Raw genomic sequence first — 72,089 nt, 5'->3', positions numbered from 1 at the left:
TTGGTTCCCCGTTGTTAGTTCAAGAAAATCGTTTCTGTGGTACCCGCCACTGGCTCCCAGGCAAGGGAACCGAACGCACGTGGCTTCCTTCAAATGGCTTCCCGTTATTACGGGATCGTTAGTGTTTCTTCTGGTGCATCTGAGGGGGCTGCTCCCTATTTTATCTTTTATCTTGACTTGCAGGGTTGTAGATGTCAATCAGGTTGGGGTGATGCAATCTCCAGCCCACGTTGCCCGAGGGCTTGCACGTAGCATAGTCCCCAATCCACAAAGGTGTCTCCAAGAGACAATGGACAATGTCGCGTTATTTTGCATCACCGGGGAACGAGGCATCTGGCACGCCTCTCTCCCATTTCCTGGGTCTACTGACCCCTCCCCCCACTAGTGCTCTTGTGATTCTCACAAAGGAGGGGGCTGCGGGCATAACAAGGGAAACCCCAAGGCATTCTACAAGTATGTAAAGAGCATGAGGATAAGATGTGAAAGAAAAGGACCTTTCAAGTGTGACAGTGGGAAAGTGTATATGGAACCGTTGGAAATAGCAGAGGTACTTAATGAATACTTTGCTTCAGTATTCACTATGGAAGAGGATCTTAGTGAGTGTAGTGATGACTTGCAGCAGACTGAAAAGCTTGAGCATGTAATTATTAAGAAAGAGGATGTGCTGGAGCTGTTGGAAAGCATCAAGTCGGATAAGACACTGGGACTAGTTGAGATGTACCCCAGGCTACTTTGGGAAGGCACTGGGAGGAGATTGCTGACCCTCTGGCGATGATCATTGCATCATCAATGGGGACAGGAGAGGTTCTGGAGGATTGGAGGGTTGTGGATGTTGTTCCTTTATTCAAGAAAGGGAGGGGAGACAGCCCAGGAAATTATAGACCAGTGAGTCTTACCTCAGTGGTTGGTAAGCTGATGGAGAAGATCCTGAGAGGCAGGATTTATGAACATTTGTAGAGGTATAATATGATTAGAAATAGTCAACATAGCTTTGTCAAGGGCAGGTCATGCCTTATGAGCATGATTGAATTTTTTGAGGATGTGACTAAACACATTGATGAAGGAAGAGCAGTAGATGTAGTGTATATGGATTTCAGCAAGGTATTTGAAAAGGTACCCCATGCAAGGCTTATTGAGAAAGTAAGGAGGCATGGGATCCAAGGGAATGTTGCTTTGTGGATCCATGGAGGTTGGTGACCAGTGATGTGCCTCAAGGATCTGTTTTGGGACCCTTTGTCAGGAATGGGGACAAGACCCAAATGCAGGACGCAGGCACTGAAGTACTAGGGGTAGGACAGGATGGGGATGCCATGGCATGCAAGGGGTAAGGCAGGCGGGGCTGGATACCAGAGTTCAGGTGAGGCAGAGCAGGATCCCAGAGTGCAGGCGAGGCACAGGAGGATCCCAGAGTGCAGGCGAGGGACAGGAGGATCCCAGAGTTCAGGCGAGGCGGGAGGATCCCAGAGTTCAGGCGGACAGAAGAACCCCCTGGGGCAGGTGCATAACTCCTGGGCAGGGCCACCTCCCAGGCGGAGACACGTAAGCCTGGGCAAGGCACAGACACCTGGGCAGGTGCAGGGCACAACCCATCTGAGGTGAAGGGTAGGAAGGGGACAGAGTCCCGCCACCAGGCAACGGCAGACAGCCTGGCTTCCCCGACAGAGGCAAGGGGTAGGAAGGGACAGAACAACACGAGGGGTAACGGCAATGGCCTGGCTTACCCGATGGAGGCAAGGGAACAGAAGGGAGCTGGGTCCAGGATGAGCAGCAGGACAACTGGGATACACCAGTAAATAGGGAGAAGCAAGCAGACACCGTAAATCGTGGGTTCACCGTCTTGAAGGATGCTCTCCTGCTGGCCTTAAGAGACTGAAGGTACAGGGTTGTCAGGCACAGTGGAAGTCGGTCAAGTGCCTCCATGTTTAGTTGTACTTTGTGTTGTAATGTGAGTATTATTAAAAGTAAGTTAATACTAATCGGGAAGCTGTTGGTAACAAGAAGCGAGTTCCGGGGTTGGCGGGGTTTTTACTTCCACTCTTTTTTACTCCCAGTATGCATTGTATATAGTTCCTCGACCCAGGCCGCACAAGGTACCTGGAAGCCTCTGTATTGTAAATATCATTTGCTGTCCCAGATAAAGATGTTCCTTTGGCCATCAAATTGTTGAGTGGTCTTCTGTAAAGTAGAAGTTACCACACTTTGTCCAATAATTTTGCTACCCATATCTTCAATTGCTCAGGCTTTACATTCTGGATTTTCACCTCTCAGTGAGTTCTGTGCCTCCATCTCTGAGTTCACTTCTTTGCCAAGAATTCCACACCCTGCACTGATGAACCCTTCTCCCATCTCCAGCCCTCCTCTTGGACACCCTGTTCTAGTTTTCTCCCTGGTCTGGATCTTTTCATCGAATTTCCAATGAGAATTAAATGTTTCAACTTCAGCATTCTCTCCTCCTCAAACCTTACCCTCTCAGAACACACAGCCCTCCATTCTCTCCATACCAGTCCCAACCACACCATCAAATTTGCAGACGAAGAGGGTACTGTTGTAGTCTGGCAGACTGACATCTAGCTTGCTGAGGCCGAGCAACTCAGATACCTCCTCATACCTACCCCTTGAGAAGGACCATACTCCGAACCACCAAAAATCATCTACGATCCCATCACTAGCCTCATCAAGTCTGTAGAACTCCTATTCACCACCATCAAACTCATAGTTCCCTTACCCTGTTCTCATATCTCAACTCCATTCTATCCCCCTTGGTTCAGTACCTTCCCACCTACTTCAGCAACATTTCTCATGATCTCAATCTGCTCACTAGCTCCCATTCCCATACAGACACGTTGGTCCATGACCTCCTCTTGTGCCAAGATAAGGGACCCTCATGGTGGAGGAGCAACATCTTATATTCCGTCTAGGTAACCTCCAATCTGAACCTCCAACCTGGACTGGAACCAATGTCCTAGGGGGAGTGTTTGCTACTGCTGTTCAGGAGGATTTAAACCGGGGGTCGGCAACCCGCGGCTCCGGAGCCACATGTGGCTCTTTTACGTCTGTGCTGCGGCTCCCTGTTGCTTTGGGAAATAATTGGCTGTGGCGACCCTTTTCCTGGCACATCCGAACCGACTCACAATAAGATAGCCTACGGGGGTTTGCGAGCACAGAGCTTTGGAGCCTCTGCGCCATTGGGGGGGGGGCAGGTTGAGGGAGGCTTAAAAGTGAGGCTGAAGATTTCGAATAAAGTTTTTTCCTTTGACTGCAGTTACCGACTCCGTGTCGTAATTTTAGCGCTGCGTGTAGCACACCGCTACATGGTCAGTATTTAATTAAAATGTATTTTATGTTAGTTTGTTAGTTTTTGAAATGTAAATCTAAATTTGAAGATTATGGTGATCTTGTACAATCTAAATAAGACGTTGTGGCGGGCGACCCATTTCCTGACACATCCGAACCGGCTCACAATTAGCCAGCGTTCAGGCTAAGGGAGATAGCCTACGGGGGTGTGTGAGTACGTGTCTTTTGCAGCATTCGCGCCCATGGGGGGCGGGTTGAGGGAGGCTTAAAAGCAAGGCTGTTTAGTTCGAATAAAGCTATCTTTGACTGCAGTTTACTGACTGCGTGTAGCAACCGCTACAACGTGTTTTTATCGCTGGCTGTCCAGAGGGGAGGTGCTGAAACGCTTTGTCGCGCGTCTGGAAGAAGTGAAAACTTCCCTGGGCAGCAAAGGGCTCAGCTTTCCTGAGCTGGAACAGCCAGAGTGGCTGGAAAAGCTACACTTCATGGTAGACATGACAGCGCACCTGAACACGCTGAACACAGCTCTTCAACGGGGTAAGGACGTACAGCCCTGCACATGTTGGAGGATGTTTTGGCATTCGAGCGCAAGTTGACGTTGCTTGCCAGAGATTTACAGAAAGGCACATTGTCTCACTTCCCCAATTTGAGAGAGTTCAAACAATGTCACGACATGATAAATTCGGAGTATTTACATTCTGCAATCATCGCAATGCAAACATCGTTTGGGAAACGCTTCTGTGAGTTCAGAGAGGAAAAAAACACATTATCCTTCCCGGTCACTCCCCTAAGCATCGATCCATCCCTACTGAATACGACTGCATTGTCAGGTGTGAGTCAACCTGAACAAGTATGATAAATATTTTAATTGCGTATTATTTTACGTATATTCATATGTTTTCATTGTTCAGTGAAATAGTCCTTTTATTTTTCAGGTTGACAGCTGGCTGACGTTATTTTTGGTTTGCTGCTGGCGGCAAATTTAAGTTTGGCGTTTTTCATAAATACAAGAAGGACTCAAATAGACGTTGAGTATTTTACTTAAAAGTAACCTTCAACCCAACGTCTTTTTTTCGGAGTTCAAAATGTTTTTGTTGCATGCAGAAATGTAATTTCGTTTTCTCTGCAGGAGTTCATCAATTTCATAAATGCAACACATTATAGTTTGTTTATACATAGCATAAAGGCAAAACAAAACGTTGTATGCAGTGTTATTTCATTTTAAATGTCAAACGGGTTTTGCGGCTCCCAGTGTTTTCTTTTCTGTGGGAAACGGGTCCAAGTGGCTCTTTCAGTGGTAAAGGTTGCTGACCCCTGATTTAAACTAATGTGGCGGGGGATGGGAACGAGTGCAGAGAGACAGGGGGGTGTAAAATGAGGGTAGAGGCAAAAAGTAGTAAGGTGAAAAGTAAAAGTGGCAGGCAGACAAATCCAGGGCAAAAAGCAAAAAGAGCCGCTTTTCAACATAATTGTATAAGGGCTAAGAGTGTTGTAAAAACAAGCCTGAAGGCTTTGTGTGTCAATGCGAGGAGCATTTGTAACAAGGTGGATGAATTGAATGTGCAGATAGTTATTAATGAATATGATATAGTTGGGATCACAGAGACATGGCTCCAGGGTGACCAAGGATGGGAGCTCAACATCTAGGGATATTCAATATTCAGGAGGGATAGACAGGAAAAAAAAGGAGGTGGGGTAGCATTGCTGGTTAGAGAGGAGATTAACGCAATAGAAAGGAAGGACATTAGCCTGGAGGATGTGGAATCGATATGGGTAGAGCTGCATAACACTAAGGGGCAGAAAATGCTGGTGGGAGTTGTGTACAGACCACCTAACAGTAGTAGTGAGGTTGGGAATGGCATTAAACAGGAAATTAGAAATGCGTGCAATAAAGGAACAGTAGTTATAATGGATGACTTCAATCTACATATAGATTGGGTGAACCAAATTGGTAAGGGTGCTGAGGAAGAGGATTTCTTGGAATGTGTGCGGGATGGTTTTCTGAACCAACATGTCGAGGAACCAACTAGAGAGCAGGCCATTCTAGATTGGGTATTGAGCAATGAGGAAGGGTTAGTTAGCAATCTTGTCGTGCGAGGCCCCTTGGGTAAGAGTGACCATAATATGGTGGAATTCTTCATTAAGATGGAGAGTGACATAGTTAATTCAGAAACAAAGGTTCTGAACTTAAAGAAGGATAACTTTGAAGGTATGAGATGTGAATTGGCTAAGATAGACTGGCAAGTGATACTTAAAGGGTTGACGGTGGATATGCAATGGCAAGCACTTAAAGATCGCATGGATGAACTACAACAATTGTTCATCCCAGTTTGGCAAAAGAATAAACCAGGGAAGGTAGTGCACCCGTGGCTGACAAGGGAAATTAGGGATAGTATCAAGTCCAAAGAAGAAACATATAAATTAGCAAAAAAAAGCGGCACACCTGAGGACTGGGAGAAATTCAGAGACCAGCAGAGGAGGACAAAGGGCTTAATTAGGAAAGGGAAAAAAGATTATGAGAGAAAGCTGGCAGGGAACATAAAATCTGACTGTAAAAGCTTTTATAGATATGTGAAAAGAAAAAGATTGGTCAAGACAAATGTAGGTCCCTTACAGTCAGAAACAGGTGAATTGATCATAGGGAACAAAGACATGGCAGACCAATTGAATATCTACTTTGGTTCTGTCTTCACTAAGGAGGACATAAATAATCTTCCGGAAATAGTAAGGGACCGAAGGTCTAGTGGGATGGAGCAACTGAGGGAAATACATGTTAGTAGGGAAGTGGTGTTAGGTAAATTGAAGGGATTAAAGACAGATAAATCCCCAGGGCCAGATGGTCTGCATCCCAGAGTGCTTAAGGAAGTAGCCCAAGAAATAGTGGATGCATTAGTGATAATTTTTCAAAACTCCTTAGATTCTGGATTAGTTCCTGAGGATTGGAGGGTGGCTAATGTAACCCCACTTTTTAAAAAAGGAGGGAGAGAGAAACCGGGGAATTATAGACTGGTTAGTCTGCCATTGGTTGTGGGGAAAATGCTAGAGTTGGTTATCAAAGATGTGATAACAGCACATTTGGAAAGAGGTTTAATCATCGGACAAAGTCAGCATGGATTTGTGAAAGGAAAACCATGTCTGACGAACCTTATTGAATTTTTTGAAGATGTAACTAGTAGAGTGGATAGGGGAGAGCCAGTGGATGTGATATATTTAGATTTTCAAAAGGCTTTTGACAAGGTCCCACACAGGAGATTAGTGTGCAAACTTAAAGCACACAGCATTGGGGGTATGGTATTGATGTGGATAGAGAATTGGTTGGCAGACAGGAAGCAAAGAGTGGGAGTAAACGGGACTTTTTTAGAATGGCAGGCAGTGACTAGTGTGGAACCACAAGGCTCAGTGCTGGGACCCCAGTTGTTTACAATATATATTAATGATTTAGATGAGGGAATTAAATGCAGCATCTCCAAGTTTGCGGATGACACGAAGCTGGGCGCCAGTGTTAGCTGTGAGGAGGATGCTAAGAGGATGCAGGGTGACTTGGATAGGTTAGGTGAGTGGGCAAATTCATGGCAGATGCAATTTAATGTGGATAAATTTGAGGTTATCCACTTTGGTTGCAAGAACTGGAAAACAGATTATTATCTGAACGATGGCTGATTAGGAAAAGGGGAGGTGCAACGAGACCTGGGTGTCATTGTACACCAGTCATTGAAGGTGGGCATGCAGGTACAGCAGGCGGTGAAAAAGGAAAATGTTATGTTGGCATTCATAGCAAAAGGATTTGAGTACAGGAGCAGGGAGGTTCTACTGCAGTTGTACAAGGCCTTGGTGAGACTGCACCTAGAATATTGTGTGCAGTTTTGGTCCCCTAATCTGAGGAAAGACATTCTTGCCATAGAGGGAGTACAGAGAAGGTTCACCAGATTGATTCCTGGGATGGCAGGACTTTCATATGAAGAAAGACTGGATCGACTAGGCTTATACTCACTGGAATTTAGAAGATTGAGGGGGGATCTTATTGAAACGTATAAAATTCTAAAGGGATTGGACAGGCTAGATGCAGGAAGATTGGTTCCGATGTTGGGGAAGTCTGGAATGAGGGGTCACAATTTAAGGATAAAGGGGAAGCCTTTTAGGACCAAGATGAGGAAAAACTTCTTCACACAGTGAGTGGTGAGTCTGTGGAATTCTCTGCCATAGGAAACAGTTGAGGCCAGTTCATTGGCTATATTTAAGAGGAAGTTAGATATGGCCCTTGTGGCTAAAGGGATCGGGGGTATGGAGAGAAAGCAGGTACAGGGTTCTGAGTTGGATGACCAGCCATAATCATACTGAATGGCGGTGCAGGCTCAAAGGGCTGAATGGCCTACTCCTGCACCTATTTTCTATGTTTCTATGAATATCGATTTCTCCCTCTGGTAAAATAAATTTCCCTTGCCCTCTTGTTCTATTCCCTGCTCTGGTCTCTTACCAACTCTCACCTGCCAATTAATTCCCCCTGGGTTTCTTCACCCTTCCCTTCCTCCTATAATCTATCCTCCCCTCCTATCACATTCCTTCTCTCCAGCCCTTTATGTTTCCATCCATGTGGCTTCACCTATCACCTTCGAGCTATCTTCTTTCTCCTTCCTTTCCAGTCCTGAGGAAGGGTTTTGGCCCAAAATATCAACTGTTTATTCATTTTCATCTATGCTACTGTACCTCTCTCTCTCTCTCTCTCTCTCTCTCTCTCTCTCTCACTTGTTGGTAGGGGAGTTCGTTGCTGATCCTAGAGTTGGAGAACTTGGGAGAAAAAAGCAATGTTAAAGACTTCTGTTAGTCTCCCCTCGCATTGTGTGACACCTCAGTTCCCCTTTATTGGATCACAGCTCAAAACTCTGTGTCACAGAACCTATGAACTAAAACAATTAAAAAGTTGGTATTCTGTGGCACAGATGTAGCCTGACCGCTGAGTATTTCCAATATGTATAAACACTATAGATCCTGCAGATGCTGAAAATCCAGAGCAACACACATAAAATACTGGAGGAACTTAACAAGTGAGGTAAGATCTGTGCAGAGAAATAAAGTCAATATTTCAGACTGAGACCCTTCTTCAGGACTCCTGAAAGATATTGGCCCAAAATTTCGAGTGTTTATTCCTTTCCATAGATGCTGCCTGACCTACTGAGTTCCTCCAGCATTTTCTGTGTGTCATTTTGTTTTGTGATATTCAAGGAAACAGTGTCAGTCAATTTAACTCTTGCTTCCATTGTTTGGTTTCGTATCTCACTCCATAAACATGAGCTCAGAAATCTATGCTGACAGCATAGATTAGATTCAAATAGACAAGGTTGGTGTACTATGGTTCAGTTCCAAATGTCACAGCTATCCCGGAATGTCTATTCACAAAACTGATGAAGAAAACAGGCATTAGTGTACACCAAACCCAACAAAGAAAGTGCTCATGGGGTCAGGGAAACATAATCTCAGTAAAAAGGGAATGTTTACTCGTACATTTCTACACATGTACCTCGGTGAGCATTCTAACTGGCTGCATCACCCTTGGGTATGGTGTTGGCTACTGCACATGATCAAAGTCAGCTGCAGAGTTGTAAACAGAGTCAGCTCCATCATGAACACTAACCCCCATAGATTCCATGACATCTTCAAGGAGTGCCGCCTCAAAAAGACGGTGTCCATCATTAAAGACCCCCATCACCCAGGCCATGCCTTGTTCACATTGCTACCATCAGGGAGGAGGTACAGAAGCCTGAAGGACTTGATGATTCAGGAGCAGCTTCTTCCCCTCTATCATCCAACATCTGAATATACATTGAACCCAGGAACACTACCACACTACTTTTTATTTCTAACTTTGCACTACTTATTTAACTATTTAAAAATTATATATATTATATATTACTGTAATTCACGTTTTTTTCTCTGTTATTATGCATTGCATTGTACTGCTGCTGCAAAGACAACAAATTTCATGCCATATGCCAGTGATATTAAATCTGATTCTTATTTAATATTTTAATTTGTGAAAATGATAAAGGAGGGTATCTATGTTGTTGAAAATCCCTTCTCACTGGGACAACATGCCATCAAGAAACTAAACCACATTTCAAGTTTGGATTCCCTAACCAATGTTCAGTGGCAGGAGAAGTACCCAGAGTTATTCACAGGCCAGGGATAGTACCTTCTCCAGCTGAGGCCTCAGAACAGAGGGACGCCTTTCAGAATGGAGATGAAGAGGAATATCTTTAGCTATATAGTGTGGAGAATTTGTAAAATCCATTGACACAGACGGCTATGGAGAATATTTAAGGCAGAGGTTGATAGATTCTGGATTAGTCAGAGCATGAAGGTATACAGGGAGAAGACAGGAGATTGGGGCTAAGAGATAAAATGGATCAGCCATGATGAAATGGCAGAGAAAACTCAGTCGGCTAAATGGCCTAATTCTGTTCCCAGATCGTATGGTCTTATTAACTTATTAACCAGTATATGTCACAACCACGGATTTGGTGGCGCAGTAGATACGGCAATTGTGCTTGTGAATATGCACGTGTCAGCTAATTATTATTTAGTTGTGACAGTTTTTCCCTCCATACTTGTTGTCATAGTGCTTGTCGAGATTTGGACAGAGCACAGCAATGTTTCACTGCCTGTTTGCATTCAGCCTTCCCTGAGAAATTGGACTGTCGAGTCAACTGACTCTGAAGACTAGCGGTATTCGCTTAATGTTTAGATGTTCTTTTCATCCGCAGTCTAGGCTTCATTTTCCATTTGAGAGTTTTAGATAATGACCTAGCATTTATTGTTTTATTTTCCCTTTAACACTGTTCGCATTAAACTCTGTGAACTATTGACCTGCTTCGGTGTCTCTTACTGTGCACTTGGGCCATATCCAAACCTGGTAACAGCAAGTCTCAACCACACAAAGATGGACCCAGCAGAGAGACAGCAGCTGACCTCGGCTATGAGATTCACTGGTCAGGTAGGAGACAAGCTACAGGCAATGGAATCTGTTCTCAGTGAAGTTATGGAGGCAATGAGTCAGATATACTCATGCCGACAAGCCCAGTCTCACTTGGAGGAACAGGTATCGTCCCTAGCTGTAACTGTTCAAAAGCTCATCACAGACAATCGGACTCTGTGATATCCGCACTCATGGCCGCCATCCACGAACTTACTGTGAACAGCCAGCATCACAGCTGTCAGCCATTAACATTCTCACCAACTCACTTCAGCAGTTTCAGGCTGCCTCAGTCCCACTCCCAGGATCTTGCAGGTCCTCCTTTTCTGCTGCCCCGACAATCTCTGCTATTAATTCTCCCGCTCCCGCACCTGGACCAGAGCCGACTCCCATGACCATAAAGGAACCGAGTATTCTACCACCAGGCAGATATTCTGGTGATCCCGATGGTTGCAGGAATTTTATTGCCCAATGTGAGCTGGCATTCCAAACTCAGCCTGGCCATTTTGCTGATGATACGCAAAAATTGGCATACATGGTCAATCTTCTTGATGGACCTCCACTCAGCCTGTTCAACGCTTTTCAGAAGCAAGGATACACTGCAGCCTTTTTGTTCCGACATTGCCAGGCGACTCTTGGACCTGCACCAAGGCAGAGAAATGTTGAGACTCAATGACTCAAGCGGTAATAGTGTCATGCTAACTACTACACTACTGTGGTGCCCTACTATAGCAATGCAAACAGTGGAGAACACAAGCAATTGAAAAGTTATAGAAGTGAAGGAATGGAGAGTTAATGTTTAATGTTTTATGAAAAGGAACAGAGTTCAGATAACATGCTGAGAAAATCTCCTTAGATTACAACTATAACAAATACCCCTTGGCATAGGCATGGCATGAGCTTCAAGTTCAAAATTCAAAGTACATTTATTATCAAAGTATGTGTAAATTCTACAGCCTTGAGATTCGTCTGCTTACAGGCAGCCACAAAACAAGAAACCGAAAAAAATCCAATTTAAAAAAGACAAACAGGCAAAACACAGAGAAAAAAAAACAAATCATACAAACAGTAAAGCAGGCATCAGCATTCAGAACGTAATTGAGTCCATGAAGCTGAAGCCCAGAGTAGCTGGGGGGGGGGGGGGGGGGTCTATAGACTCAGTCCCAGTTCGACACATGGAGGGGCAAATCACCACAAAGCTTACAGACTCTAAACCTGGAGCAGGACACAGCCTCAGCCCCTGTGCCGAGAGAGCAGAGTAAAACATCGCAGAGCAGAACTGGCTCAACTCTCACCTTTGGTCCCGACAGCCCAGCCTGCCTTTTCAGTCCATCTGGCATGGTGTTTAAATTGTCCAAACACTAGGTACTGCCCCACACTGAGACACAAGCCCTGCTGCAGCAATGTGCTCTGGACCACCTCTGGCCCATATTTTATTTAAAAAATCTTTTTATTGATACATAATCTTGTACAGCTGTAAAATGATACAAGACTTCAACAAGTTGATATATAACCAATTAATAAAGCTGAAGAAAAATCTTATCAAAAAAGAATAATATATGATAATGAAAAAAGATTATTTTCCTTCTCTTGTAGTCAGTGGGGTTTTTCTTTTAGTTAGTTGGGGTTCTCTTTTTTCCTTCTTCTCTTTCTGGCCCATATTTGTCCTTTTCAAATCAGCATGGCGCTTAGATGGATCAAACCTCACTCCCGAGTTAGGTGGATGGGCTCCGAAACAACTCCACTTCAACTTCTCTCCTCTCAGTTCACTCCAACTACGTCTTCGAAGTTCCAACTTCTCTACTTCTCTCTAACCTCTCCTGGAACATGCCTCGACCTCGCTCTGGCTCCGTCTCGCACCCGCATGCTCAATCCTTAGATTAGCCTCACCTTTGCTCGCCTCTTCATTATTTGCAATGATTTACCACAATTTTCCATATAAAAACTGTTACCAATAGAGTACTATATTTAGTCGAATTTCTTGCTTTGAAAACCACCAGAAAGCTGTTGCCCACCTTCTTTAGCGCCATCTTAAACTCCATCATATAGTGTAAGTTAATTTTGAAAATATAAGACCATAAGGTATAGGAGCAGAAGTGGGCCATTCGGCCAATCGAGTCTGCTCCGCCATTCAATTACGGGGTGATCCAATTCTTCCAGTCAGCCCCACTCCCCTGCTTTCACCCCATATCCTTTGATGCCCTGGCTAATCAAGAACCTATCTATCTCTGCCTTAAATACACCCAGTGACATGGCCTCCACAGCCGTTTGCGGCAACAAATTCCACAGATATACCATGCTCTGACTAAACTAATTTCTCTGCATCTCAGTTCTAAAAGGACGTCCTTCAATCCTGAAATCGTGCTCTCTTGTCCTAGACTCCCCTACCGTGGGAAACAACTTTGCCATATCTAATCTGTTCAGGCCTTTTAACATTCAGAATGTTTCTATGAGATCCCCCCTCATTCTCCTGAACTCTAGGGAATACAGCCCAAGAGCTGCCAGACGTTCCTCATACAGTAACCTCTTCATTCCTGGAATCAATTTCATGAATCTTCTTTGAGCCCTGTCCAATGTCATTATATCCTTTCTAAGATAAGGAGCACAAAACTGCACACAATACTTCAATGGCCTCATGAGTGCCTTATAGAGCCTCATCATCACATCCCTACTCTTATATTCTATACCTCTAAAAATGAATGCCAACATTGCATTTGCCTTCTTCACCACCAACTCAACCTGGTTGTTAACCTTCAGGGTGTCCTGCACAAAGACTCCCAAATCCCTTTGCATCTCTGCATTTTGAATTGTCTCCCCACCTAAATAATAGTCTGCCCATTTATTTCTTCCACCAAAGTGCATGACCATACACTTTCCAACATGGTATTTCATTTGCCAATTCTTTGCCTATTCCCCTAAACTATCTAAGTCTCCCTATTTCATCAATACTACCTGCTCCTCCACCTACCTTTGTATCATCGGCAAATTTAGCTACAAATCCATTAATACCATAGTCCAAATCATTGACGTACATCGTAAAAAGCAGCGGTCCCAAAACTGATTCCTGTTTAACTCCACTGGAAACCAGCAGTCAGCCAGAATAGGATCCCTTTATTCCCATCCTCTGCTTTCTGCCAACCAGCCAATGCTTGACCCACGCTAGTAACCTCCCTGTAATTCCATGGGCTCTTATCTTGCTAAGCAGCCTCATGTGCGCCACCTTGTCAAAGGCCTTCTGAAAATCCAAGTATACCACATCTTTTGTCTACCCTGCTTGTAATTTCCTCAAAAAAATTGCAATAGTTTAGTCAGACAGGATTTTCCTTTCAGGAAACCACGCTGGCTTTGGCCCTATCTATGGAAATATATCTATCTATGGGCCTATCTATGGAAAAAAGTAGTTGACAACATTTTGGGCTGAGACCCTTCAGCAGGACTGGAGAAATAAAGATGAGGAGTATATTTAAAAGTGGGGAAAGGAGAGAGAGAAACACAAGGTGGTAGGTGAAACCAGGAAGGAGAGGAATGAAGTAAAGAGCTGGGAAGTTGATAGGTGAAAGAGATACAGGGCTGGAGAAGGGGGAGTCAGATAGGAGAGGACTAAAGGCCACGGATGAAAGAAAAGGGAGGAGGAGCACCGGAGGGAAGAGGAGCACCAGAGGGAGGAGATGGACAGGCAAGTAGATAAGGTGAGAGAGGGAAAAAGGGATGGGGAATGGTGAAGGGCATTACTAGAAGCTCGAGAAACTGAAATTTGAATTACCAGGTTAGAGGCTACCCAGATGGAAAATAAGGTGTGGCCTATTTTCAACTTATCCTCCAACTTGAGTGTGGCCTCATTGTGATTGACATACCAGAATGGGACTGGGAAGGCGAATTAAAATGTTTGGGATTTCCTCAAAAAATTGCTGTAGGTTAGTCAGACAGGATTTTTCTTTCAGGGAACCATGCTGGCTTTGGCCTATCTTATCATGTGCCTCCAGGTACTCCATAATCTCATCTCTAACAATTGATTCCAACAACTTTCCAACCACTGATGTCAGGCTAACAGGTCTGTAGTTACTTTTCTGCTGCTTATCACCCTTCTTAAATAGCGAAGTAACATTTGCAATTTTCCAGTCATCCAGTACAATGCCAGAATCTATCTACTCTTGAAAGATCATCGTTAGTGCCTCTGCAATCTCTCCAGCTACTTCCTTCAGAATCTGAGGGTGCATACCTTCAGGTCCAGGAGGTTTATCCACCCTCAGACCATTAAGCTTCCTGAATACCTTCTCAGTAATTTTCAGTGCACAAACTTCAATTCCCTGACACTCTTGAATGTCCGGTATACTGCAGATGTCATCCACTGTGAAGACTGATGCCAAATACACATTCAGTTCATCTGCCATCTCTGCATCTCTCATTACAATATCTCCAGAGTCATTTTCTATTGGTCTTATTCTACCCTTGACTCTCTTTGACCCTTAACAAAAGTAACACACACAAAATGCTGGTGGAACACAGCAGGCCAGGCAGCGTCTATAAGGAGAAGTACTGTCTCTCCTTATAGATGCTGCCTGGCCTGCTGTGTTCCACCAGCATTTTGTGTGCGTTGCTTGAATTTCCAGCATCTGCAGATTTCCTCGTGTTTGCTTAACAAAAGTATATCATTTTTGTTTTAACCAAGGCAGGCAATGTTAAAAGCAATTAATTCATCAACTTCTTCAAAATGGAGCTTGTTGATCATGTTAACTTTTTGGTTTTGTTATTTTTCACTTCAGTCACCATTTCCAGAATTTGAAATGTCAGTGGTATTGTGCTTGAAGCATATCGTTGTCTGGGTAGTCACAAGGACTGTTCTACCAGTTTTATCTTAAATACGTTTCCACAGATATTTTATTACATGCCACTACACTAATATCTGTTCATTATTTTTGGAGAAACATTTGCTTTATCTTTCCACGTTTCATTATTATCAGTAGCAAACTGAGACCCCCATGAATAATCTGAATGCACCAGGAGAGAATTGGAATATCTTACCCAATCGCAGAGATGGAGAAGGTGGTGGAAGCAAATGGAATTAAGCTCTACTAGTTCCTATGTTGGCTCTTGCTGCCTTCCGTAAGTGTGGTGATTTGTATTAGAATCATTTCCTGGTTGTACCACAATATTTATAGTTGATTTGGTGTTCTTCAGTAGTAAAAAACAATTATGCTAAGTACAAAATAAACTTTTGGACCCTTGGGTCAATGGTCCTTTTTTAAATACATCTCAACTCCCTTCATTTTATAACCCCTATAATTTACTTGTAAGCTGCAAATTAGACAACTTGAATGTTATTTTTGCTCCTTGAAAGGAACAAATCTAAGTTGTACAGGTATTTGAAAGCTTTCTATTTGCATTAAGAAGATATGAAATGAAAGCTGTTTTCATTGTGTTTTTTAAGAATTGACCTGGTCTAGAGAACCAAAGAAACTGAACAAGTGATAGCAGCATGTGAGGGCAGATATGGCTACTGGTTGTTCTGAGAGGGAGACGTTTCAAGAGGGATGGGAAGGGAGATGGGTGTGTGCCATTGCTAACCAGGGGAGTATCACAGCTGTAGAAAGGGAAGATGTCATGATAGGATTGTCTATGGAGTCAGTGTGGGTGGAAGTCAGAAACAGGTGTAAAGGGGGGTTTCTTCGTTTTTCTTTGTTACTGTGTATGTAATCAAAAGGGCTTCTTTGTTTTGTTAACTAGCAGGAATGCTCCTTTGTTGCGAGAGAGTGCTGGAAGCTTGTTTGGGTTAAAATTTACTGATAACGAGAATTGTATTCCTTTGTAAACCAAATGGGGATTAATGTTCTTTCTTCTGAGTCTGTAAGCTTTTGTTGACGGGCTTTTGGGCAGATAGGCACGAAGGGATTGAGAGATAGGACACAATGCTGTAAGCTGGGTGAGGAATGGACCCCAAGTGGGGGTCCGAGGCCAGGAGGTACTCCAAGGATGGGGGATGAAGCTAGATGTGCTTGGTTGACCACTCGGAGGGTCCTGAGCTGCGAGTCGAGGAGTTCGGAGGGGATCGAATGGTGGCCAGAAGACTTCAGTAATTGAGCTCCAACGGTCGTGCATGAAGTGGTTTGGACTTTGATAAGTTTGGCGCCTTTTCTTTATTTTTTCTCTTCATATATACTGTATCGTTATTAATCACTTAGTTATAGTAACCTTTATAAATTGTACTCATTTAATCGCTTATGGTGTACTGTCTGTTTTTGGGCGAGGCGGGGACATCACATAGCATCCACACCAGCTGATTACCCAGGTTGGCGGGGCCGAAGGCTGCTCCCCCTAGACGAGAACGAGCTGAGCAAGCCTGAGGTGACCCAGGGGGTTACACAGAATGGGAGCAATCATTTGATTATTGTTCCTCTTCATCCCTTGTGGCACATCAGGCAGTAATCTTACCATTTCTTTAGCAATTGTCTGTTTTTATGAGGCTAGTTTGCTAGCTCAGCTCTCAACCCAGCATGGATGGAAAGTGTGCAAGGAATCAGCCATATTTGAACCCAAAAACACTCAACTTGAAGTCTGGTGTGGATGCCACTACACCACAGGCCAGCTTGATCACATGATCTGGAGAATATTATAGACTCCACCTCCATCCTCACCATAGTAACAGAGACACTTGAGCAACAGATTAGGAGGCAGGTTTTGGAAAGATACAAAACTAACAGGGTTGTTGTCATGGGTGATTCCAACTTCCCTAATATTGATTGACACCTCCTTACAGCAAAAAGCTTATATGGGGTGGAATTAGAAAGGTGTGTCCAGGAAGGAGTCCTCATGCAATGTAGACAGGCTGAATAGAGAGGAGGCCACACTGGATCTGGTGCTCAGCAGTATAGTCATGGAGTCATGGCAATAGAGTCAGAGAGAAGTATTGCACAGAAATAGGCCAATTGGCCCATCTAACTTCTCTTAAATATTGAAATTGACCTTGCATGGACCACTTGCGCTGGCAGCTCATTCCACATTCACACCACCCTCTGAGTGAAGAAGTTTCCCCTCATGTTCCCCCTAAAACTTTTCACCTTTCACCCTTAAGCCATGACTTCTGGTTGTAGTCCCAACCAACCTAAGTGGAAAAAACCTGCTTGAATTTACTGTATCTATACCCCTCATAATTTGGTATACCTCTATCAAATCTCCTTTCAGTGTTCTAAGTTATAAAGAATATAGTCCTAACCTATTCAATCCTTCCTTATAACTCAGGTCCTCCAGATCCACTAACATCCTTGTAAATTTTCTCTGCACTCTTTCAACCTCATTTACATCTTTCCTGTAGGTAGGTGACCAAAACTGCACACAATACTCCATATTAGGCCTCACAAACATCTTAAACAACTTCAACATAACATCCCATTTTCTGTACTCAATACATTGATTTATGAAAGCCATTGTGCTAAAGCTTTCTTTACATCCCTATCTACTGTGATACCACTTCCAATTAATTATGGACCTGTATTCCCAGATCCCTTTGTTCTACCACACTCCTCAGTGCCCTACAGTTCACTGTGTAAGACTTACCCTGGTTGATCATACCAAAGTGCAAAACCTCTCTTGCCTCTTCATTAAATTCCATCTGCCATTTTTCCAGTTGATGCAGTTCCTTCTGCAAGCCATGATAGCCTTCTTCATTGTCCACTACACCGCCAATCTTGGTGTCATCCGTAAATTTGCTGATCCAGTAAACCACATTATCATCCAGATTATTGATGACAAACAACAGAGGACCCAACACCGATCCCTGTGGCACTCCACTGGTCACAGGGCTCCAACTCGGGCAGTAACCATCTACAACCACTCTCTGGCTTCTCATAATAGGCCAATGTCTAATCCAACTTACTACCTCATTCTGAATGCTGAGCAACTGAACCTTCCCGACCAACCTCCCATGCATGACTTTGTCAAATGCCTTACTAATGTCCATGTAGCTAACATCCACTGTCTAGCCTTCATCCACTTTCCTGGTAACTTCCTCAAAATACTCTATAAGTTTGGTTAGACATGATGTACCATGCAGAAAGCCATGTTTACTATTTTTAATCACTCTACGTCAATCCAAATACTTATATACCTAGCCCCCTAGAATACCTTCCAGTAAATTTTCCATGACTGATGAGAGACTCGCCAGCCTACAATTTTCTGGTTTCCATTGAGAACTTTTTTTTTAAACAGTGGAACAACACTGGCTATCTTCCAATCCTCTGGTACCTCTCCTGTTGCTACAGATGTTTCAAATATTGCTGCTAGGGCCCCAGAAATATCTGCACTTGCCTCCCATAGGGTCCACGGGATCATTTTGTCAGGCCCTGGGGATTTATCCACACTGATTTGCCTCAGGGTAGCAAACACCACCTCCTCTATAATCTGTACAGGGTCCATGAAATCGAGTAGTCTAAGAGCAGTAGTCTAAGCAGATGTCCCTGAAGTTCACCAGTGTTGATTGTCAGTGAGGTGGAGATGTTATTTCCATTCCGTACCATTTGTGGTCTTCCAGTTAGGAAGAGGAAGGTACAGAGGCCCTGACCCTGTAGTTTTCCGATCAGGACTGTAGGAATAATGGTGTTAAATGCTGAGCTGTAGGCAATAAACGGCATCCTGACATATGTATTTGTGTTGAGATATCACAACATAGTGCAAAACATGAGGTAATGATCATGGTCCATTCAGAAATCTGACTGCAAGGGGAACAAACTTGCTAAGACACTGAATGTGCGTTTTGAGGCTCCTGTACCTCCTCCCTGGTGGTAGCAATGTAGACAGGGCATTCTCGATGAATCGCCTGTTGAAAATGTCATCAATGGAGGCTTGTGCCCATGATGGAACTGACTGAATTTACAACTGAAAGAAGTTTTTATCTGATCCCGATACAACAGGCCAGAATACTTCTATAGCACATGCTTAGAAGTCTGTCAAAGAATTATATGAATGCTGAATCTATGTAAACTTCTAAGAAAGAAGAGATGCTGCCGTGCCTGCTTTACAATGGCACTTACCTGCTGGACCCAGGACAGATCCTCTGAAACGATATTGCTGAGGAATTTGAAGTCTCCACCTCTGATCTCCTGATGAGGAGATCGGGTGATGGGGGGAGGAAATCGAGGGTTCAGAGAGGTGAAAAGGATGCGCAATATTAAATTCCTTGAGGTCCTGTCCTTGGTCCAGCACATAAATGCAATTAGGGAAAAGAGCCTCTACTTACTCATAGGTATGTGGAGATTCAGCATGACATCTAAAACTTTGACAACTTCTGTGGATGTGTGGTGGAGAGTATATTCAGTAGTTGCATCATGGCCTGGTATGGAAACACCAATGCCCCTGAATGGAAAATCCTTCAAAGAGTAGTGGATATCTCCAGTCCATCACAGGTATAGCCCTCTCCACCATCGAGGACTAATATCCTAGCGAGAAAGTTTGTTAATGCTGCACAGTGGAGTTGCAGTGGGATGGGAACCAGAGTGCCAGAGCAGCCGGTGGAGAGGTTATGGATGAAGATGTTGATAAGCTCGCATAGGAATCAAAGGGTTAAATATTGTGCAACTAGCGTCCTGAGCTGCGTATATTTCAATGGAGCAGGTATCGTAGGAAAGGCAGATGATAGTGCTGAAGATGAGGTAACTTGTTTACAAACAGAGGTAATGTGCAGTGAAGAGAGTCTGCTGATGGGTCAAAATTGCAGTCAATAAGATGAGTTGCACCATAAAAGGGTGAATACAAGACTGAAGGTATTCTATCTGAACGCGTACAGTACATACAATAAGGTAGATGAACTTGCAGCACAACTGCAGATTGGCAGGTATGATATTATAGGCACCACTAAATCATGACTGGAAGACTACAGCTCGGAGCTTGGTGTGCAAGGATACACAATGCATTGAAAGTACAGGCAGGAAGACAGAATGGGTGGCATTGTGCTGTTGGTAAAAAAACATGAAATGAAATCATTAGAAAGAGGTGACATAGGGATGGAAGGTGTTGAATCAATGTGGATAGAGCTAAGGAATTGCAAGGGTAAAAAAGACTTTGATGGGGGTTGTATACAGATCCCCAAACAGTAGTAAATAATAAGTAAGTAGTAAGTAGTAGTAAGGATCAATAAAGTATGTCTGTCTGTCTACAAATTACAATGGGAGATGGAAAATGCATGCCAAAAGGACAATGTTACAATATACAACACACACAAAATGCCGGTGGGACGCAGCAGGCCGGGCACCATCTATAGGAAGAAGTACAGTCGATGTTTCAGGTTGTTACAATATGCCGGTAGATTGGGAAAATGTGGATTCTGGGATTGTGGGTGCGGAGGGGGGAAGAATTTCTAAAGTGCCTACGAGATGGCTTTTTAAAGCAGCTTATGATTGAGCCCACTGGAGAATCAGATATTCTGGACTGTGTATTGTGCAATGAAGCAGAATTGATTAGAGACCTTAAGGTAAAAGAACATTTAAGCGAGCTTAAGGGGCAAGTTATCATAATATGATCAAATCCAACCTGAAATTTGAGAAGGAGAAGCTAAAGTCAGATGTATCAGTATTACAGTTGATTAAAAGGGAATTACAGAGGACTGAGAGAGGAATTGGACAGAATTGATTGGAAAAGAACGCTGGCAGTGATGATGGCAGAGCAGTAGTGGCTGAAATTTCTGGAAGCAATTCGGAAGGCACAGGACATATATATCCCAAAGAGGAAGAAGTATTCTCAAGACAAGATGACACAACCATGGCCAACATAAAAGGGCATATAATAGACCAAAAATTACTGGGAAGTCAAGAGGATTGGGAAGCTTTTAAAATTCAACAGAAGGCAACAAAAGTCATTAAGAAGGTTTAGATTGAGTATGAAACTAAGCTAGCCGATGACATTAAAGAGGATACCAAAAGTTTCTTCAGATACATAAACTGTAAAAGAGAGGCGAGAGTGAACAGCAGGAAACTGATGCTAGGGAGGTAGTAATGGGGGAATAAGGAAATGGCAGATGAACTGCATAAGTATTTTGTATCTGCTTTCACTGTGGAAAGCACTAGCATGATGGAAGAAGTTCTAGGTGTCAGGGGCATGAAGTATGCGAAGTTGCAGATGACTGCAAAATTGCAAATACCATTCCACTCTTCAAGAAGGGAGAGAAGCAGAAAAAAAGACACTATAGGCTGGTTAGTCAGTCTTCAGTGGTTGGGAGGTTCCTGGAGTTGATTATTAAGGATAAATTGTCAGAGTGCTTGGAGGCACATGATAATATATGCCATAGTCAGCATGGTTTCCTCAAGGGAAAATTTTGCCTGACAGATCTTTTGGAAATCTTTGAAGAAATAACAAGCAGGATAGACAAAGGAGAATCAGTTAATGTTGTGCACTTGGATTTTCAGCCCTTTGACAAGGTGCCACAGATGAGGCTGCTTAACAAGTTACAATCCCATGGTATTATAGGAAAATTCTAGCATGGATAAAGCAGTGGCTGGTCGGAAGGAGGCAAAGAGTGGGAATAAAGAGAGCATTTTCTGGTTGGCTGTCGGTGACTGGTGGTGTTCCACAGGGATCTGTGTTGGTTAGAACTGATTCTTTTATGGCACATGTCAATAATTTGGATGATGGAATTGATGGATTTGTTGCAAAGTTTGCTGATGGTATGAAAATAAGTAGAGGGGCAGATTACTTTAGGGAAGTAGAGAAGCTACAGAAGGACTGAGACAGATTTGGAGAATGGGCAAAGGGATGGCAGATGGAATACAGTTTTGGTAAATGGATGGTCATGCACTTTGGTAGAAGAAATGAAAGGGTTGAACATTTTCTAAATGGAGAGAAAATACAGGAAATTGAGGTGCAAAGGGACTTGAGAGTCCTTGTGCGATTTCCTAAAGATTTGATTCTGTAGTGAGGAAGGCAAAGGCGATGTCAGCATTCATTTCAAGAGGACTAGAATATAAAAGTAAGCATGTAATGTTGAGACTATAAAGCATTGGTGAGGCCTCACTTGGAATATTGTGATTAGTTTTGGTGCTCTTATCTTGGCGAGGGTGTGCTGAAACTGGAGAGAGTTTAAAGGTGGTTCAAGAAAATGATTCCAGGATTGAATGGCTTGTCATATGAAGAGCGTTTAATGGCTCTGGATGTGGGTCCTGAGGCTCCAGTACCTTCTTCCTAATGGCAGCAGTAAGAAGTGAGTGTGGCCAGGGTGGTGAGGTTCCTTGATGATGGATGTTGTTTTCCTGTGACAGCACTCCATATAAATAAGACCATAAGGTATAGGAGCAGAATTAAGCCTTTTGCCTTTTTGTGTCTGCTCCACTATTTCATCATGGCTGATCCAATTTTCTTCTCAACCCCTGAATCCTGCCTTCTTGCCATAAACCTTCATACCCTGACAAATCAAGAATTTATCAACCTCTGCCATAATAATACATAAAGAATATCACAGATTAACCACTGTCTAAAGAAATTCCTCCTCATCTTCATTCTAAAAGTTTGCCACTCTATTCTGATGCTGTCATCTAAGTCCTCAGGTCTTAAGCTGTGGATGTCCTATCCCAATACACTTCTATCCCCATTGAGAAGGCCTTAAAACACTCTGCTTCTTTCTCAATAAAAAAAACAACTTGATTCTCTCCACCACCATCCCCTCTATCTGGCAGAACTGGCCTTCACTCTTAATAACTTTTCCTTTGGCTCCTCACTCTTTCTCCAGACTTGAGGGGCAGCTATGGGAGCCTGCCTCTCTATTGGTGACATAGAACGATCCATGTTCCATGCCCTCCCTGGTAATCTCCCCAACTCTTCCTCCACTGCATTGGTGCTGCTTCATGCAACTAGACTGAGCTTGCCAATTTCATCAACTTTGCCTCTAGCTTCCACCCTGTTCTTATTTCTGACACCTCCCGTCACTTTCTCGATCTCTCTGTTCCAAACTGTCAAGTGATATCTTTTATAAACCTATGGATCCCATGGTTATCTTGACTATACGTTTTCCTACCCTGTAAAAATGCTATTCCTTTATCTCAGTTCCTTGGTCTTCACTACATCTGTTCCCAGGATATGGCTTTCTTTTCTAGGACATCAGAGATGTCCTCCTTACTCAAAGAATGAGATTTTACTTCCTCCACTGTTGATGCAGCCCTCACCCACATCTCCTCCATTTTCCGAACATCTGCTGTCACCCCTTTTTCCCACCATATTAACAGTGATAAGAGTTCCTTTTGTCCTTACCTACCACTCCATGAGCCTCCACATCCAAAACATCGTACTCTGTAACTTCCATTATCTCCAAAGGGATCCTATTGTCAACCAACCTATTGAACCTTTCCTGACATCTCACATCCTCAATTCTTGACAATATCCTTGTGAAATTTCTCTGCATTCTTTCAATTTTACTGATAATTTTTCTGTAGGCAGGTGACTAGAAGTGTACACAATACTCTACATTAGGCCTCACCAACATCTTATACAACTTTAACATCCCAACTCCTGCACTCAAAACTTTGGTTTATGATGCCATCTACCTGTGATGCCACTTTCAAGGAATTATGGATCTATATTCCCAGATGCCTCTGTTCTACTGCATTCCTCAGTGCCCTGCTGTTTACCAGGTACAGTAAGTCCTACGCCGCTAATAGAAATAGATTCTACCCAAACAACACACACAAAATGCTGGAGGAACACAGCAGGCCAGGCAGCATCTACAGGGAGAAGAACTGTTGACGTTTCGGGCCGAGACCCTTCGTCAGGACTGAAATGTTGACAGTGCTTCTTCCTATAGATGCTGCCTGGCCTGCTGTGTTCCACCAGCATTTTGTGTGTGTTGTTTGAATTTCCAGCATCTGCAGATTTCCTCGTGTAGATTCTACCCAAGACTGATTGTTCCAGGACTTCCTCTCACCCCAGCAATGCAATGCAATATTCTCTTGAATTAATTCTGCTACTCTGCTTTTTCTTCCCTTCGCCATATATAAGGCAGAGCTACAATGGCTCTAGAAAGCAATTTCTTTTAGCTAATCTGTAGAAACAGCTTAATTTGTACCTTTAATATCTTATTTTAACCTTTTCAATGTGGACAGAGTTCTGTCGAAGTGATGCTTCCTGCTCCTGGGACTCACCAACCAGCCATTTTTTCAATATCCCAAGGACACGGCCTAGAAAATAAGTGCGCCCTCAGAGTGCTGAGGCTCTCTTGTCCGGGGGGGGGGGGGGGCGGCGAGCCAATGTCGCTGATTCAAACGTTGTGGAAGACAGCAGAATATTGTGAATGGCGGATCAGTAGTTGGAGATATCTGTACTCGGCAAATTGCAATCTCTCTCTCTCTCATTAGTGAAGGAAGAGTTTGTTGCTGAATCTTGAGTTGGAGAGCTCAGAAAAAAAAGTGTCACAGTAGACTTTAACATGGTAAGTCAGCTAGTGTTTTTTATTGTCTTCTCAGTCTCCCCTCCTGCTGTGTGACACCTCTCTGCCTCTTTATTAGGTCACTGGTCAAAGCTTTATGCTACAGCACCTATGACCGTTAAACTACTAAATAATGTGCATTCTGTTACACAGATGCAGCCTGACGGCTGGATATTTCCATTGTATAAACACTACAGGTCCTGCAGATGCTGGAAATCCAGAACAACAGACACAAAATGTTGGAGGAGCTCAGCAGGTCAGGTAGCATCTATGGAGAGAAATAAACAATCAATGTTTCAGACTGAGTCCCTTCTTCAGGACTTCTGAAGAATTTAGATAAGCCTACAAGAGAAGAGGCTGTACTTGATCTGGTATTGGGAAATGAACCTGGTCAGGTGTCAGGTCTCTCACTGGGAGAACATTTTGGAGATAGTGATCACAATTCTATCTCCTTTACCATAACATTGTAGAGGGATGGGAACAGACAGGTTAGGAAAGAGTTTAATTGGATTAAGGGGAAATATGAGGCTATCAGGCAGGAACTTGGAAGCACTGATTGGGAACAGATGTTCTCAGGGAAATGTACAGAAGAAATGTGGCAAATGTTCAGGGAATATTTGAGAGAAGTTCTGCATAGGTAAGTTCCAATGAGACAGGGAAAGGATGGTAGGGTACAGGAACCGAGGTGTACAAAGACTGTTGTAAATCTAGACAAGAAGAAAAGAAGAGCTTATGAAAGGTTCAAAACACCAGGCAATGTTAGAGATCCAGAATATTATAAGGCTAGCAGGAAGGAGCTTAAGAATGAAATTAGGAGAGTCAGAAGTGGCCATGAGAAGGCCTTGGCGGACAGGATTAAGGAAAACCCCAAGGCATTCTACAAGTATGTGAAGAGCAAGAGGATAAGATGTGAGAGAATAGGGCCAATTAAGTGTGACAGTGGAAAAGTAAGTATGGAACTGGAGAAGATAGCAGAGGTACTTAATGAATACTTTGCTTCAGTATTCACTATGGAAAAGAATCTTGGCGATTGCAGAGATGACTTACAGTGGACTGAAAGGCTTGAGCATGTAGATATTAAGAAAGAGGATGTGCTGGAGACTTTGGAAAGCATCAAGTTAGATAAGTCATTGGATCCAGATGAGATGTACCCTAGGCTACTGTGGGAGGTGAGGGAGGAGATTGCTGAGCCTCTGGTGATGATCTTTGCATCATCAATGGGGATGGGAGAGGTTCCGGAAGATTGGAGGGTTGCAGATGTTGTTCCTTTATTCAAGAAAGGGAGTAGAGATAGCCTGGAAATTATAGACCAGTGAGTCTTACTTCAGTGGTTGATAAGTTGATTGAAAAGATCTGGAGAGGCAGGATTTATGAACATTTGGAGAGGCATAATATGATTAGGAATAGTCAGCATGGCTTTGTCAAAGGCAGGTCATGCCTTATGAGTCTGATTGAGTATTTTGAGGATGTGACTAAACACATTGATGAAGGTAGAGCAGTAGATGTAGTGTATATGGATTTCAGCAAGGCATTTGATCTAGTGGTTGTAGATGGGCCATATTTTGCATGGAGGTTGGTAGCCAGTGCTTTCAGGAGACCCTGGAATTGAACTCTGATGATTTGAGCTGTAATAGATTCACACTAACTGCTTTACTTTACTTTATTGTCACCAAACAATTGATACTAGAACATACAATCATCACAGCGATATTTGATTCTGCGGTTCGCATTCCCTGAAGTACAAATCAAGTTAAATATAATAAAAATTTAAATTATAAATCATAATTAGAAAATAGAAAAGGGAAAGTAAGGTAGTGCAAGTCAGGTCCGGATATTTGAAAGGTTCGGCCCAGATTCGGGTCGGGATCTGTTCAGCAGTCTTATCACAGTTGGAAAGAAGCTGTTCCCAAATCTGGCCATATGAATGCTCCTGAACCTTCTCCCGGTGGGAAGAGGGACAAAAAGTGTGTTGGCTGGATGGGTCGTGTCCTTGATTATCCTGGCAGCACTGCTCCGACAGCGTGCAGTGTAAAGAGAGTCCAAGGATGGAAGATTGGTTTGTGTGATGTGCTGGGCTATGTTCAAGATCTTCTGCAGCTTCTTCTGGTCTTGGACAGGACAACTTCCATACCAGGTTGTGATGCACCCTAGAAGAATGCTTTCTATGGTGCACCTATAAAAATTAGTGAGGGTTTTAGGGGACAGGCCAAGTTTCAGCTTTCTCAGGAAGTAAAGGCGCTGGTGGGCCTTCTTGGCAGTGAACTCTGCTTGTTTAGACCAAGTCAGGTCATTTGTGATACTCACCCCGAAGAACTTAAAGCGCTTGACCTGTTCCACCTGTGCATCACCGATGTAGATGGGGTCGTGCGGTCCGCTACTCCTTCTGAAATCAACAGCCAATTCCTTTGTCTTGCTGACGTTGAGGGATAGGTTATTGTCTTCGCACCATGCCGCCAGGTTCTTAATTTCCTCTCTATGCTAGTGAGGCCCTCATAGGTAGCGCGAGCTCTGTCAAGTCAGATGATAACAAACTTGAACATGAACTCATTCTCCTACTTTTCAATGAATAAGGACCTAGCTTGGCCAATTTGCACTGTAACTCAGGCGGTCTAATCCTGGCAACAACCTTGTAAATCCATTCTGCATTCTTTCCAGTTTAACTATTATATATAATTATTGTCATTTACTAAGTGCCACTGTGGACATTTTAAACAGGTTTTGCTACTGGTGGAGACAATGAATGTTTAAGGTGCTGAAGGAGGGCTGGGTGACATTTAATTCCTATTCAGTTTGCAGGAACATCCTTTCTTCCCCAAAGATGCTGCCTGAGCTGAGTTCCTCCAGCAGATTGTTTGTTGCTCCATATTCCAGCACCTGCAGTCGCTGATGTCTTCTGTATAGTTTGGGATAGACTGTCCCTACAGAATTTCACTCCTGGTCCAAGGCTGCATTAAAGATTGGCAGTGTGAGTCAACGGAAAATTCTGGAAGTACACACAAGTTAGACAGCATCCGTGGAAAGGACTCATGAAATGTTTCGGCCTGAAGCGCCGACTGTTCGATTATTTCCATAGATGCCCCCTGATCGGCTGAGTTCCTCCTGCATTTTGTGTGTGTTGGTCCTGAAGTAAGAAGTGCAACAAGAGAGCAAAAAATGAGAACAGAATATTGAGGACTTGGACATGGTTTCATTGTCCATTTAGAACTCTGATGGCAGTGGGAAAGAAGCTATTCCAGATCAAGGTTCCTGGCCTGAAACATCAACTGTTAACTCATTTCCATTGACGCCGCTGACCTGCCGAGTTCCTCCAGCATCTTGTGTGTGTTATTTTGTTTTCATTGCAATATTCAAGTAAACAGTCTCAGTCAATTTAATTTGCTTCCATCTTTTGGATTCATATCTCACTCCATATACGTGGTTGTGGTAATTAATGGGTTAATCCTATGCCTCTCAGTTAGCTGCTCCCACGTGGGAAGAGTTCACATGTTGTATATGCAAGGTTATCAATGAAGTTTAGTTGAGTAGCCTGCAAGGCTGTCATCTGGGTGTCTCTCTGCTCTCTCCCTCATATCGAATACAACATGGTGTAAGAAGTAGTTGATCATTGATGGATTTGAGCTGCAGACTAAGTGAGAACACAAATAAAAAAGAAATTGCAGTAAGTCTGTTCTTGTTTGTATATATCTGTGGGAAGTTCCAGGGACTTCAAGTCAAGTTTATTGTCATTTAACTATATACAGGCATACTGTGAAACGAGACAATGTTTCTCCGACCAGGGTGTAAAGCACAGTAGTACACATAACACACAGTAACATATGAAAGTAAGGATAAAATCTGCAGATGAATTACACATAAATTAACAAAGTAAAATGTATAAATTAAATATTGTAATTTACAGAACAGTTGAACCAACCAGACAAGTCAGCCTGGACTGCCTGTGCTAGTTTCTATGAGGTTGAGACCTGTCTTGGGTTGCTAGGCAACACCTTCAGGCTGCTCCCAAAAGTGGATACACTGTAATAACCTGTGGGCAACTAACCTGGGGAAGTGCACAGAGACACAGTCACGGCAGAGAAGTCAGTCAAACTCTCAGTCCAAATAAATGAAATAAGTAGACATACAAACAGGAAAATGGAGCAAATACCTGTTGGACCTACATCTACTACAGACCCCCCCCCCCCACCCTTGAGACATTTGATTGCTTTAACTAAGAGACTTTGAAAGATGGCTCAATCTCGCTCATGCTTCAGAAGAGCATCAAGTAAACACACTGATAAACTGCATGGGGGACAAAGCAGATGATATCATGGGTGGACTAAGACTGACAAATACTCAGGAAAAGGAGTACAAAACAGTGTGGGATAAAGTCAAAGAATATTTGACAGGAAAGCAAAATATGTTTAATGAGAGGAGACAAGGTGCAGCCAGAAAGAATACAGAAAGGGGAGACAGTAGAGCTCAGCTCAAACAAAACAGACAAGTGAAACAAAGAGCAGGTAAAATGTCCACCAGCAGGAGATTGGACAAGTCTCCATTCCATGTCAGAGAGCTCTGTCCAGCAAAAGAAGTGAAATACCACCAACGCAATAGAGTTATAAAAGCAAGTGTCACTTAAAAACAGTTCCTTAGGTAGTTAAAGAAGACCATGATTCAGACAAAGAGACAGCTTTCCTTGGGGCTCTAGATTCAATTAGATAAGGCTGCTGTACTACAAAGTGTGGCAGTACCCATATCCATTCTTTGAGACGATCTGGCTGAGGGGTTCAAGCCTATGCAGAACGGCAATGGGAATAGTCCATCACCCTGGTATATTCCACATCTGATGAGCACTTGTGCTATTGGCTTAGAGTTAACTTCTAGTATTGTCCTCCAAGGAACCATTATGCTCTTGGTGAAGGTCCTTTAGTGTCTTGTTGATCTCATACAGAGACAGGAACTCCAGGATTCATTCGTGGAGCATTGAGTCGTATGCTTTCTGGGAGACCATCCAGGCTGTGCTTAGGTTGGTTTGCCTGATCTCGGAGTCTCACTTGACTGTTTTGTCTACCAGTAGTTGGTGCTTGGAGCCTCTGGTTCCATTACCAATCCCCCTTTGAGCAGGGCTAAGGAGTTTACACAAATGTTCCTTCATCTTGGTGACTATCATGCCTGATGGGAGCTTCGCTGTTGTGGACAGGCAGGTTATAGGCTGGTAGTTTGATGTTGTTGCTCCTTTGTGAGGATCCTTCATTATGAGTACTGTCCTTCCTTGAGTTAGCCAGTCAGAGTGGGAGCCTGCTTCAAGCAGCTGGTTCATTTGAGCTGCTAGTCATGTATGTAATGCTGTTAGTCTTTTTCAACCAATAGGCATAGATCATGTCAGTCCTGGGTGATGTCCACTTCTTTATACTTGTTACCCTTTGCTGGACATCTACTGTGGTGATGATGACTGGTTCTTCCATGTAGCCATCCAGAAGTCCCTTAAATGACCCTATGGTATCTGCCTCCACCACAGTCGCCGGCAGTCCATTCCACGCACTCACCAGTCTCTGTGTAAAAAAAATTTACCCCTGACATCCCCTCTGTACCTACTCCCCAGCACCTTAAAACTGTGTCTTCTAGTGTTAGCCTTTTCAGCCCTTGGAAAAAGCCTTTGACTATCCACACGATCAATGCCTCTCATCATCTTATACACCTCTATCAGGTCACCTCTCATCCTCTGTCACTCCAAGGAGAAAAGGCCAAGTTTGCTCAACCTATTCTCATAAGGCATGCTCCCCAATCCAGGCAGCATCCTTGTAAATCTCCTTTGCACCCTTTCTATAGTTTCACATCCTTCCTGTACTGAGGCGACCAGAACTGAGCACAGTACTCCAAGAAGGGTCTGACCAGGATCCTGTAAAGCTACAAAGTTACCTCTCGGCTCTTAAACTCAGCCCCTTGATTGATGAAGGCCAATACACCATATGCTTTCTTAACCACAGAGTGAACCTGTGCAGCAGCTTTGAGTGTCCTATGGACTTGAATTCCAAGATCCCTCTGATCCTCCACACTGCCAAGAATCTTAATACTATATTCTGTCATCATATCTGACCTACCAAAATGAACCACCTCTCACTTACCTGGGTTGAATTCTATCTGCCACTTCTCAGCCCAGTTTTGCATCATATTGATGTCCCACTGTAACCTCTGACAGCCCTCCACACTATCCACAACACACTCAACCTTTGTGTCATCAGCAAATTTACTAACCCATTCCTCCACTTCCTCATCCAGAACATTTATGAAAATCACAAAGAGTAGGGATCCCAGAACAGATCCCTGAGGCACACCACTGGTCACCAATCTCCATGCAGAATATGGCCCATCTACAACCACTTTGCCTTCTATGGGCAAGCCAGTTCTGGATCCAGAAAGCAATGTCCCCTTGGATCCCATGGCTTCTTACTTTCTCAAGAAGCCTTGCATGGGGTACCTTATCATATGCCTTGTTGAAATTTATATCCACTACATCTACTGCTCTTCCCTCATCAATGGTATTTAGTCACATCCTCAAAAAATTCAATCAGGCTTGTAAGGCATGACTTGCCTTTGACAAAGCCATGCTGACTATGGTCAGCACAGCATTGTGGGCCAAAGGGCCTGTAATGTGCTACAGACTTCTATGTTCTATTTTCTATAAGGGGAACTGCTATGAACAAAAGGACAGAGTGGTCATGGTTTTTGCTAAGTTCTACACGGAGGACTTTAAGGAGAGGACTCTATGTTCATCGCCCTTACACCCCAAATGCTTCTTCAGATACGTTAATGACACCTTCATAGTGTCATGGACTCCAGGCACTCCAACAGTTCCATGACCATCTGAACAGCATACATCCAAACATTCAGTTTACAATGGAGTTGAAGAAGGGTGGTTGTCTCCCCTTCCTGGATATTCTAATACAACAGAAACCGCACAGTAGTCTCAGACATACATCTATTGGAAACCCACTTACAAGGACTTATACCTCAACAATAACAGCCACCTTCACTCCTCCTGACATAGAGAAGTTCTTTCTACTTTGATTAACCGTGTGAAAACTCTTTCAGACCTGGAGGGTCTCCACGAGGAAATAAGATGATTAATCACAATGTTCCTACAGAATGGCTACAAGGTGAAGGATATCAATTGGAACCTTAAAAAGGCCAATGGAAAGAACAGGAAATCTAACAATGACGAGGAACTTGTCGCTACTGCCTGTCTTCCCTATATTTCCATGGTTTCTAGAAAGATCACCAGGATCCTGAAGAAATACCGAATTAATACCATCCACAAACCCATAAGGAAGATCAAATCACAGCTAATGTGGGTCAAATATGGCCTGGAACTCAGGTCAGCTGGTGTTTACAGGATTTCCTGTGAAAGCGGAGCAGCGTATATCAGCCAGATGGGACGCATGGTGGAAACATGCATCAAGGAGCAAAGGAGGTGTATCTGTTTGGGTTACCCAGAGAAATCAGCGGTAGCAACGGCTATAGGATTGACTTTGATGGCACAAAACTACTGTGTTGTGTCATTGGCTTTTGGGACTGCCTGGTGAATGAAGCCATTTAAATAAAACTAGGGGAAAAGAATTTTAACAGACACAAAGGTCTCACTCTAAGTAAGAACGGGAATTCAATTGTAAACAAGGTAGGACAACGGAAACCTGATTGGATGAGGATTAACCATCAGGAAGGATGGATGACAGGGAGGTATATATACCACCAGACTAGGCGTGCCCAGGCATCAACCCTGATAAAGATGGCAGAGTTTGTCATCAAAACATACCTGTACAAAAATTGATACCAACAACAGGCTAGAAGCCAAGAAGAGTTTATTTATCATATATGCCGGGAGAGCTCTAGATCTTTTTTCATATTATTTCTGATCCACATTGAATCTTGTGTTATTAATTGCATGAGTTAACTCATGTTGGATCTGACTGCTTAATCCTTACATTAGACAGCTTAATTGACATTTTCATTGCAGTTTTACATCTGTTTGTATTTTAAGTAGTTCTTATGTGCATATTACAGTTCAACATGCCTTCTAGTGGTCATAGTGTGTATAGAACCAGAGAACATTACAGCACAGAAACAGGCCTTTTGGCCCTTCTTGGCTGTGCTGAACCATTTTTCTGCCAAGTCCCACTGACCTGCACCTAGACCATATCCCTCCATACCCCTCTCATCCATGTACCTGCCCAAGTTTTTCTTAAATGTTAAAAGTGAGCCTGCATTTACCACTTCAACTGGCAGCTCATTCCACACTCCCACCACTCTCTGTGTGAAGAAGCTCCCCCTAATGTTCCCTTTAAACTTTTCCCTTTTCACCCAGGTCCTCTGTTTTTTTTCTCTCTCCTAGCCTCAGTGGAAAAAGCCTGCTTGCATTCACTCTAGCTATTTCCATCATAATTTTATATACCTCTATCAAGTCTCCCCTCATTCTTCTACGCTCTAGGGAATAAAGTCCTAATCTATTCAACCTTTCTCTGTAACTCAGTTTCTCAAGTCCTGGCAACATCCTTGTAAACCTCCTCTGCACTCTTTCAACCTTACTAATATCCTTTCTGTAATTCAGAGACAAAACTGCACACAAAATTCAGCCTCATCAATGCCTTATATAACCTCACCATAACATTCTAACTCTATACCCAATACTTTGATTTATAAAGGCCAATGTACCAAAAGCCCTCTTTACTACCCTATCTACCTGTGACGCCATTTTAGGAAATTTTATACCTGTATTCCTAGATCCCTCTGTTCTACTGCACTCCTCAGTGTCCTACCATTTACCTTGTATGTTGTACCTTGGTCTGTCCTTCCAAAGTGCAATACCTCACACTTGTCTGTATTAAACTCCATCTGCCATTTGGCAGTCCATTTTTCCAGCTGATCCAGATCCCTCTGCAAGCTTTGAAAACTTTACTCACTGTCCACTACACCTCCAATCTTTCTATCATCAGCAAATTTGCTGATCCAATTTACCACATTATCATCCAGATCATTGATATAGATGACAAATAACAATGGACCCAGCACTGATCCCTGTGGCACACCACTAGTTACAGGCCTCCACTCAGAGTAGCAATCCTCCACTATCACTCTCTGGCTTCTCCCATTGAGCCAATGTCTAATCCAATTTACTACCTCAGCATGTACACCCCGCGACTGAATCTTCCTAACTAACTAACCTCCCATGCCGGACCTTGTCAAAGGCCTTACTGAAGTCCATGTAGATAACAAGTCCATGAAGTCCATGCCTTCCCTTCATCCACTTTCCTTGTAACCTCCTCAAAAAACTCTAATAGATTTGTTAAACATGACCTACCACACACAAAACCACGTTGACTCTCCCTAATAAGTCTCTGTCTTCCCTAATGATGACGGTGACGATGAAGGCAGCCTCTTGGTGTGCAGTCTCCAGGGTGCTGATGGTCTCATACAGTTCCCTGAGAGCCAGGTCAGTATCAGCCTGCGGTGGAATATACACGGCTGTGATAATAACAGCGTGATCTCCTTAGAGAGCCAGAAAGGTCTACACAGCAGCACCAGGTGCTCCAGGTCCGGGTTACAAAAGGATTCGAGGGTCGCACCAAGCATTGTTGACTGTGAAGCATACCTCACCTCTTTTACTCTTCCTGGAGAGGTTTGTAGACCTGTCCGCCCGGAGCAGGAACCCAGAGGGCTCGATGGCGTGATCCGGTATCTCCACCGTCAACCAGGTCTCCATGAAGCACAAATCATTACATTCCTTTGTGGGCCGAAGGGCCTGTATTGTGCTGTAGGTTTTCTATGTTTCTGTGTTTCCTCTGTTCCCCACTTACAGGAGATTCTGGCTCTCAGTTTGCACAGCTTGCTGTCCAGTAAACAGCAACGCAAACAACTGATGATGCCCCGGTAACACCACCATGAGAACATCCTCACGAGTCTGCATGGGGATCGCCGGTAAACGTTCAATAAGAACATAACATCTGAAATAGCTGCCTGACGTGCTGAGTTCCTCCAGCATTCTATGCGTTTGTTTGTTGCTCTGGATATCAGCATCTGCAGAATCTGTCATTTGTAAAACTGCCGGAGATTGTGCCGTTGCTAAGCAACGACCCGCCATTTTGGGGACCTGGGGGGGGGGGGCTGACGTGAACGGCGGCTGCGGCTGACGTCACGTCGCGGGTCAGGGGTCAGGCCGGAGAGCGGCGGCTGCTTGGTGACCCTCCTCTGGGCACCGACCGACCGACCGACCGACCGACCGACCGTGTCTGTCAGCTGGAGAGCGGCGGCAGCGTGATCGGAACCGGTAAGGAACAGAAATAATCAGGGGGAAGGGCAACACGCACAAAAGGCTGTCGGCCTCGTCTTTGGAGGGAAATAGACGGCCGGGACCCTTCAGTAGGACTTCCGCGTACCATAATAGAATGCCATGGAAGCTGGCAGAAATTTCCCATTACTATTCTGTAAGTTATTGTATAATATAATGATGATCTAATACTTCTAATAAATTATTGAGTCCCGTTGAAGGGTCTTGGTCCGAAATGTCGACTGTCTCATTCACCGGCATGTGTCTGCGGCAACAGTCCATTGCAGTTCATAATGGCAGAAGGGAAGAAGCTGTCCTTGAATCATTGCGTCCTCAGGCTTGTGTACCTCCTTCCCGACGGTAGCAATGAGAGGAGGGCATGGGATCCTTAGTGATGGAGGCCATCTTTTTGAGGCATCGCTCCTTGGAGATGCCCTGGATACTACGGAGGCTAGTGCCCATGATGGAGCTCACTAAGTTTACAACTTTATTTCGATCTGTGTGGTAACCACCACCCACCCATACCAGATAGTGATGGAGCCGGTTTGAATGCTCCCCACTGTACATTTGCGAGTGTTTTGGTGACATACAGTATCAAATCTTCTCAAACTCCTAATGAAATGTAGCTGCTGTCATGCCTTCTTTGAGGCTGTATTGATATGTTGGGTCCAGGTTAGATCCTCAGAGATATTGACACCCAGGAGCTTGAAATTGCTCACTCTCTCCACTTCTGATCCCTCAATCAGGTTCTCTTGTCTTGTTCTTTCTTAACCCTTTGCATAGACGCTGCTTGACCTGCTGAGTTCCTCCAGCATTTTGTGTGTGTTACTTTCGATTTACAATATCTGTAGAATCCAGTAACTCTCATCTTCTTGTTATCTGTTACTATTTATATTTATATGCATTTGTGCAATTGTCTTCCTCAGTCTGTGCTTGGATCCTCATATTAATGGAAAGATATTAAACCCTTGTAGATTTTTGTGTTCTCAATAAGAGTAATTCAGAGCTTGTCATTCAGTCACACAAATATTACAGGCACAAGAGATTTCAACTGGGCGAGTGGCATCCCACTGCTCAGTATACACAGAAATAAGGCTTAGGCTTCCGAGCTCTATTGAAAGCTGTATCTAATGTGACTTCTAATCAGCTTTCAAAATAAAGGACAGCCTGAGACAGATAACTCATTTTGTGGATATTCCAGTCATTATGAAATGTGTCTGTATAATTCCAGATTTTTAAATCATTCAAAAGGTGTGCTGGCCTAGAATGATACTGCAGATGAAAGATTTACATGTATGTGCCTGGCAGGCATGCTGGCCGTCTCGTATATCAAGCTAATAAGCCATTTTCACACACATACAGTTAATAATCTTATCATCAAAGTACATGTATGACACTGTATACAGCCCTGAGACTCATTTCCTGCAGGTATACTCAATAAATCTATAAAATAGCAACTATAACAAGATTGATGAAAGAGCACAGAAGGCAAACTCTGCAAATATAAACGAGCTGCTGGCAGAAGTGGTGTGTGACATTTAGAGAAGGTCAGATAGCTACGAGGATGGAAGGTCTATGGAGGGTTATGGTTCTATTGCAGGTCAATGGGACTAGCCAGAATAATGGTTTTGCGCAGTCTGGATGTGCCGAGGGGCCTGTTTCTGTGCTGTAGTGCTCTGATCTGCAGGGAAATGCATGCAGTTTACACTTAATTCTATTCCCCATTCCGACATGTTTGTCCATGGCCTCCTTTACGGCCACAACAGGACCACTCTCAGTCTGGAGGAGCAACACCTCATATTCCATCTGCGTAGCTTCCAACCTGATCCACTGGCTTTATACTTGTGACTGTCGGCTGGTGACACCGCTGTTGTTGGCTGAATCAAAGGTGGTGACGAATCAGCATACAGGAGGGGGATTGAATGGTACCACAAAAACATCAGCAGAACCATTGAGTACAGGAGGAGGGAATGACAGAGTGAGTGACGTTCTCATTTCAGAGGATCTACGTGCCATTTCACATAAGGCAGTGCAGTGCTTCTACTTTCTTGGAAGTTTGCAGAGATTCAGCATGACATTTAAAACTTGTGGCAAACTATAGATGCACGGCGGAGAGTATCCTGACCGGTTGTGTCATGGCATAGCATGGTCTTTGAAAATGAATCCATAGGCTGTGGGAACATTACAATGATGGGGCGAGTGAAGTTATCCCCTTTCATTCAAGAACCTGATGGCTGAACAGTAGTAACTGTTCTTGAACCATGTGGTGTGAGTTCTGAGACTCCTGTACCACCTTCCCGATGGCAGCAGTGAGAGGAGAGCATGAGCTACATCATTAATGTGCAACAATAATCAAAAGCAAGATACTGTTTGTATCAAATAGACACAGGAGTAATTTAGCAAGTGGCAGCTTAACTTTTTATTCTCTGAATCTGAATATTAGCATGATAATTATTCCAGCAGTAACTGGTCCTTCAGTGCTAAAACAATTGCATAATTTTCCAGTTTGTGCCTTTTTGGTTATACTGTAAATAATGCAGTGATATGCTCCAATTTTATATTATCCTAATAAACCCCTCCATTTTGGTTATCACTAGTCTCAGATCAAATGTGAGCACAGAAAACATGGACTTCTCTTAACTTCCGGTAATTTCTGCCCTCCCCACCCCTTTTATCTTCTATTCACCATTCTGTTCCACCTGCTTGTCACCTCACATCTCGCTCTGGTGCCCCTCCTCCTTTCCTTTCTCCCATGGTCCACACTCAAATCAGATTCCTTTTTCAGCCTTTTTAACTTTTCAACTCTCACCTCCCAGCTTCTTACTTCATCACCGCTCCCCACCCTTCTGATTTCACCCATCATCGACACAAGAGGTTCTGCAGGTGCTGGAAATCCAAAGCAACATATACAAAATGCTGGAGGAACTCAGCAGGTCAGGCAGCATCTATGGAGATGAATGAACAGTCGATGTTTCAGACCGAGACCCTTCTTCAGGACTGAAAGCAAGGGGAAGAATGCCAAGAAAGGTAAAGGACTGGAGAGGAAGGAACCTGATTGGAGAGAGGAGTGGACCTTAAGCGGAAGAGGAGGAGGAGGTGGAGGTGATAGGCTGGTGAGATGATGTAAAAGGTCAGGGAAGAGAGAAGGGAAGGGAAGAAATTACTAGAAGGAGAAATTATAGTTCTTGTCCTCAAATTAGAGGCTACTCAGACAAAATATAAGGTAGTGCTCCTCTCTCAGAGTGGTCTCCTTGCGACGCAAGAGGAGATCATGTACTGACATGTTGGAATTGGAATTAAGATGTCTGGCCACTAGGAAATTCTGTTTCTGGCAGGTGAAGCGGAGGTGCTTGACAGAGCAGTCCCCCAGTTTACGACTGGCCTCACCAATGCAGAGGAGGCGGTATCAGGAACACTGGATACAATAGATGACCCCAACAGATTCAGAGGTGAAGTTGTCGCACCTGTTTGGGGCACTGAGTGTAGGTAAGGGAGAGGTGAACGGGCAGGTGCAGCACTTCGGCCTCTTGCATGGATAAGTGCCAGGAGGGAGATTAGTGGGGAGGGATGAATGGACAGGGGAATCACGAGGGAGCAGTCCCTGCAGAGGCGAAGAGTGGGGGAGGTAAGGATGTGTTTGGTGGTAGGATCCCTTTGGAGATGGCAGAAGTTGTGGAGAATGATGTATTAGATGCAAAGGCTCATGGAATGGTAGGTAAGAACAAGAGAAACTCTATCCCTGTTAAGGCGGTGGAAAGATGGGATGAGCGTGGTTAATTGAGAGATGAAGGAGACGCAGATGTGTGTAGTATCAATGGTGGAGGAAGGGAAATGCAGTTCTTTGAATAAGGAGGACATCTCTGATGTTCTGTGAAACCCCCTGGTTTCCTTGGCTGCGTAAGTCTTGGGAAAACAACCTCCAGCCTCGCCAAATTCGTGAGATTGAGGCACTCTTCCACCCCAAACCCCTGTTTGTCTGGATGCTGTGTAATTTGCTATCCTGGTGCAAATCGAAGCAACGAAATAACAGTAGACTGCATACGATTAAAAGATGATATTTATGAATCTTAATCTGAGTAAAAGGTTAGCAAAGAAAAGAGCACAATAAAAGAGAACGGCCCATTTTAATGAAACAGCCAAATGTGCACAAGTTGGAGGTTAAAGTTTCTCCATAGTCACCAATCCTCAATTGATCTCGTCCCTGGCTTCGTCGAATCATGGTTCCGCTCCGGGTCGAATCCTACGACCTCTTCTGTCCTGCGTCTTCCCTCTTCATCTCCTCTTGAATCCAAAGCCCCAATCCCATCCATAGTGCCCCTCACCAGAGAAACCTCCCCTTAATTCGACCATCCTAATTGGATGGCACACATTTCTGCTCATCCCTTATCTTAAACAATAACCCAAACAAGCTGAAACAGAACAGACAGCTCTTACAGAACTGCTAAATGAAATTCGTACAGCATATCAACCAGGGCATTACGCCCGAAAAGGAAAGCCTCATCCTGTCGCCATAGCCCTGTGCTGAATGACCTATAGTCAGCTCACAGGTAAGCAAAACTTCAATGTTAAAATATACAGTCTTGGAGAAGAATCTAGTGATTATGACAAATAAACTCCTCTCAGGCTTCCAGTCAGGTCCAGGTAAAGATGAACATGGCAGAGTTTGTCTTTGAAACATCGGTTAAAATCAATACCTGTGCCTTGCTGGAAGCCCAAGAAGAGCTTGTTCAATATACAGTCTTGTTTTCAAATTCTTCTATTTCTTTGTTCCTTTCAAACTTAATCTCTTCCCTTTAACCAACATGCAGCTCCAATGTTGTAATCGTGGTTCTCGTCTCCAAATTAATTTCTCCACCATGTCTTTAGCTAGCAAAGTCTTTGGTTCTGGTATTTACTTCCTAAATCTCTCTGCCTTTTTCTCCTTTATTGAAATGAAAACCAAGTTTTCCATGATCTCTCTTTGTATCTCCTGATACAAATTATTATCATATTCTGCTTGATAAGTCATCATTGGGTATTTTAGTGTGTTAAATTCCTCTCTATACTAGAGCTTTGACCATTGACCAATCCAGACATTGGAAGCTTGAGAGAAGGGTATTTCACTCAGGTCCATTGTCTGAGTAGTAAAAGGGAGCAGTGAGTCCCAGCAGCAAAACTGAGCTCTGACCAGCGAACAATTGGTGTTTGGGATTGATTAGCAAGGGCAAGTTAAAAGAGTGGTGTTCTTGAGGCTTTAGCTGACCGAGGCTTCAGCTAAGAGAGGGGTCAGTCAGAGAAAGCAAAGAGAAGAAAAGCCCTAGGTTGAGTTTTTTTTTTCTCCTCCCCTTCTTTATATCTGCTCAGTTAGGACAGTAGGGATGCCATACAGGATAGTTGAATGCTCCTCTTGCGGAATGTGGGATGGCAGGGAGACTCCAGTGTCCCTGACGACTACAACTGCGAGAAGTGCATCCAGTTACAGCTTCTAACAATCTGTATTAAGGAATTGGAGCTGGAACTGGATGATCTCCAGATCATTCAGGAGGCTGGATGGGTGATAGATAAGGCATACAGAGAGATAATTACACCCATGGTGCAGGATACAGGAAACTGGGGGACAGTAAGGAAGGGGAAAGGGGTTAAGGAGCCAGTGGCCATTCCCCTCAGCAAAAGGTATATTACTTTGGATAATGTTAGTGGGGGGTGGTGGATTGACCTAACAGAGGAAAGTCACAGTGGCTGGGTCTTTGGCACTGAGCCTGCCTCTGTGATTCAGAAGGGAAGGGGGAAGAAAAGGCACACTGTAGTGATAGGGGATTCATTAGGGGAATGGACAGGAGGGTCTGTGAACAAGAACGAGATTCCTGGATGGTATTTTGCCTTCCAGGTGCCAGGACTCAGGTTGTCTCAGATCAAGTCCTCAGTGTCCTTAGAGTTGCAGTGGGATGGGAACCAGAGTGCCAGGACAGTTAGTGGAGAGGTTGTGCAGGCAAACGTTGGTAAAAGCTCAGACAAATTCAGGAATCAAAAGGTTGAGCATTGTGCGACTAGTGTCCTAAGCTGCCTGTATGTCAATGCAAGAAGGTGGAACGGTAGTTGAGCTCAGGGCATGGATGAGCACCTGGAATTATGATGTTGTAGTTATTAATGAGACTGGGGAGCAGGGTTCTGTTGTCTCAGATGTGATGGGGCGGGGGGAGTCAGGGAAAATGTCACTGGAGAACTTGACTAGTGAGGTGTTATAGGTGGAACTGAGAAGTAAGAAAGGTGTGACCATGTTAATGGGGCTATTTTACAGACCACCCAACAGTCCAAGGGATTTAGAGGGACAAGTTTTTAAAGAGATCACAAAGTGTTGCAACAAACAAAAGGTTGTTATAGTATGATTTTTAACTTCCACGTATTGACTGGGAATCCCATGTTATAAAAAGACCAGATGGAATAGAGTTTGTCATGTGTTCTGGAAAATTTCCTTCATCTGTACGTAGTAGTCCCAATATGAGAGTGTGCAACACTGGATCTGCTATTAGGGAATGAGTCTGGGCAAGTGACAGAGGCTTGTGCAGGGAAACACCTTGCATCTAATAGTCACAATGCCATTAGTTTGAAAGTAAATATGCAAAGTAGTTTTGTAAATTGAGATTCTAAATTTGAGGAAGGTCAATTTTGATGGCATCAGAAATGATCTGGCAAGTGTGGATTGGGACAGGTTGTTTTCTGGCAAAGGTGTACTTGGAAATTGGGAGGCCTTTAAAAATGAAATTTTAGTAGTACAAAGCTGTCTGTGCCTGTCAGAATAAAAGGTAAATATAACAATTGTAGGGAACCTTGGTATTCAAGAGCTACTGAGGCCCTGGTTATGAGAAAAAAGGAAGTGCATAGCAGGTTGAGGTAAGTAGGAACAATTAAAGTACTTAAGGAGTACAAGAAATGCAAGTAAACACAAGAAAGAAGTCAGGAAGGGCAAAAGAAGGCATAAATTTGCTCTAGTGAACAATGGTAAAATCTAGGGATTTTACAGACATGTTAAGAGCAAAAGGATTGCAAGGGACAAAATTGGTCCTCTGGAAGACCAGAATCGTAATCCATGTGTGGAACCAAAACAGATGGGGGAGACCTTAAATGCATTCTTGTATCTGTATTTATTTGGGAGACAAATTAACGGGTTAAGGAAGGACACCCTGGCTGTAGAGGAAATGCAGCGTAGATTCACGAGATTAATTCCTGGGATGTCCGGATTGTCTTACGCAGAGAGGTTAGAGAGACTGGGCTTGTACACGCTGGAATTAAGGAGATTGAGAGGGGATCTGATTGCAACACATAAGATTATTAAGGTATTGAACAAGATAGAGGCAGGAAATATGTTCCGGATGCTGGGAGAGTCCAGTACCAGAGGGCATGGTTTGAGAATAATGGGTAGGTCATTTAGGACAGAGTTAAGGAAGAACTTCTCCCAGAGAGTTGTGAGGGTCTGGAATGCACTGCTTTGGAAGGCAGTGGAGGCCAATTCTCTGGATGCTTTCAAGAAGGAGCTAGATAGGTATCTTATGGATAGGGGAATCAAGGGATATGGGGACAAGGCAGGAACCGGGTATTGATCGTAGATGATCAGCCATGATCTCAGAATGGCGGTGCAGGCTCAAAGGGCCGAATGATCTACTTCTGCACCTATTGTCCATTGTCTATATTGTCTATTGAATACAGTCTACAGAAGTGAGGCAAAGCAGCATCGACTTCATGGACCCTGTACAGATTAGAATGGAGGAGGTGTTTGCTATCCTGGAACAAATCAGGGTGGATAAACCCCTAGAGCCTAACAAGGTGTTCCCTCAGACCCCGTGGGAGACAAGTGCAGAAATTGCTGGGGCCCTGGTAGAGATATTTAAAGCACCCTCAGCAACAGGAGAGGTTCCAGAAGACTGGAGGACAGCCAGTGTTGTTCTGCTGTATAAAAAAGGTTCTAAACAGAAACCAAGATACTATAGGCTAGTGAGTGACATTAATTGTGGGAAAGTTATTGGAAGGTATTCTAAGGGACTGGATATATGAGTACTTGAATAGACATGGACTGATTAAGGATAGTCAGCATGGCTTTGTGCCTGGTAGGTCATGTCTAACCAATCTAACAGAGTTTTGAGGAAGTTTAAGGTTCGAAGGTTCATTTTATTGTCAAAGTACAGGTGTCCCCCATTTTTTGAACGTTTGCTTTACGACAACTCGCTGTTACGAAAGACCTACATTAGTACCTGTTTTCGCTAACCAAAGAGGATTTTTGCTTTTACGAGAAAAAGACGTCCGCTTTATACGTGTATTTACCCCATGAAAGACTACCATGACCATGAAACCTTGTGTGGGTAGTTGTTTGCGCATGCGTGTATGTGCCGATTTTTTTTCTCCAAATTGATTTTGGCTCACTGTCTTCCCGATTTTGATAAGTGAAACTACACCGTACATACAATATTTCTACTTTATATAGGGTGAATATTTACTAAATCATTCCTGCTTTTACTATATGTTAGTGTTATTTTAGTTTTTATGTGTTATTTGGTATGATTTGGTAGGTTATTTTTTGGGTCTGGGAATGCTCAAAAATTTTTCCCATGTAAATTAATGGTATTTGCTTTTTCACTTTACAACATTTCAGTTTACAAACGGTTTCATAGGAACACTCTACCTTCGGATTGCGGGGGAAACCTGTATACATGTACAATACAACTCTGATATTTGTCTTCTCCAGGTAGCCGTGAAATACACTTGAAAAATTAAAAGAAACAAAGGTCCCAGACACCAGAATCCCCCACCCCCCCCCACAGAAAAAGAGCAACAATAACAATTCCCAACCCCTCTCCACAGGAAAAAAAGCAACAAGAAAATTGCTGACCCCTTGACATGCAGAAAAATAGACAGTGACAATAGCAACACATCCCCAACACCTCCCCCACAGACAGAAAAAAAGCAGCAACCAACCCCCTCACTCACAAAAAAGAAAAATGACAGTTGCATCAAAAACCCCCTATGCCCCCACCCACACACAAAGAACTTACAGATCACCCATCCACCAATCGGCCAGAAGAAAGAAAACAGCAAAAGCTGAAGGAGACCAATGTAAAGTATAGTCCGATCACCACTGACCCTCTGGCTCTGTTAGGAGCGGTCACTGACCCTCTGGCCCTTTTGGTATTGATCATTGACCCTCTGGCTCTGTTAGGAGCAGTCACTGACCCTCTGGCTCTGTTAGGAGCGGTCACTGACCCTCTGGCCCTTTTGGGATTGATCATTGACCCTCTGGCTCTGTTAGGAGCGGTCACTGACCCTCTGGCTCTTTTGGGATTGATCATTGACCCTCTGGCTCTGTTAGGAGCGGTCACTGACCCTCTGGCTCTTTTGGGATTGATCATTGACCCTCTGGCTCTGTTAGGAGCGGTCACTGACCCTCTGGCTCTTTTGGGATTGATCATTGACCCTCTGGCTCTGTTAGGAGCGGTCACTGACCCTCTGGCTCTTTTGGGATTGATCATTGACCCTCTGGCTCTGTTAGGAGCGGTCACTGACCCTCTGGCTCTTTTGGGATTGATCATTGACCCTCTGGCTCTGTTAGGAGCGGTCACTGACCCTCTGGCCCTTTTGGGATTGATCGTTGACCCTCTGGCTCTGTTAGGAGCGGTCACTGACCCTCTGGACCCTTTGGGATCGATTGCTGACCCTCTGGCCCTGTTGGGAGCAATTGCTGACCAGGTCCAAACGCCTTCAACTCGATGCTTCAATCTTCCTTGCTGCTTTGAGGTGGAGTTATTCATGATCTCGGGTCCCATCTTTGGTCTTTAGTAGAATGAATTACCCCAGAGGTTTACATGGTTTGTTTGAACCTAGACTGTGATTATTTAAATGGTGTACTCAATATTGACGAGAAGAAGTACAATTGTTTAGTTTAGGCAGAGTGTGTTTGTCTGTTATTGTGACTTGGATGGAGATCAGGCCACATTTTATGAGTAATTAGTGCAGAAAACCAGGTAACTTCAAAGGGGTGCAACTGTGTGTGTATGTAATTTACAGTTTTATTCTCTCTATTATCATCTATTGCATTATACTGCTGCCGCAAAGTTAACAGATTTCACGACATCTGCCAGTGATATTAAACCTGATTCTGAAAAGCAGGTTTCTAAAAGTTTTATGAAAAAGAGAGGAGTATGGCATGTATTCATTTATCCATTCCAGCTCAGTTTATGGCATGAGCTTCGTATAGCACAGGTTAATTTTTAAGGTACATTTCTTTTAAACAAGAGGGGCAATGTCAAAAGCAATTAGGTCATCAGCTTCTTCAAAATGGAACTTGTTGATCATGTTAATCTTATGGTTCCATTATCTTCCACTTCAGTCACCATTTCCAGAATTTGAAATGTCAGTGGTATTGTGCTTGAAACATATCATTAGCTGAGGAGTTGCAAGGACTGTTTTTAATGATATAAGCCACTGCACTTCAATCTGTTTATCATTTTTGGAGAAACATTTGCTTTATCTTTCCAGGCATCGTTGTTATTGGCAGCAAACTGAGACCCCATGAATAATCTGAATGCACCAGGAGAGGATTGGAATATCTTACCCAATCGCAGAGATGGAGAAGGTGGTGGAAGCAAATGGAACTATGCTCTACTAGTTCCTATGTTGGCTCTTGCTGCCTTCCGTAAGTGTGTTGATTTGTATTAGAGTTGTTTCCTGGTTGTACCACAATCTTTAGAGTAGATATGGTGTTCTTCAGTAGTAAAAAAACAATTATGCAGAAATGCAAAATAAACTTTTGGATTCTTCAGCCAGCAGAAGATATTTTAACTCCCTTCATTTTATAATCCCTGATGCTGAAAATCTTGAGCAACTCACACAAAATGCTGGAGGAACTCAGCAGATCAGGCAGCATCATTGTTTATGCCCGAACGATGGAGACTACAATGGGATGAGGGAGGATTTGGCTGCATGTAGACTGGGAACTATGCGATGGGACGGTTGAGGAACAGTGGAAGACTTTCAAAGAGATTTTTCACAGTGCTTAACAAAAGTGTATTCCAATTAAAAGTAAGGGTGAAGAGTAGGGAGAACCAGCCTTGCATAACTAAGGAAAGGAAAGGAGGCATCAAACTAAAAGCTTGTGCATACAAAGTCGCCAAGAGTATCGAAGATTGGGAAAACTTTAAAAACCAACAAAGAACCACTAAGCGAGCATTAAAGAAAGGGAAGCTAGATTTGGCTGAGGGGTTGGAGCAGGGATTCAGGTTTCTGGATCATTGGGACCTCTTTTGGGGCAGGTGGAACCTGTACAAAAAGGATGGGTTGCACTTGAATCCCAGGGGGACCACTATCCTGGGGGAGAGGTTTGCTAAGGCTATTGGAGAGAATTTAAACTAGAACTGCTGGGGAGTGGGAACCAAACTGAGTGACGGAGGAAGGTGTGGTTGGCTCACAAATAGAGAAAGCTTGGAGACAGTGCGAGAGGGAGGATAGGCAGGTGATAGAGAAAAGACGTGCTCAGACCAATGGGTTGAAATGTGTATTTTAATGTAAGGAGTATTCTAAACAAAGCGGATGAGCTTAGAGCATGGATCAGTACTTGGAGCTATGATGTTGTGGCCATTACAGAGATTTGGATGGTGCAGGGGCTGGAATGGCTACTTCAAGTGCCAGGCTTTAGATGTTTCAGAAAGGACAGGAAGGGAGGCAAAAGAGGTGGGGACGTGGCACTGTTGATCAGAGATAGTGTCACGGCTGCAGTAAAGGAGGAAATAATGGAGGGGTTGTCTATGGAGTCTCTGTGGGTGGAAGTTTGGAATAGGAAGAGGTCAATAACTCTACTGGGTGTTTTTTATAGACCACCCAATAGTAACAGGGACTTAGAGGAGCAGATAGGGAGACAGATTCTGGAAAGGTGCAATAATAACAGGATTGTTGTGGTGGGAGATTTTAATTTCCCAAATATTGATTGGCATTTCCTGAGAGTGAGGGGTTTAGATGGGGTGGAGTTTGTTAGATGGGTTCAGGAAGGTTTCTTGACACAATGTGTAGATAAGCCAACAAGAGGAGAGGCTGTACTTGATCTGGTATTGGGAAATGAACCTGTTCAGGTGTCAGGTCTCTCAATGGGAGAGCATTTTGGAGATAGTGATTACAATTCTATCTCTTTTACCATAGCACTGGAGAGGGATAGGAACAGACAAGTTAGGGAAACGTTTAATTGGAGTAAGGGGAAATATGAGGCTATCAGGCAGGAACTTGGAAGCACAAATTGGAAACAGATGTTCTCAGGGAAATGTATGGAAGAAATGTGGCAAATTTTCATGGGATTTTTGCGTGGGGTTTTGCATAAGTACGTTCCAATGAGACAGGGAAAGGGTGGTAGGGTACAGGAACTGTGGTGTACAAAAATTGTTGTAAATCTAGTCAAGAAGAGCTTATGAAAGGTTCAAAAAACTAGGGGTAATAATGGAGCTCTAGATTATAAGGCTAGCAGGAAGGAGCTTAAGAATGAAATTAGGAGACCCAGAAGTGGCCATGAGAAGGCCTTGGCGGACAGGATTAAGGAAAACCCCAAGGCATTCTACAAGTATGTGAAGAACATGACGATATGAAAAGATAGGACCAATCAAGTGTGACAGTGGAAAAGTGTGTATGGAACCGGAAGAGATAGCAGAGTACTTTGCTTCAGTGTTCACTATGGAGGAGGATCTTGTTGATTGTAGGGATGATTTACAGCAGACTGAAAAGCTTGAGCATGTAGATATTAAGGAACAGGATGTGCTGGAGCTTTTGGAAAGCATCAAGTTGGATAAGTCACTGGGACTGGATGGGATGTACCCCGGAGGATTGGAGGGTTGTAGATTTTGTTCCCTTATTCAAGAAATGGAGTAGAGATAGTACATGAAATTATAGGCCAGTGAGTCTTACTTCACTAGTAAGACTAAGTTGATGAAGAAGATCCTGAGAGGCAGGATTTATGAACATTTGGAGAGGGATAATATGATTAGGAATAGTCAGCACTGGCTTTGTCAAAGGCAGGTCGTGCCTTACAAGCCTGATTGAATTTTTTGAGGATGTGACTAAACACATTGATGAAGGTAGAGCAGTAGATGTAGTGTATATGGATTTCAGCAAGACATTTGATAAAGAACTCCGAAGTCTTATTGAGAAAGTAAGGAGGAATGGGATCCAAGGGGACATTGATTTGTGGATCCACAACTGGCTTGCCCACAGAGGGCAAAGAGTGGTTGTAGATGGGTCATATTCTGCATGAGGCACCAGTAGTGTGCCTCAGGGATCTGTTCTGGGACCCCTACTCTTTGTGATTTTATAAATAACCTGGATGAGGAAGTGGAGGGATGGGTTAGTAAGTTTGCTGATGACACAAAGGTTGGAGGTGTTGTGGATTGTGTGGAGGGCTGTCAGAGGTTACAGCGGGACATTGATAGGATGCAAAACTGGGCTGAGAAGTGGCAGATGGAATTCAACTCAGATAAGTGTGAGGTGGTTCATTTTGGTAGGTCAAATATGATGGCAGAATATAATATTAATGGTAGGACTCTTGGCAGTGTGAAGGATCAGAGGGACCTTGGGGTCTGAGTCCATAGGACATTCAAAATTGCTGCAAAGGTTGACTCTGTGGTTAAGGTGGCATATGGTGCATTGGCCTTCATCAATCGTGGAATTGAATTTAGGAACCAAGAGGTAATGTCACAGCTATATAGGACCCTGGTCAGACCCCACTTGGAGTACTGTGCTCAATTCTGGTCGCCTCATTACAGGAAGGGTGTGGAAACCATAGAAAGGGTGCAGAGGAGATTTGCAAAGATTTTGCCTGGATTGGGGAGCATGCCTTAAGAGAATAGGGTGAGTGAACTTGGAGTGACAGTGGATGAGAGGTGACCTGATAGAGGTGTACAAGATGATGAGAGGCATTGATCGTGTGGATAGTCAGAGGCTTTGTCCCAGGGCTGAAATGGCTAACATGAGAGGGCATAGTTTTAAGGTGCTTGGAAGTAGGCACAGAGGAGATGTCGGGGTTAAGTTTTTTAGTATGCAGAGAGTGGTGAGTGCATGGAATGGGCTGCTGGTGACAGTGGTGGAGGCAGAAACAATACGATCTTTTAAGAGACTCCTGGATAGGTACATAGAGCTTAGAAAAATTGAGTGGTATGGGTAAGCCCAAGTAATTTCTAAGGTAAGGACATGTTCGGCACAGCTTTGTGGGCATTGTGCTATAACCATATAACAATTACAGCATGGAAACAGGCCTACTGTGTGACGAATGCTTACTCTCACCTAGTCCCACCGACTTGCACTCAGCCCATAACCCTCCATTCCTTTCCTGTCCATATACCTATCCAATTTTACTTTAAATGATAATATTGAACCTGCCTCTACCACTTCTACTGGAAGCTAGTTCCACACAGCTACCACTCTCTGAGTAAAGAAGTTCCCCCTCGTGTTACCCCTAAAATTTTGCCCCTTAACCCTCAACTCATGTCCTCTTGTTTGAATCTCCCCTACTCTCAATGGAAAAAGCCTATCCACGTCAACTCTATCCCCCTCATAATTTTAAATACCTCTATCAAGTCCCCCCTCAACCTTCTACGCTCCGAAGAATAAAGACCTAACTTGTTCAACCTTTCTCTGTAACTTAGGTGCTGGTACCCAGGTAACATTCTCGTAAGTCTTCTCTGTACTCTCTCTATTTTGTTGTTATCTTTCCTATAACTCGGTGACCAGAACTGTACACAATACTCCAAATTTGGCCTCACCAATGCCTTGTACAATTTTAACATTACATCCCAACTCCTATACTCAATGCTCTGATTTATAAAGGCCAACATACCAAAAGCTTTCTTCACCATCCTATCCACATGAGATTCCACTTTGAGGGAACTGTGCACCATTATTATTCCTAGATGACTCTGTTCTACTGCATTCTTCAATGCCCTACCATTTACCATGTACGTCCTATTTGGATTATTCCTACCAAAATGTAGCACCTCACACTTAACACCTTTGAACTCCATCTGCCATCGTTCAGCCCACTCTTCTAACTGGCCTAAATCTCTGTGCAAGCTTTGAAAACCTACTTCATTATCCACAACGCCACCTACCTTAGTATCATTTGCATACTTACTAATCCAATTTACCAACCCATCATCCAGATCATTAATGTATATGACAAAAATCATTGGATCCAATACAGATCCCTGAGGCACACCACTAGTCACCGGCCTCCAACCTGACAAACAGTTATCCACCACTACTCTCTGGCTTCTCCCATCCAGCCACTGTTGAATCCATTTTACTACTTCAATATTAATACCTAACGATTGAACCTTCCTAACTAACCTTCCATGTGGATCCTTGTCAAAGGCCTTGCTGAAGTCCATATAGACAACATCCACTGCTTTACCCTCGTCTACTTTCCTAGTAACCTCTTCAAAAAATTCATTAAGATTTGTCAAAGATGACCTTCCACACACAAATCCATGTTGACTGTTCCTAATCAGACCCTGTCTATCCAGATAATTGTATATACCATCTGTAGGTTTTCTCTGTTTCTATGTTTCTGGATTATGAAAATAAATGAGCACAAAAGATATAAAAAATGGATTGTATAAGTTTTTATAATTATATAAAGTGGAAAAGGGTAGCTAAAGTGAACATAGTTCCCTTGGAGGACAAGAATGAGGAGTTTATATTGGGGAATGAGAATTTGAATGACTATTTTGTGTCAGTCTTCATGGTGGTTGACACGTCTAACATGGTAACAAGAGATTTTAAAGATACGATGGGAGGTGAGAACCTTGATAGAATAGCTGTCACTAAAGAGGTAGTGCTGAGCAAACTTGTCGGCCTGAAGGTACATAAGTCCCCTCGTCCTGATGGAATGCATCCCAGGATACTGAAGGAAATGGCAGAAGTTTCAGCAGAGGCTTCGGTGATAATTTACCAAAATTCTCTGAACTCTAGGCAGGTCCTGGCGGATTGGAAGATGGCAAATGTCTTGTCACTGTTCAAAAAAGGATGTAGACAAAAGGCAGGTAACTATAGGCCAGTTAGTTTAAAATCCGTAGTTGGGAAAATGCTTGAAGCTGTCATTAAAGAAGAAATAGTGAGATATATGGAAAGAAATGGATCCATCAGGCAGACGCAGCATGGATTCAGCAAAGGCAGGTCCTGTTTGACAAACTTAATGGAGTTCTTTGAGGATATAATGAGTGCAGAGGATAGAGGGGAATAGATGGATGTTATTTACTTGGATTTCCAGGTGTTTGATAAGATACTGCATAAAATACTTACCCATAAGATAAGAATGCATAGAGTTGGGCGTGATGTATTAGCATGGATGGAGGATTGGTTAACTAATAGAAAGCAGAGAGCTGGGATACACAAGTGTTACTCTCATTGGCGATCAGTATGGTATCTGGTTGGTATACTGAGGGGCCAGTGCTGGGTCCACAACTGTTAACGATATACATTAATGATCTGGAAGAGGGGACCGAGTGTGGTGTATCTCAGTTTACCGATGATACTAAGTTGAATGGAAAAGCAAATTGTCCAGAAGATACAGAGAGCCTGTGGAGATATAGATAGGTTAAGTGAGTGGGCAAGGGTCTGGCAGATGGAGTACAATGTTGGTAAATGCGAGGTTATCCACTTTGGAATGAAAAATGGAAGAGCAGACTATTATTTAACCAGTTAAAATAAAGTGCAGCTTACTGTTGTGCAGAGAGACTTGAGAATGCTTGTGCGTGAATCACAAAAGGTTAGTTTGCAGGTACAGCAGGCTATCAAGAAGGAAAAAAAGGAATGTTGGCCTTCATTGCTAAAAGGATTGAATTTAAGAGTAGGAGGGTTATGATGCAACTGTACAGGGTACTGGTGAGGCTGCACCTGGAGTCTGTGTGCAGTTCTGGTCTTCTTATTTGAGGAAGGATTTACTGGCTTTGGAGGTGGTGCAGAGGAGGTTCACCAGGTTGATTCCAGAGATGAGGCGGTTAGACTATGAGGAAAGATTGAGTCGCCTGGGACTGTACTCATTGGAATTCAGGAGAGGTAGATAGACAGAAGCAGGAAAGTTATTCCCACTGGTGGGTGTGACTAGAACTAGGGGACATAGCCTGAAGATTCAGGAGAGTAGGTTTAGGATAGAGATGAGGAGGAACTGCTTTTCCAAAAGACTGGTGAATCTGTTGAATTCTCTGCTCAATGAAGCAGTGGAGGCTACCTCGGTAAATATATTTAAAACAAGGTTGGATAGATTTTTGCATAGTAGGGGTATTGAGGGTTAAAGAGGAAAGTGGGTAGTTGGAGATGAGTCCATGGCCAGATCAGCCATGATCTTATTGAATGGTGGAGCAGGCTCGATGGGCCGAATGGCCGACTCCTGCCCCTATTTCTTGTGTTCTTAATGAGGAAGAGTAAACAGTTGACTGAGGACTGAGAGGAAAGGGGCAAGATGCCTGAAGTAGAAGGGAATGCCTGAAATAGGAGGGGAAAGAGACTAGGTGAGGCCAGGTGGGAAAGATTAAGGGCTGGAGAAGAAAGAATCTGATAGGAGGGGTGTGAACAATAGGGGAAGTGGACCCCCACCTGGTTTCACCTATCACCTTACAGCCAGCCTCTCTCACTTGCCCCACCTTCTAATTCAGGCATCTCGTCCCTTCCCTCTCAGTCCTCAGTCGACTGTTTATTCACTCCATAGAAGCTGAGTTCCTCCAGCATTTTGTGTGTGTTGCTTTGGATTTCCAGCATCTGCAGATCTTCTAACATTTGTAAAATGCTGGAGGGACTTGTAAGTCTTGTGGTCTAATGGCCCGTAAGGCCATAAGACGCAGGAACAGAATTAGGCCATTCAGCCCATTGAGTCTGCTCTGCCATTCTATTCTGGCTGATCCCAAATCCACTCAACCCATACACCTGCCTTCTTGCCATATTCTTTGATGTCCGACCAATCAGGGACCTATTAACTTCCACCTTAAATATACCCACGGTCTTGCCCTCCACCGTAGTCTGTGGCAGAGCATTCCACAGATTCATTACTGTCTGACTGAAAATGTCCTTACCTCTGTTCTAAGAGGTTGCCCCTCAATTTTGAAGCTGAGCTCTCTAGCTCTGGATACCCCCACCATAGGAAACATCCTCTCCATATCTTCCCTGTCTGGTCCTTTCAACATTCAGTTGGTTTCAATGAGATCCCCCCCCCCCCCCGCTGCATTCTAGTTCTAGCGAATACAGGCCCAAAGCTGCCAAATGATCATGTGTTAACCCCTTCATTCTCAGAATCATCCTCATGAACCTCCTCTGGACTCTCTCCAATGACAACACATCCTTTCTGAGATATGGAGCCCAGAACTGCGGCCTGACTAGTGTTTTAAAAAGGCTCAGCAATATCTCCTTGCTTTTATATAAAGTTCTCCTTGAAATAAATGCCAGCATTGCATTTGCCTTCTTTACCACAGACTCAACCTGTAAATTAACCTTTTGGGAGTCTTGCATGAGGACTCCTAAGTCCCTCTGCACCTCTGATGTTTGAACCTTCTCCCCATTTAGATTATAGCCCACACTGTTGTTCCTTTTACCAAAATGCATTATCATACATTTCCCAACATGTTTTCCATCTGCCACTTTTTTGTTCATTCTTCCAATTTGCCTTAAGTCCTACTGCAATCACATTGCTTCCTCAGCACTACCTACCCCTCCACCTATCTTCATATCATCCACAAACTTTGCCACAAAGCCATCAGTTTCATTATCCAAATCATTCACCATCAATATGAAAAGTAGTGGTTCCAATACTGACCCCTGAGGAACAGCAGTAGTCACTGGCAGCCAACCAGAAGATTTTATTCCCACTCGCTGCCTCTTACCTGTCAGCCATTCCTTTATTCATGCCAGTATCTTTCCTGTAACACCATAAGGATTTTATCTTGGAAAGATATATTTGCTCTCTAGAAATGAATCTAGTTGCAATTGAAAGCCGCTTTAATTTTTTTAAAGGATGGATCTGGTCAAGGGAATCCCAGAAAGAAATAGACCAAGTGAAAACAGCATGCAAGAACACGCTAGCAACTACAGAGACAAATCTGAAATTGATGTATGAAGACGTCATTGTTCAGAATCGACGTTCACTTGCGCGCTGTGAGCTGGAGCAGGAGAAGCTCAGAAGCAAAGTCCAAAGTTATCGTGAAGCACTTTCTGCACAGAGCCATCGGCTAGTTGAAGAACGCCGGCAGCTGGAACAAGAGTGGAAAAATATAGAGGGGGAAAAGCGCTCCCTGCTACAGTCGGGAGTAGCTGGGGTTCTGTACCGGGATTTGGTGCAAAAAGAAAGAGAGTGGGAATCTCGAGCTAGAGCACTCATAAGAGAATATGAAAATTCCCTGGTCAACAGGCAAAATCTTTTCTGCAGTTTCTTTAGTCCGAAACAAGAAAGACTTGAATTAGAGAGGAAGATGCTCAGCCAAGCTGCAGCCAATCCAATTGCTAAAGAGTTGGGCATCGACAATGATTTGAAATATATCTTTAACTATGAAACACACTGTGCAAATGTACAAAACACAGACAAAAGAAAGAATGGCAGGATATTGTGGGTTTATCTGAAATATTGGGAACTTCAAGCCGAGCTGCGAAAATTGAAAAAAGTTGAAAAAGCCTTTTTGAATAATCAGGTTAATTAGAATACTGGTCATTTAAAACAAATACAAAGAAGACATCTGCAGAGAAAGCAGTGAAAAATGGAGACCATTTAATGGCTCCTGTTACGATCAGTCTACAAAACACAGCATAATTTGTAACACACACAAAATGCGGGAGGAACTCAACAGGTCAGGCAGCTATCAACATTTCAGGCCCACCCCAGCCCTTCATCAGACGGTGCACTTTGTGATTAAGTAATATACTATTTATGTGTTCTGGTTCTACATAACTGTTAGATACAGAGATCACAGAGAAAAAAAGTAAAACACCTGCACTCTTGCTATGAGAATTTCCACTGGACTGGAATGCCTCAGTTTATACCATAAATACAAATTAATCTCAGCACATTTTGGAGCTGATAATTCCCATTTTCAGGACTCTGATCAATGATATCTCCTGACCTGAAACTATTTTAGATTCCCTGATTGTGAACAAATGAATTTGTGGCCCTTGCTTTATTAGCATAGAACAGTACAGCGTAGGAACAGGCCCCTCAGCCCACTATATTATACCAACGCACCCCCCCCCCCCCCCGACAAATCCTTCCTACCTACACAATGTCCATATCCCTCCATCTTCCTCATATTAATGTGCCTATCTAACTGTCTCTTAAAAGTCTTAACATATTTGCCTCAACCACCATACCAGGGAGCACATTCACGACTCTGGGTGAAACAAACTCGCACCTCACATCCCCTTTGAACATACCCCTTCGCCTTTAATGCTTGCCCTCTGGTAGTATACATTTCTACCCTGGGAAACAGATACTCTCTGTCCACTCTTATCTATGCCTCTCATAATCTTATAAACCTCTGTCAGATCTCCCCTCAGCCTCTGCTGCTCCAGTGAAAGTAACCCAAGTTTATCCAGCCTCTTGGAATCGCATATGTTCTCTAAACCAGGCAGCATCCTGGAAAACCTCTTTTGAACCCTTTCTGTCCCAACATCCTTCCTGTGGTGGGGCGTCTGGAACTGTATGCAGTTCTCCAGATGTGGCTCAGCCAGAGTTCTATAAAGTTGCAACATAACCTCTTGGCTTTTGAACTTAGTGCTTCGACTAATAAAAACAAGCATTTCATCCTTCAAAGTTGAATTTTTCTCCAGTGAAATTCAATCATTTAATGGATTTTGTTTGTCACTCTCACATTGTTATCATTAGGCTCCTGAGTCAGGTATTGTATTAGTTGAACACTGAGGTCAAAAATCAAGAGGTTCTGATGCAACTTTATAAAACTCGGATTAGGCCACATTTGGGAGTATAGTATACAGTTCTGGTTGCTCCACTATAGGAAGGATGTTGAGGCTTTGGAGAGGGTGCAAAAGAGGTTTAGAGGGCATGTGCTATCAGGAGAGGCTGGATAAACTTGGGTTGTTTTCTTTGGAACGCGGAGGACTGAGGGGAGATCCAATAGAGGTTTATAAGATTATGAGAGGCATAGAAAGAGTGGACAGAGAGTATCCCTTTCCCAGGGTTGAAATGTCAAATACCAAAGGGCATGCATTGAAGGTGAGGGGATAGGTTCAAGGGGTATGTTTTTTTTACTCAGAGTGGTGGATGTCTGGAATGCGCTGCCTGGTACAGTGGTAAAGGCAAAGGAGGTTTTGAAGAGACGTTTGGATAGGCACCTGGATGTAAGGAAGATGGAGGATCTGGACACGGGGGTAGGTAGGAGGAGGGATTAGTGTTTGGGTGTTTTGGATTTGCTTTTTAGCTGATTCAGCACAACATTGTGGGGCAAATGTCTGTTCCTGTGCTGTACTGTTCCATGTCCTATTGTTCATTCAAAAATATCAGCTTAGTAATTAATCTAACATTGTATCCTAAACATAACTGGACTTGCTGTTTATGGGTCTCGCAGACTTGAAATGTTTCATTTGCTTGAAGGAAGCCCATCATACACAATGATGCCATATGCTTTAGCCTACACAATTTTAACCATCAGATTCATTTGAATATTGGAGATCCACAAGCATCATCAGGCACTTACATTTTAAGCAGGTTTTAACTAGAGAATCATGGCTTGTTTCAGCAGGTAGGGAATTGTTCTAGGAACAATTTGATTGAAACCTTTCTCAAAAGCTGTTCAGCACTAAGGGTTTAAATTTGTGTAAATTTATGAGATTGTCGGACTAACCTACAGAAATATTATTATGAGATGGCAACTCAGTGCAAGTGAAAGGTGAGCAATGTAATCTTGTCCTATCGTCACCTAGCAGTTCTTCTCTTTTTACGGAGGTATCCTCACTTTCACTGAATGAAAATACTGGTTAATACTATGTGTGTACAATCAGCCACGGACAGACTCAATGGGCCGAGTGGGCGCAATCTACTCCTGTGTTTTGTAGTCTTGTCAGTTACTCATTGTTGGCATATGCTGTTTACTCCTTTTAATTTCCAATACCTTGTTTTCTTAAACAGCACCCTAAATAACACACACAAAAGTCAGCAGGGCAGACCGCATCTATGGGAAAGAATCAGTTGAGATTTGGGGCTGAGACCTTTTATCGAGACTGGGGGGGGGGGGGGGGGGGGGGAGATGCCAGAATAAAAAGGTGGGAAGAGGGAAAGGCAACTAGCTGGAAGGTAATAGGTGAATCCAGGTGGGTGGGAAAGGTCAAGTGCTGGAGAAGAAAGAATCTGATAGGAGAGGAGAGTGGACAATAGGAGAAAGGGAAGGAGGAGGGCATCTGGGGGAAGTAATAGGCAGGTGAGAAGGTCAGAGTGGGGAATAGAGGAAGGAGGGGGAAATTTGTTCACCGGACGGAGAAATCAAAATTCATGCTATCAGGTTGGAGGGTACCCAGACAGAATATGAGGTGTTGCTCCTCCATCCTGAGGGTGGCCTCTTCTGGGCACAAAAGGAGGCCATGAATTGACATATGGGAATGGGAATTAAGATGTTTGGCCACTGGGAAGCACCACTTGTCATGGATGATGGTAGGTGCTTGATGCACCTTGGCTCTCACCACTGTAGAGGAGGCCGCATCAGGAGCACAACAGATGGCCCCAGCAGATTTGCAGGTGAGGTGTTGCCTCACTTGGAAGGACTGTTTGGGCCCTGAATAGAGAAGAGGGAGGAGGTGTATGGGCAGGTGTAGCACTTAAAAATATGATAAATGCATAAATGAAGTCATTCCCATTCCCATTCTGACAGTCCTGGGAGTCCATGGCTTTCCCTACTGCTATGATGAGGCCACAGTCAGGATGGAGGAGTAACACCTTGTATTCTGTCTGAACAGTCTCCAATCCGATGACATAAACATTGATTTCTCGAACTTCCAGTCATTGCCCTCTACTTCCCATTCCCATTTCCCTCTCTCACCTTAACTCCTTACCTGCCCATCGCCTCCCACTGATGCTCCTCCCTCTTCCCCTTCTTCCACGGCCTTCTATCAGATTCCTGCTCTATATCTCTTTCACCAATCGATCTCCAGCTCTTTATTTCAGCCCTCCCCCTCTCACGATTTCACCTATCACCTTGTGCTACTTGCTCCTCTCCCCCATCTCTTTTTCCAGTCCTGATGAAGAATCTCAGCACAAAATGTCAATTGTTTACACTTTTCCACAGATGCTGCCTGGCCTGCTGAGTTCTTCCAGCATTTTGTGTGTTTTACTTTGATTTCCAACATCTGCAGAGTTTCTCTTGCTTTTGTTCTTCCATTGGTTAAGGTGATGGTCCTTTGCGTTTTCCGGTATAAAAATAATGGGAGGCACAGATGGATTTCAATTTCAGCAATAACCAAATCAGAATGCAACCTAGAAGTATTTATAATCAGTTGTGCCAATATGTATCAAACTCCCAAATACTTCCACATTAGGAACAGACGTCAAAATGTACTCATAGATGTCAAAATGTACATTAGACCTGGTTACCAAACCTTGCACAATTCAGTGGTCCAAATTATGGATGATTTGATTTTTGGACTGTGTAGGAGCTAGGTATCTGTTCTCTATCTGCTTTGTATTCTGTGCTACAGGGTTTATTATTATGGTAACTAGTCACATTAGTGGGAGCGTGGTTAAAGCAAAGAGAGTAAATTACGTATTCTTGCTTACTTTGTGACAGTTTGTGGCTTGTGACCAGCAGAGGTCAAATCTTTGCTGATCACATCAAGATTGTATGTTTGCTAATTGCTAATAGAGGTTCTGACTCTGGAACAATCATTTCATTGGAGCTGAGGGTGCATCATGAAGTATAACAACCCCGTAGTGCTCGCAGGCTAATGGTAATTATTTTGTTTTGATTTTGGATTAGTTTTATCTGCAACAATGGCCTATATAAGGATATGGAAAATCATTGGTAAGGGAATTTGGATTATATATGTGGTTTTAAATCACTTTTGTTTAGGAGTGATTACTTTTGGACTTTGCTATTTTAAAAAAAAGTTCCCTTGTTTTTACAGATTCAGATTGTGTTTTCATCAAGTGACTGGATTGAATTTGAGATTTCTGGATGAAGTGTGATTAGTATTGGAATCGCTAATTATTGAATATGCATAAATAACTGAATTATTTTAATTCTGCATCTTTTAGAGATTTTGGGTGAAAATATGATTTTGTTTGAATATTTCATTTGATGTATAACTTTTTAGCAGTATCTTATTTTTCACCATAAAACTGACTTGAGTTGAAACTGATAAACTATTCAATAAAATGATACATCCCAGTATTTTCTTGTCGATAATTAATTATTTTTAATAAACAAAAGGTTGCGTTGCTCTTGTGTTTATCTTTTTTTTTCACTTCAGAATCAGAACCAGGTTTATTATCACCAACATGTGGCGTGAAATTTGTTAATTTAGCAGCAGTAGTTCAACGCGATACATAATGTAGAAGAGAAAAAAAAATAAAATAAAAATGATGATGATAATAATAAACAAATAAATCAATTACAGTATACGTATATTGAATAGATTTTAAAAAGTGCAAAAAACCTTTTAGATCCTTATAGGTGGAGTTTCCTTTTTAATATAACATGGAACATTCCTGTTATTGTCTATAGAATGAATAATATACGTACATATGTTTAAAATTCCAACTAGTTACAAAATAGTCTGTGAGTGCATGTCATTTCAGCTATTTCTCTTGCATTGGATTGATAGATTAGTTATAGAGTCATGGAGAAGTACAGCATGGAAACAGGTCCTTCAGACCATCTAGTCTGTACTGAATCATTTAAACTGCCTATTCTCATTGACCTGCACTGGGTTCATAGCCCTGCCATCCAAATACATATCCAAACTTACCTTAAACATTGCAATTGAGCTTGCATGCACCACTTGAGCTGGAAACTTATTCCACACTTTCAGGACCCTCTGAGTAAAGAAGTTCCCCCTGGAGCTGAATTGTACAGAAAGATCAAATAGGTTAGGACTTTATTCCTTTTGAATTTAGAAGATTGAGAGGAGATTTGATGGAGCTATAGAAAATTATGAGAGTGTAGATAGGATAAATACAAGCAGGAGTTTTCCACTGAGGTTGGGTGGGACCACAACTAGAGGTCATTGCTTAAGGGGACCATGAGGCCTCCAGTCCCGGCAACATCTTTGTAAATTTTCTCGGTACTCTTTCAACCTTATTTACATCTGTCCTGTAGGTAGGTGACCAAATCCACACAGAATACTGCAAATTAGGCCTCCATATAGGTATTCCTGTTGTAATAATCAAAGCAGAGAAGCGATTAATTCAATATTATAAGAATGCTGCTTTATTTCCTGTTGTGCTAATATGTCATAGACACAAGAGATTCTGCAGATGCTGAAGATCTTGAGCAACATGCACAAAATGATGGAGAAACTCAGCAGGTTGGGCAGCATCTATGAAGGGGGATAAACAGTCAACCTTCCAGGCCAAGATCTTTTCAGGAGGGAAATAAACAGTTAACATTTTGGGCCAAGACACTTAATCAGGACAGCTTATTTTTGCAGAGGCTTCAGCAACTATTTCTTCCCTGGTGAAGACTGATGTAAAATATTTTAGTACCTCAGCATTGACAAGATGAATAATATCAGAATCAGGTTTATTCTCATTTCATTAGTTGTACAATTTGTTGTTTTTGTGGCAGCAATACAGTGCAGAATAATTTCACCTGTCTCTGACTGGGTCACCTCTCCTCTTAAACACTTTTCTTCTTAATGTGTACATGAAATATTTGACTCCCTGTTAAGATCGTAGAACACTACAACACAGTACAGGCCTTTCAGCACTGTACTGTACAGTGTTGATCTTTTAACCCAAGCATCAATCTAATTCTTACCTCCTACATAGCCCTCCACTTTTCAATAATCCGTGTACCTATTTAAGAGTTTCTTAAATGCCCTTAATGTATCTGACTCTACCAACACCCAGGCAGGTCATTCCATATATTCTCTGTGTAAAAAAAAGCCTCTGGCTGTCCACTCGGTCAAGTCACCTCTCATTCTCCTTTGCTCCAAAGGGAAAAGCCCGAGCTCGCTTTAACTCACTCTCTTTCTAATCCAGGTATCATCCTGGTAAATGTCTCTAAAGCTTCTACATCCTCCTTGTAAAAAGACGACCAGAACTGAACACTCGCACTTTTTGCCCTCTGCCTATCACCCCTTCTCCACTCCCCCTAACCCCCAATATGCCCATCTGCCCAAAGCACTGAGCCTCAACATGCCCCCACCACTGCGCATGCTCGCCGCCCTCACCAACATGGCGGCCGCTGACGGATGGGACGTGGCGAAGCGCTGAGCCCGTTTCCGAGGGCGCCGAGGCTGTACCTAGCGCTGTCCGCCCAACTTGGGCGTGCACAGGTAACCCCGAGGGTCGAGCTCCGCACATACAACGGAGAAATAGGGGCAGGGCGCTGGGAACTGGATGTGGTGGCAGAGAAGCAGGAGCCGGGGCCTGGAGTCCGTCCACCGGTGGGGAGGGAGCGAGGATAGGGGTGGCCGGGTATGTGTCTTCAGAGGTAGCTGAGGGATTGGGGAGGGGACCCTGAAGGCTGACTGATGGGGGTGACTGTGGTTTGACAGCTGGGGGACTGAAATGGCCTCCCATTAATGGGCCAGAGGGAGGGATGGGGTCCCGGAGCCAGCGGGGTGTGGGGGCAGAATCGTAGGAATGAGAAGCAGTGGGAGGATGGATGGGGACCTGGAGCAATGCGCCGGGAGGAGGGAGAGCAGGATTCGAGATTCAAGATTGTTTAATGTCATATTCCATTGTTTAATATTAAAAACACAGTGAATGTAAATGCATAAGAGAGCTTATGATTGTAACTCCATAAAGTAACACCAAGTACAGGAGTATGGACATAGTGACTGACAAGAAATGATGAAGTAGTGGTGGGTTAGTGGGTAGAAGTGTTGATCAGCCTTTCTGCTTGGAAAAAAGCCCAACTAGGATTTAGGGGACAGATGGAAACTGAATGTTTTGACTGTGTTTAAAAAGTTACAGGGTATTAAGTAGAGATCAATCAAAGGATCTCAGAAAGAATGTGGAAGTTTTCTGGTGACATAATCTTTGCAGTGACATTAATGACAAAAGGATGTTCAAAGTAAATTTATGTCACCATATACATCCCTGAGATTCATTTTCTTGTTGGCATACTCAATAAATCTGTAGAGTAATAGAATCAATGAACCAAGATGTTCAAACCAGAGTGCAGAAGAGAACAAACTGTGCAAATACAAAAAGAAGAAATAATTAATTAATAAATAAATAAACAAGCAATAGATATCGAGAGCATGAGATGAAGAGTCCTTAAGTTGAGTTCATTGGTTGTGAGAACTTCTTGATGATAGGCAAGTGAAGTTGAGTGAAATTATCCCCTTTGGTTCAAGAACCTGATGGTTGAGGCCTAATCAGCGGAGAGAGCAGAGCACCTCAAGATGGGCAAATCTTTTATAAAAGGAGAGCTTCATGGGCATTCGGACATTCCGAGGCCCAATCAGTGGAGGGAGCAGAGCACTGCGAATTAAATAAAAGTACAGAAGGGGCAAGCAGGGTGGCCATTTTCGGTTGAGAGTAGGAGCCTCTTGGACTCAAGAGGCTTCGACAAGAAGAAACAGGCCAAAGAAATAGGTTAGAAGATCTGGTCTTGGTTGCCCCTTGTACAGTGCAGGTAGGATGGCAGATACGGCAGTGGAATGCTCCTCCTGTAGGATGTTGGAATTCATGGAACCTGATAGTCTCTCTGATGATTACACCTGCAGGAAGTGCAGCCAACTCCAGCTCTTGAAAGACTGCATTAAGGAGCTGTAGATAGATGAACAAAGGATCATCTGGGAGGCAGAGCAATTGATAGATAAGACTTTTGAACAGGTGGTTACACCCAGAGTGCAGAATTCAGGGAGTAGATGGGTGAACACCGAGGTAATGGGAGAAAGACATCAAAGCAGTGTCCCCCTGTGTCCATTCCCCTCAACAACAGGTTTACCCCTTTAGATACTGCTGAGGGGGATGACCTATCTGGGCAATAGCACTGTGGTCAGCTCTGAGCCTCAGAAGGGCAGGGTGATGTCAGGCAGAGCAATAGTTATATGGGGCTGGATAGTTAGAGGGACAGAAAGGAGATTCTGCGGCAGCAAAAGAGACACCAGGATAGTGTTGCCTCCCTGGTGTTGCAGGATATTCTTGAAGGGGAGGGTGAGCAGCCGGAGGTCATGGTACAAGTTGGTACCAATGACGTAGGCAGGAGAGGGGTAGAGTCCTGTGCAGTAAGTTTAGGAAGTTAGGAAGGAGGCTGAAGAGCAGGACCTCCAAGGTGGTAATCTCCGGTTCACTCCCAGTGACACGAGCCAGTGAAGGTCAGAACAGGAAGATAGCATAGATGAATGAGTGACTGAGGAAATGGTGCAGGGACAGGGTTTCAAGTTCTGGGATCAGTGGAACCATTTCTGGGGGGTGACCTGGACAAGTGGGACAGGTTGCACCTGAACTGGAGGAGAACCAATATCCTGGGAGGGAGGTTTGCTAATGCTGTTGCAGAGGGAACTGAAGTGAAGAGGCAGAGGATGGGGCGGTTGGCGCACAAGTACAGACAGCTTGTAGGGAGTTTGTAAGGAAGGATAGTGCAGTGAGGCATTTAGCCAGATGGTCTGTGCTGTGTCTGTTTTAATGCAATGAATATCATAAGCAAGACGAATTAACTTAGATCGTGGATCAGTGTGTGAAACTATGACATTGTGGCCATTACAGAGACTTGGATGTCTCAGGGGAAGGAATGGCTGCTGAGTGTGCCGGGCTTTAGCTGTTTCAAAAAGACCCAGGAGAGAGGCAAAAGAAGTACAGGTTTCCCCCGCATTCTGAAGGTAGAGCATTCCTATGAAACCGTTTGTAAACCGAAATGTTGTAAAGCGAAGAAGCAATTAATTTATCTGGGAAAAATTTTTGAGCGTTCCCAGACCCAAAAAGTAACTTACCAAATCATACCAAATAACACACAAAACCTAAAATAACACTAACATATAGTAAAAGCAAGAATGATATGATAAATATACACCCTATATAAAGTAGAAATATTGTAGATACGGTGTAGTTTCACTTATCAATATTGGGAAGACAGCGAGCCAAAATCGATTTGCAGAAGAAAAAATCGGCACGTACATGCATGTGCATGTACACGCCTACGCACATACACGCATGCGCAACAACTGCCCGCACAAGGCTTCATGGTCATTGTAGTCTTTCTCGGGGTAAACACACGTATAAAGCGGGCGTCTTTTTTTCGTAAAAGCGAAAATCCTCTGGTTAGCGAAAACAGGTACTAATGTAGGTCTTTTGTAACAGCGAGTTGTCGTAAAGCAAATGTTTGAAAAACGGGGGACACCTGTATGGCGTTGCTAATCAGGCATAGTATCACAACTGTAGAAAAGGAGGAATTGTCTACTGAGTCATTATGGGTGGAAGCCAGAAACAGTATGGGGTAATACCTCTCCTGGGTGTTTTTTATTATTGATTTCCCTGCCCCCCCCCCCCCCCCCCCCCCCCGATAGTAGCTGAGACATCAAGGAGCAGATAGTGAGGCAGATTCTGGAACAGTGCAATAATAATAGGGCTGTTGTGATGGGTGATTTTAACTTTCCTAATATTGACTGGCACCTCATTAGAGCAAGAGGTTTAGATGGGTTGGAGTTTGTTAGGTGTGTTTAGGAAGGTTTCCTGATGCAATATGAAGATAAGCCAACTAGAGGAGAGGCCGTACTTGATCTGTTATTGGGAAATGAACCTGGTCGGGTGTCAGATCTCTCAGTGGTAGAACGTTTTGGAGGAGGTGACAGCATCTCCTTTACCAAAGCTCTGGAAGGAGATAGGAGCAGACAATTTGGGAAAACATTTAATAGGGGTAGGGGGAAATATGATGCTTTTAGGCAGGAACTTGGAAACATAAATTGGGAGCAGATGTTCTTAGGGAAGTGCATGGCAGAAACACACACAATGCTGGTGGAACACAGCAGGCCAGGCAGCATCTATAGGGAGAAGCACTGTCGACGTTTCGGGCCGAGACCCTTCGTCAGTCAGTAATGTGCTATAGATTGTCTAAGGGGTTAAGGGGTAATAACTACTCCTGAACCTGGTGATATGTCCTGAGGCTCCTGTACCTCCTTCCTTACCACATTTGGGAAAAGAGAGCATGGTCTGAATGGTGAGTGTCACTCATGATCACTGTTGCTTTCCTAAGGCATTGTTTCATGTAGATGTGCTCAATGGTGGGGAGGGAGTTACCCATGATGAACTGGGCTCTAATCACTACTCTATAAGAGTTTCCATTCAAGAGCACTGGTGTTTCCATTCCAGGCTGTGATACAGCCAGTCAATATACTCTCAACTACTCATCTGTAGAAGTTTTTAGAAGTTTTATGTGTTATGTCGAAGCTCTACAACCTCCTGAGGAAGTAGAACTTCTCTCGTACTTTCTTTGTAATTGCACTTGAACAGGCCCTCCGAAATAATAACACTTAGGAATTTCAATTAGCTGACCTGCTCTCTTGCCGATCCTTTGAAGAGGACTGGCTCATGGACCTCTGGTTCAGACCATAAGATATAAGTGCAGAATTAGGCCATTTGACCCATCAGGTTTGCTCCTCCATTTCATCATGGCTGAGTCATTTTTCTCTCGGCTCCAGTTTCCTACCTTCTCCCCATATCCCTTCATGCTCCGATCAGTCAAAAACTTATCAACCTCTGCTTTAAATGAGCATTAAAACTTGCCTTCCACAACTGCCTGTGGCAAAGAATTCCACAGATTCACCACTCTCTGGCTAAAGAAATTCCTCATCTCCATTCTTATAAATAAGATACGGATGCATGGAGTTGGAGGAAGTGTATTGGCATGGATAGTGGATTGGTTAACCGATAGAAAGCAGAGAATTGGTATAAATGGGTGTTTCTCTGGTTGGCAGTGAGTGGAGTGCCATTTACATTGATGATTTGGAAGAGGGGTCTGGGTGTAGCGTAGCAAAATTTGCTGATGACACTAAACTGAGTGGAAAAGCAAATTGTACAGAGGATGCAGAGGGATATAGTTAGGTTAAATGCATGGGCCAAGGTCTGGCAGATGGAATACGATGTTAGTAAATGCGAGATCATCCACTTTGGAAGGAATAATAGAAGAGCAGATTATTATTTAAATGGTGAAAGATTGCAGCATGTTGTTGTGCAGGGGAACTTGGGAGTACTTGTGCATGAATCACAAAAAGTTGGCTTGCAGGTACAACAGGTTATTAAGAAGGCAAATGGAATATTGGCCTTCATTGCTAGAGGGATTGAATTCAAGAGCAGGGAGGTCATGCTGCAACTATACAGGGTACTGGTGAGGCTGCATCTGGAGTACTGTGTGCAGTTCTGGTCTCCATACTTGAGGAAGAATATACTGGCTTTGGAGGCAGTGCAGAGGAGATTCACCAGGTTGATTCCGGGAATGAAGCGGTTGACCTGTGAGGAGAGATTGAGTTGCCTGGGACTGTATTCTCTGGAATTCAGAAGAATGAGAGGAGATCTTATAGAAACATACAAAATTTTGAAAGGGATAGATAAGATAGAAGCAGGAATGTTGTTTCCACTAGTAGGTGAGACTGGAACTAAGGGACTCAAGATTCAGGGGAAAAGATTTAGGATGGAAATGAGGAGAAACTGTTTTTCCCAGAGAGTGGTGAATCTGTGGAATTCTCTGTTCAGGAAAGCAGTTGAGGCTTCTTCACTAAATATATTTAAGATAAGTTAGATAGATTTTTACATAATAGGGGAATTTAGGGTTATGGGAAAAAGGCAGGTAGATGGAGCTGAGTTTACAGACAGATCAGCCATGATCTTATTGAATGACGGTGCAGGCTCGATGGGCTGGATGGCCAACTCCGGCTCCTATTTCTTATGTTCTAAAAGGACACCCCTCTATTCTGAGGTTGTGTCCTCTGGTCTTAGACTCTCCCACCATAGGAAATATTGTCTTCACATCCACACTATCAAGGCTTTTCACCATTCAATAGGTTTCAGTGAGGGTCACCCCACCTTCTTTTGAGTTCTAGTGAATGTGGGCCCAGAGCCATCAGATGCTCTTCATATGACAATCTTGGAATCATTTTCATGCACCATTTTTGTTTCCTTTTCCTAAAGTCAATAATCAGCTTATTGGTCTTGTTGACATTAATTGAGAGGTTATTGTTATGACACCACGAGGCCAAATTTCCAATCTCCCTCTGATATGCTGTCTCATCACCAATTTAACGTCAATGAAGGACTTCAGAGGTATAATTACCTTAGTAGTGGAGATACGTTTGTTAAGTGATAAACATTGGCCGGCGCCCACATTTTTGAACTGTGGTATGGGATTTTCTGCAGTATTTTTGGTGTTTAACCTCATGATGCACTCCTTAAGTTCTACACTGAAGTGTCAGTCTAATATTTGGAATGATATTGGATTATTTCACTGATGTCACTTGAAATTGGGTGAGTCTAAAGCTAAAGGTCACAGATTAAGGGTGAAAATTGTAATGTATAAGGGGAACATGACAAGATTAAGAGAAGTTTGGATAGGTATATGGATGGGAGGAGTGTAGAGGGCGACTGTCTGGGTGCAGGTCGTTGAGACATGGATGAATAATAGTTTGGCATGGACTAGCTGGACCTGGTTCTGTGCTGTACTGCTGTAGGACTATCGCTGACTGCTGATCTGTAAGGGGTTTAATGTACCCAGTCCTTAATTCATTTGCTAATGTGTTTTTAGCTATTGCCCATCTGAATGCAGTGAGGCTTTTCTCTTCTACAGTAACATTATACTAACATAAGAGGAGTGTTTGATAGCTTTGGGCCCATACTCACTGGAGTTTAGAAGAATGAGGATGGATCTCACTGGAACCTGTTGAATATTGGAGTGGATGTTTTGTATAGTGGGGAAGTGTAGATTCAGAGGGCACAGCCTCTGAATAGGGAGACGTCCCTTTTGAACTGAAATGAATTTCTTAAGCCAGACGGTAGTGAATCTGGAATTTATTGCCACAGATGGCTGTGGAGGCCAAGTCACTGGGTATACTTAAAGTGAAGGATAGGTTCTTGATTATTCGGGGCATCAAAGGTTATGGGGAGAAGGCAGGAACTTGAGTTTGAGAGGAATAATAAATCAGCCAATGGAATGGCAGGGATTTGATAAGCCCAGTAGTCCATTTGTGCTCCTATGGCTGAACTGAAATGTTTTGTTTTCCAGGGATGCAATGTCACTGCAGAAGGTTCTCTTGGAGAGAATCACTGAAGCTCGTGAGCTGCTGGAACGGGCAGAGGCCCTGTCCCGTTCTCGGGCCGGCGGCGTGCAAGGCGGGCCCAAGCTCTGCAGCAAGCTGAAGGCCGAGCTGAAGTTCCTGCGGAAAGTTGAAACAGGCAAAGTTTCAGTGAAGGAGTCACACCTACAGAGCACGAACCTCACCCACTTAAAGGCAGTCATTGAGTCGGCTGAAAGCCTAGAGGATGTTGTTAGCCTTCTGCGCGTATTTAACTACCAGGAGCACTCTGGTGAGAGGCAGTCTGTGATGGTGGACGTCGTCGCAAACGGTGGATTGACATGGGTCAAAGCTATCGGGCGGAAAGCTGAGGCACTGCACAGTATCTGGGTGGGGAGGGGCCAATACGGAGATAAAAGTATTGTTGAGCAAGCAGAAGATTATTTGGAAGCCAGCAGACAACAGCTGGTGCAGTATAGCAATCCACATGTTGTGTTTGCATTTTACAATGGCATTTCTAGCCCTATGGCAGAAAAACTAAAAGAAATGGGGCTGTCTGTACGAGGAGATATCGTTGCTGTGAATTCAGTGATCGATTTTATGGAGGAAGGTGATAAATTGAGTGATTCTGAAGAAGATCTGGAGGAGCCCTTGCAAGTGACAAAAGTAGACCGGTCTACAATTGTTGCCAGTGTTGCTTTTCCTACTGAGGTTAAAGTGGATTCCTGCAACCGTGCCAATTTAGATATAACCACCCTCATCACCTTTGTTTCAGCGGTAAGTCACGGCGGATGTCACTTCATCTTTAAGGAGAAAGTACTGACTGAACAAGCTTCTCAGGAAAGGGAGGAGAGTGTCCTGCCTAAACTACAAGCCTTCATGAAGGACAAAGAACTATTTGCTTGCGAGTCGGCAGTGAGAGATTTCCAGGCAATTTTGGAGACGTTAGGTGGCCCTGGGGAGAAAGCTCGGGCACAGAAGCTGCTGCAGGGAATCACGGTGGTGCCGGACCAGCCTTCTGAGCGGGCCTCCCAACTGGAAACCAGTGCAAAAATTAACAGTCGCTCTATTACAATTTTTGGTACTGGTGATGCCTTAAAGGCAATCACAATGACAGCAAACAGTGGGTTTGTGCGAGCTGCAGACAATCAAGGCGTGAAATTCAGCGTGTTTATCCACCAGCCTAGAGCTTTGACAGAGAGCAAGGAGTCAACAGCAACTCCCTTACATACTCTCCACGGGAATGGACGATGACTTTATCATATAAGACAATCTCTCCCAATCAGATATTTGTAATGTTAAATTCTGTGGGGTTGTTTTAATGGTGGGACTTGATACAAAACATATGTCTCATCCTTGTTTTCCTTTTCATTGATGCCAAATCATGCAGGCTGTATAAGAAGTGCCTCTTGTCAGTTTTGCACCTCTCTACAAAAGTACCCATCAGATTTTTAAAATGCGAACCAAAAACCAGTCAACAATAAATGTGTATTCTCTGTAGGCTGTTTGTGACTTTTCATATAGTCATTAGTATGTTTGTTCCCATTGCAGCACTCAGTTATTATTGAAAAAAAATGTAGATTTTTTTGAGTCCAGTTAATGTGTCTACTATGTTGCTGAAGCCTATAAGCATGTCTGTGGGCAAACGAAAAACAAATAACTATACAAAAGACAAATTTAAAAAATATACACAGAGCTATCTCAAAAGATGCTTGGGTGGTGCTTAACCAGATCAATTTAGTCCTGTAGGAGGGTCTCGGCCCGAAATGTCAACTATACTCTTTTCCATAGGTGCTGGTCATCTTGAGGCTTTAGCTCCTCAAGGCATTAATGAGGAGAAGCTTCAGTCAGAGAAAGCAAAAGAAAAGCTCAAGGTTAAGTTTATTTTCCTTCCCTTCTTTATATCTGCTCAACGTTTCAGGCTGAGATCCTGCCATGGATACAACCAGACCTGCTGAGTTTCTTTAGTATTTGGTGTATGTTACTCTGGATTTCCAGCATCTGCAGAATCTCTTGACTATGACTGTGAGTCTATGACCTATTAACCTACCCGAGACGTCTGTCGACTGGGAGGAAACCAGAAGACGCAGAGAAAACACACACATTCCACAGGGAGGATGTACAGAGACTCCTCACAGGCACTGAGATTGAACTTCAAACTCTGACGCCTCAAGCTGTAATAGCGTGGTACTGACCGCTGTGCTACTGTGGCAACCCACATCATCTTGCTGTGCACCTGTAAGGCAAGGGGAAAGTACTCCTTTCCACCACAAAACTTTGTTTTTTATATTTGTTGGACATGATTGGGGAATGGTCCTGAATGAGTCTTTTGCTGTAGGTCCTTCATTTGGCCCATGATGTGCCAAATTTTTAACCTAACTTCAATCTAACTCTTACCTCGTACAAAGTTCAAACTACGTATACTACATTTATTATTCTGAGATTGGTTTTCTTGCAGGCATTCACAGTAGCTACAAAGAAATACAATAGAGTCAATATAAAATTTCACACAAAGATGGACAAACAACCAATGTGCAAAAGGAGACAGATTGTGCACATACAAAAAGAGAAACTAATAATAACTAATTAATACTGAGAACATGAGTTGTAGAGTCCTTGCAAGTGGGTCTATAGGTTGTGGAATCAGTTCAGTGTTGGGGTGAGTGAAATTATGCATGCTGGTTCAGGAACCTGGTGGCTGACCCTTGTGGTATGGGACGTAATCCTTGTTAGGTTGAGCAAGCTAACGCTTTTTTCTTTAGAGCAGAGGATGAGGTGCCTTGGTAGTGGTATACAAGATGATTAGAGGCATAGGTCAAGTGGACTGCCAGAGACCTTTTCTTCTGGACAGAAATGAGGGGTCTTAACTTTAAGGTGATGAATGTTATGTTTTTCACACAGGTAGCGGTGAGTGCATGGAATGCCCTACCAGGAGTGGTGGGCGAGGCAGATATATGCCAATGCTGCTTGCAAGGAGTTCGTACGGTCTCCCCTCGATTGCGTGTTTCCACCGGATACTCCGGTTTCCTCTCACACTCCCGTGAGTAGGCTAGGATTAAATCAGGGGTTGCTGAGTGGAGTGGCTCAAAGGACCAGAAAGGCTTATTCTGAGTTGTATAATCAATAATTTTATTTTTTAAAATTCAGACGTTTAAGAAATTCTTAGATAAGCATACAGATGAAAGAAGAATGGAGGGCTTTGAGGGAGGGAAGGGTTAGATTGATCTAGAGTAGATTAAAATGTTGGCACAACATGGTGAAAATCAGTATTGTGCTGTAAAGTTCTATCACTTAACACAACTGATTTCCCCCGTACCTTTCTAGTAAACTTCCCCTCTACAGTGTAGAAATGATTCCGTTCAGACAAATTACAAGAGGCTGATGGTGATGTTGAAAATCACAAAGGATTTGAACTGAATGCATTATTTTCAATGATAAAGGATGAGTAATCACAGGGCAGGCTGCATCTGATTCAAAAAAAAGACAAGACAAGAAACATTTTTTACTAAAGTGTAGTGAACAAAAACATTGAACACAGACCATCAGCTGATGTGTAACTGTAAAAAGTGAATACAACACTAGCAGTTAATTATCAGTATTGAGCAAATCAGACTAGTTGCTGTCTGACCAGATTGTGTGCTGGGTGAGATCTGCAGAAAAAGGTATCAATAAGATTAAAAGAATACAGAGAACATTTACAGTAATGTTGCTGGGATTTGAGGACCTGATTTATAGGGAAAGGCTGAATGGATTAGGATTTCATTCCC

At 43.4% G+C, this 72,089-nt stretch overlaps 2 protein-coding genes across 3 annotated transcripts; both read left to right on the top strand.

Moving 5' to 3' along the window:
* Window positions 1-34,807: 34,807 nt before the first annotated feature.
* On the top strand, window positions 34,808-59,351 carry LOC132402091 (coiled-coil domain-containing protein 127-like). 2 transcript variants are annotated; one of them, XM_059984659.1, is made up of 3 exons: window positions 34,808-34,953; window positions 45,457-45,613; window positions 53,950-59,351. In XM_059984659.1, exons 2-3 carry the CDS (start codon window positions 45,490-45,492, stop codon window positions 54,627-54,629), a joined length of 804 nt encoding a protein of 267 aa, XP_059840642.1. In that variant the 5' UTR covers window positions 34,808-34,953; window positions 45,457-45,489; the 3' UTR covers window positions 54,630-59,351. The 2 variants fall into 2 exon arrangements, with proteins under 2 accessions (XP_059840642.1, XP_059840651.1); XM_059984668.1 differs by having other exon boundaries at window positions 34,808-35,110.
* Window positions 59,352-61,285: 1,934 nt separating this feature from the next.
* Window positions 61,286-69,822, top strand: c1h7orf25 (chromosome 1 C7orf25 homolog). The gene is made up of 2 exons (XM_059984646.1): window positions 61,286-61,425; window positions 68,313-69,822. Exon 2 carries the CDS (start codon window positions 68,320-68,322, stop codon window positions 69,574-69,576), a length of 1,257 nt encoding a protein of 418 aa, XP_059840629.1. The 5' UTR covers window positions 61,286-61,425; window positions 68,313-68,319; the 3' UTR covers window positions 69,577-69,822.
* The last annotated feature ends 2,267 nt before the right edge of the window (window positions 69,823-72,089 follow it).

This window comes from Hypanus sabinus, chromosome 1 (genome assembly GCF_030144855.1).
Source record: "Hypanus sabinus isolate sHypSab1 chromosome 1, sHypSab1.hap1, whole genome shotgun sequence".
NCBI classification, from domain to species: Eukaryota; Metazoa; Chordata; class Chondrichthyes; order Myliobatiformes; family Dasyatidae; genus Hypanus; species Hypanus sabinus.
This window is presented reverse-complemented; position numbering and strand designations above follow the sequence as displayed.

Excerpts from the sequence above, each read along its gene's own strand:
- LOC132402091 (XM_059984659.1), top strand. The coding sequence starts at position 45,490 with ATGAATAATCTGAATGCACCAGGAGAGGATTGGAATATCTTACCCAAT. Across the intron at positions 45,614-53,949 it reads GTTGGCTCTTGCTGCCTTCC|GATGGATCTGGTCAAGGGAA; the intron begins GTAAGTGTGTTG and ends ATTTTTTTAAAG.
- c1h7orf25 (XM_059984646.1), top strand. The coding sequence starts at position 68,320 with ATGTCACTGCAGAAGGTTCTCTTGGAGAGAATCACTGAAGCTCGTGAG.